The sequence below is a fragment of the Acomys russatus genome, chromosome X (genome assembly GCF_903995435.1).
Source record: "Acomys russatus chromosome X, mAcoRus1.1, whole genome shotgun sequence".
NCBI lineage: Eukaryota > Metazoa > Chordata > Mammalia > Rodentia > Muridae > Acomys > Acomys russatus.
In genome coordinates this window covers 30,581,961-30,654,049 of record NC_067169.1, presented here as the reverse complement: position 1 = coordinate 30,654,049, position 72,089 = coordinate 30,581,961, and the positions used below count along the sequence as shown (strand labels likewise).

Here is a 72,089-nt window from a genome sequence, read left to right as displayed (position 1 = left end):
TCACTCCTTTGCCCTTGTTTCTAAGATTTTCTGAACCATATTTAGCATTTCCTGTATAACTCCCTAATTATGGACATTAAAAAACCAGCAGTTTTCACTTAAGCCAGCAAAAAGTCCTTCTTTTAATTTTTTTTTTAAAAGCCTGGCAGTTTAGTTTTTATTTATTTTTATTTTATATGCATTGCTGTTTGCTTGCATGTATATCTATATGAGGGTGTCAGATCCCCTGGAACTGGAGTTACAGACAGCTGTGAGTTGCCATGTGGGTGCTGGGAATTGAACTGGGGTCCTCTGGAAGAGCAGCTAGTGAGTGTTCTTAACCACTGAGCCATCTCTCCAGCCCCTCACAAAGTACTCCTTTCTTCATTTTGTAACACCAGTTCTACAGTGTTTTCTGTTGTCCTATTACGTCCTTTAGGTACTTTATATTTTGGTCTACTTTACTGCTTAATGTCTTAAAATTCTGGTTTTGAACAACTAAGAACAAAGCACCTGTACCTGTGATTACTGCTGTCACAAGGAGTGGGGGGGGAAGGGGGCAGTATAACTATGGCTGAGTTTGCTATTCTTTTTCTAAGAGGGTCCTACTGGATCTCATAGTGAGAGATTCCTTTAAATGCAGGCAAAAGCTTTCTACCTTCCTCTCTAGTATACATATCTACTTGGTGGAGAATATAGGTTAGAATACAGAGGTTTCCTTCCTGTGGTCCTAATTCAATATGTTCAGCTGTTATACATCTAGCAAGGCTGGATGTGCATGGCTACCATGTTACTAAAGGAGTCAGAATTATCCTAATATATTCAGAGCTGCTGGTATAGAGGTGAACATTACAAGCTGGGTTGCAAAAGGAAACTGGGTGGTTACAAGTTAAAGAGGTTAAACAGGAACTTTTCCATGGAGGTCTCCCAGGGTAAGCTTAGTCTCCTCCGGGTTACAATTTAAATTTTTCTGGTTGGGTAGTAGTTGGGATGATGCTCCCTAACCCCACATATAAAGGAGACCTGGGGCCTAGACAAAGCCAGTAATCTCTTTCTAGGCTGGGGAGTGTATGATATATCCAGTTATATAACTTTTAAGGTCTTGAACTCAAGGACATCATTGGGGGATGGCACCAAGTCTGGTCTGGAGTAGGTTGAGGCTGAGTCTGTTACCCTAGGCCTTTTGACTGTGACCATGGATTGGTTTATTACCATGAGGAAGTCGCCTAGGGACGGAGAGCAGGGAAAGGAGACACCCTAGTCTTTGGTTGAGGTAGGTGGCTTTTTCTGAGGCCTATAGGATTGGCCCAGTGGGGTGCTTTCCCTTTTAGTGAATTCTACTCCAGGACTATTTCTATAGTTTTTAAATTTAATTACTAATCCTCAGATCTGGCCTGTAAACTAATTATTTGGTGCTGGGTTCATTTCAGGTTTGTAATCTCTGGAAGGATATACTTATTGGATGGAGATACACAGCCTTAATGTCTGCCCTGGGCAGACTCAGTCTCACAGCTCTGGGTAGAACAATGAAAATCTCTGTTCCATTTATGACAATGCTTAGGCCTATCAGGCATGCATGCATAAAATGGTAAGTACCAGAAGGATATTTCCCACATTTTGGTTTCAGACCCTAGATGAATTAGACTGTAACTTCACCATTCAGCCATAAGTTCATTGTTGTCAAAGGAATTGCACACGTGAAATCTAAACACAGGTGGGAGGTAAAGTTACAGAAACTGTCTATTAATTTCCCATCTGTGGTTCAAGACAATTCCCAATGCCAGACTTCAACATTTTTAGTTGGCAACATATGGGAGTTACCTACCAAGATTCCCAGTACTACTGTCAGAGTTGAGTCCTACCTGTAGAGGGCACTGGGGATCTCACATTAGCTTACATTTTCACCTATCTCCTGGCCAGTTGTGTCTGCCTTTAGATGAGAGTGGTGTTTTCAAGCTGTGGTCCCTACTACCATGGGCCACTGGTGTTCACAGACTCATGGGATACAGTCCCTTCCAGGAAAGTTCCAGAGTCTTGCTGGGTAAGTGGCAGACCTACACCAAGTTCCTAGGATGGAACTAGTTTGCTGGTTCAGTCAAGGGTGAGCAGGTGGTAGGGTAATGGACAACTCAAGATGTCTTTAGTTGTCTATTGCAGTGCCTGTAAGGTCTTGAGAAGGGAATGATCAGACATTTCAATAATCTGTGGTCTTCCCTTGGCAGGAGTAGATAGCGGCAGCCAGCTTGTCTTAGTATGGGAAGCACCTGCTCGAAAAAGAACAGCAGGGAGCAATTTGGTCCACCTCTCACCACTTTCTACCAAGAACCTTATTAATTTTTCTTTGATAGTCCTGTTAGCGCTTTCTGCCTGTCCAGAGCTTTGGAGCCTATAGACACAATGTAATTTTCATTGTTATTTCTAGAGTTTTAACGATTTGTTTAGACACTGGCTGTGAAGGCCACGCTATTGTCAGGCCCTCAAAAGAAGGGAAAGCTAAATTGGGGAATGATTTCCATCAGTAGCTTCTTTAGTAACAATCACATTAGCTGTTTCTGACTTGGTAGGAAAGGCTTCTACCCATCCTGAAAAAGTATCTACAAAAGCTAGCAAATCTGGTAGTCAAACTTCACTAAAGTCCAATTCTAGTATTCACTAGGAATATGCCCCTTTTCTTAAACATTCATGAGTGCTGGTGTAGAGGAATTTTAATCCAGCAACATGGATGCTCTGGCAAGGGATCACATCCAAAAAATCTAGGTCTGTGATCTAGCTGGAATACAGACACACCTTAGTACACACCTTGAATACTAAACAATGACATCTAATTGAAGGGCAGACAAAGTGACAAATCAGAGAAAGATTTGACAGAATTAGTCAGAGATAGGACATGTCCAGTTATCACAAGAACAGACAGAAAAGAGAAGCTACTTAAGAGCAGCACAGACAGAAAGAGAGCAAGAGTTCATGGAGACAGTATGGTAGATCATGGAGACAGTATGGTAGATTTGGGGAGTAAAGTACAGTCTGTGCAGTGCAGTTGAGTTTGTGTAGTTCAGAGGCAGTATTTCCAAGTAGAGCAATTCAGTGAGAAGTCAACAGAAGCCAGTTTGAATCAGTTGTAGCAAGGAGTTTTGAGACAGAACAGCTGAGTTGAACCAGCCAGCCAGGGTTCAGAAAGTAGAAAGGGTGAGCTTATTCAGCAGTAAGTCTCAGAGGCTGAAAACATTCTAGGCCTAGGTTAACAGATGGAAGCTAGAAGCTGAAGCCTTTAAGCTCTGGGCTTGCAGACTGTATGGGCACCAGAAGCTTCCAGGCCTAGGCCTGGGGGATATTAAGGTAGAAATGACGTGTATTTGTAAAGTTTGGGTATAGCTTTTATCTCATACCCTCTTCTAATGAAATAAAAACAACTTTTACAGCTGGTTTTCATCTATGTAGATTAAGAAGTACCTGTCTCTGATTAATTCCTTTAATTTGGTTGATTCCAGGTATGTGCTCTGATGAATCTTTGGGAGAAGGGATGTTCTGGGGGCATCTGGTAGGATGTGGCATCCATTTGAAAGAACTCACCAGTCCTCTCAGTAGGTTGTTGCTGTCTGGCCCAATTTCATTCCTTCCTGATGTATGTGGGACATTCCAGCAAATCTGGCTTAGGCAGGAGGGTGATGACCAAGGAAGGGCCTAATGTTTGAAGTGGCCCACTGGCTCTGTGGCTGCTCTTTTCACTGTGGCATCAGTGAATCTGTTGCCTTGGTCTTCAGGACCCTTTTTGGTGTCCTGACAATAGATAATAGCAAGCTTCTCTGGCAACCAAAAAGCTGCTTAAGAGAGCTAAGATTAAAAAAAAATCTCTTCTCTCACATAGATCAGCAGGTCCCATTCTTGATGCACTGCACCATTGACATGTGCAGTGCCAAAGGAATACTTGCCTATAGGTATAGATACTGACAACGTGTATGGCTAATTTCCCATTTTTGCTCCTGGGTGAAGGTTATCAGTTTTGCCTTTTTAGCTGATGTTCCTTGAGGCAGAGATTGGGCCTAGATTACCTCTGTGAGTGTCACTACAATTGCTCCTGTATATTTGACCCCCTATTTTTCCTGTGACCGTGGGCTCCTGGAGGCTCATTTGTATGGAGCCTCAGTCCCATCAATCTGATCCACTCATACTAAGAATTAGTACTCTTCTCCCTAGTCTGAATTTTTGTGTATTTGTTTTCCCAGTGCCCTTTTCTCTACAATAGACACATTGGTCCTTCTCCCCACTGCTCCACGGTGATTTGGTCACCTGAGATACTTTTGGCTTTCCTTGGATCCTTCTCTGACATGGCCACCTTTATCCTGGTGAGCCTTCTGTCTTCTCATCTGGATCTCTATTGTTAAAGTCTTCTGAGCTACCTCTAACATTCCTTCAAACCCCTCTAACTCCATAACTTTCTGTGAGTATCTGGGGCTGACTGGGTGACAAAAGCAATAATAATAGCCGACTGTTTGTCTGGGGCATCAGATCAATGGGTGTGAACTTCCAGTAAGCCTCTCAGAGAGGCTCCAGGAACCCAGCAGGAGATTCCCAATTTCTGTGAATTATCTCAGATACTTTTGAGAGATTAGTTGACTTTCTAGCAGTTGTTCTTATTCCAGTCAGTACGGCCTGGGAATAGGTGCTGAGTGCCCCTTTACCTTGGGCAGTGTTGAGATGCCAGTTTAGTAAGGTTGAGGGCAATATTCACTCAGCTCTTCTTTCGGCATCAAAACTTGTGGCCCCGGGACCCATTGCAGCCTTCCTGGCCTCAGACATGATCCAGTCCCTTTCCTCAGCAGTAAAAAGCTTACCTAAAAGCTGCTTCCATTCAGCCCAGGTAGGATGATGGCTAAAGATGGGTTTCTAACAGGCTAATGAGGGTGTGAGTTTTCTCAGAAAAGGGAGGGTTCTCTGACTCTTCCAATTATACAGATCACTGGTTGAATAAGAAAGGTCTGTTCCTGGTCAGCCTCCCTCCTCCAGAGGGGGTTGCCAGTTGCCTGAGAGGGAGGACAGCTGGCTTCTGACTCAGCTGGAGTGTAGCACAATCCTGCCCACTGCAAGCATTCAGAGGTAAAACCCAGTCAGGCAGAGGTGAAGGAAAAACCAGCTGAAGCTGAGAGAAAATTGGGGTCAATTCTTAGGACCACAGTTGGAGTCCGCATCAGACACAGTTGGGTCCTGGGCTGGCTGAATGTATGGATTGTAAGGTGGACTATCCTCCTCCTCCTCTGCAGGGTCCAAATCGGAGAGTGCAGGCTTTTTAACTAAGGCTCTTACTCACCCTTTGGCTCACTGACTTGGAGACTAAAACTGAGGAGCTCTGTTAAGGGCATATTCAGCCACGGGGCACTGCCCCCCCCCGCCCATGGGGTGGGCTTGAGAAGGGAGAGGCAGTGGTCAACATAAGAGAAGTGATCAGGGTGGCCAGGATTCCCTGTGACTACTGGCCAGACTCTCTTGGCAGTCTGAGGGTCAAATGATTCTCCATCTGACCACTCCATATCAAAAGTGGGCCATTTTAGCAGAGGTTCTGTGGTGACAATGTAGCCCCATAGTCTGCCTCACAGAATTCCTGAGAGTGCTACAGCATGCAGCTCAGGGACAATCTGACTGTGATAGGTCCAACAGACAAAAGAGTAACATAAGTCAACAGTAAGAGAAGACCAGACAAACTCAGACATAGTAGCTACCCTTACTCATATCACAGAATCAGGACAGAAGGTCACCCCTTCTGTCCCAGAGACTGGTTCAACAATTACTTCCGATCTTCCCTATGTCTCTCCAAATGGCTGGCAATTCTTATTCTCATTTTGTTTTCAATTTGCAAATTTATGGTAGTGACCAGGCCCCTCAAGTTTGTAAGTGTGCTCCCCTTGTCTAGGGCTATTTGTCCTCTGGGCTTCTGAGTTATAAAGCTTGCTCCTGTCTAGGGCCTACCCCTGATTATCAACCGTTTTGTTTTGTTTTGAGACAGGGTTTCTGTATGTGGCCTTGAACTCAGAGATCCGCCTGCCTCTGCCTCCCTTAGTGCTGGGATTACAGGCAGGGTACCATCTTGGTCAGCTGTGGCAACAGTGGTCTTGAGCTCCTTGGGGTTCAAACTTCACCGCAGACTTGGTCTCCCTTGGGACTTATCCTGGACTCCTGCCCTGAGTCTGGGGTCCTTGAAGATCTTGCTGGAGCATCCAGAAATGTTATTCACCTATTATTCTCTGAGATCATTGCCCACTTTGGACTGCCCTTGCCTATGCAGTTAGATAACGTCTCCAAATTATCTCCTCCATTTCCCAACAACTGCCTCTACCAAATCTCTCGGAAATTCAACATCGCTTACCATCCTCAATCCTCGGGTAAGGTTGAAAGGACAAATAGGGCCATAATAAGATACTCTCAGAAAAATGACTATGGAATTAAAACAAACAGCCCAGAGTTAACACCTGCAACTTTGCTACCCTCAACTCCCTGGTATATGCCTGCCCCCTGAGCACACAACTCCCATCCCACAGGGAGGTTGTGGTCCTCACTGTTCCAATAAATAGATTCAACTTGTTGACAGAATGTGCTTTTTCCCTGCCTTATCTCTCTGCCTCATTTTCCTTACCAGAGCAGTCCAGTTCTTTACTTTTTAGAAATATCATGAATGGGTAGAATCAGGGCCAACAGTAAAAGTATGAAAGCCGTAAATGGACAGCTTATGGGATCCCTGCCCCAATCCCATGACATCTGCTTCTAATAATTTCTATCAAGCTACCTCCCATCCATAATTCCAAATACCTGCTAATGTTCTTCATCTGGGCCAAATCTTCCATCCAAGCCGGCCATGTGCTTCTCCTCCACCTAACCCATGATGGCACAACCTTCTTCTCCTCTCTCCTCTCCTCTGGTCTCTCTTCTTCCCAAGATTCTCTCTGTCTCCCCAAACCCGGGTACCTTAGCCATGCCTATCCCACTTGCCCTGCCCAGGTGTGGAGAGGTCTTTTATTGGTCAAACAGGTCACAGAGGCAGCAAGCAATAATTAGCATCAAAATACATCAGACTAACCTCCAACAATTCCCCTTTGCTGTCTAAATAAAAAGGCCATCTTTTTTTTATATACAGTAAGAACAATTATGAAAAATTACAAAAAAAAAACAATAGGTAAGACTTATACACATAATGTCTAATCAAAAGGTATTTGGCAACCTTGAAGAAAATATTATCTATTTTATCTTGGTGAGTCTAAAGTTTTGAAAATAAATCAGTATCAAAGTTCAAATCTATCAACCTAAAAGTATCTATCTAGACCCAAAAGTATCTTAGATCCTAAACAACTAAGCTTAATTTTAAAACAATCTGGTCTTCAACCCCACCAGAGACTTGAGAAGGAATAAAGTTAACTACCTGAGTAAACTGGAAGTGCTTCCAAAATGAAAAAAATGACAGTTTGCTGCCTAAACCGTCACCCAAAACTCTCTATAACATTGGAGCATCTTCTTCAGCCTTATACCCCAATATATCTGACAGACATGTTTGTGAAGCAGGAACTATTGAGGACTTGCTTACTCTGTCTTGGCAGTGTCCGGCTGTCAACTCTGCCTCCATCCAAGGTCGACCATTTTAGGCAGAATTTTGTCTCTGGTAGAAAACAAGGACATTTTTGCCCAGTGGCCTGTTTGCCACATTTTAAGCCATCTCCATAAGGAGGTTCTTTGATGCTCATCATCTTTTTTGAGGTAGGCTAGGTGTTGTCATGAGTTAACCTGTCGTATTGTCAAATAATCCTTAAAATAATAAAAACATTCTTTTTGTTTGTTTGTTTGTTTTTTGAGAGAGGGTTCCTCTGTGTAGCCTTGGCTGTCCTGGACTCACTTTGTAGACCAGGCTGATCTTCAACTCACAGTGATCCGTCTGCTTCTGCCTCCCGAGTGCTGGGATTAAAGGTGTTTACCACCATGCCCAGCTATAAAAACATTTTAAAATGCATATTCTGTAGGTCTCTGAGGTTTCTGAAGACCATATCTAACTATTTTACCTTATGTATCTGTAGAATCATACCTATCTGTTAAACTTAGGATGTATATTCCCGTGATAAAACTATACTAGTATTTGACATGATCATGAGTTGATCAACTAACAACTGACTTGTATTACTTAATTATCCTAAACAGCCAGCAATAGCACTATCAGAGTATTGGAAGTAAACCATGTATTAATTCAGTTGTATGTGTACAATATCTCATATTAGAGTAGAAATATAATGTGTGAAGAATAATATTTAATTTGAATTCTATTTCAATGTATCAAAATTAAACTTATTTTGTATACATATACAAAATTTTATATCAATGAATTAAAATTAATCTTATTTGTGAATAACAATTAAGACCTCAAGTTCAGGAGTAGATTCAATAATATCCTTTTTGTCCTATCATCCCTACATATGTCTCTATTCCCATTTCTTTCTTTTCAACCCCTATCTCCATACCTCTTAATGACAATATACATCTATAGCCCAAGAAAGCAACCAAAAACCTACCTAACCCCCCCCCCCCTTTAAGGGAAACATGGCTTCTTTCTCTTAAAGCTTCTTCAGGCTGATTTGGGGCAAATAATACCTATGTAGGAGCCCAAATAAAATTGGAAAAAATTGGTTAAACAAGCTAAGAGTAGTATTTGTGGTCCAGTCTCTAAATGTTAAGAAATTCAAGGTTTAATATAAGTCCTGTGTGTAACAGTCTGAAATGCTGGACCAATTGGGATTAGGAGCCTTCTTTGAAGCTGTCCTTTTCTGGTGAGGAACAGCAACCAAATCACTTGGGGCTGGAACATGAAGGATGCAGGATGTCAGCGTCTCAGCATGCTTTTCCACCCCGCCATATGTTCCTTCTTCCTCTCTGTTAAATTGATGGGTCCCCCTTCCATTAACTGTTATTACGTGCAAGTATGTATATGAATATACATACATACATACATATATATATTCCTAAATAAAACTTGCTCAGTCTGTTTAATGTTACTTGTACGTATATTTTCAGAGCTGACATTTTGTTGTGGAAGATTATATCTTCTATTTGAAGCATTCCTTTTTTTTTTTTTTTTTTTTTTTTTTGAGACAGGGTTTCTCTGTATAGCCCTGGCTGTCCTGGACTCACTTTGTAGACCAAGCTGGTCTCAAACTCACAGAAATCCACCTGCCTCTGCCTCCCAAGTGCTGGGATTAAAGGCATGCACCACCATACCCGGCCCAAGCATTCCTTAGTTTCCTTTAGTTTTTTTTTTTTTTAATAGAGTTGAATCCTTATGGGATCCCCCTCCCCTGTCCTGTTTACTTTCTTATGTCTATTGCTGTTGTCCTTGTTAGCTCGTGTTTAGGTAGGGGTAAATCTGTTGGTGAGATTTCCAAATAAGTTCTTTAAAATTTTTCATTTTATTTTTATTTATGTGTATGTACATGAGTATAGCACTCTGTGTGTGTGTGTGTGTGTGCGTGTGCACACGTGCACATAAAGGAAGGTATCTGAGGGGACCATGAGAGGGTGTTCGGAGTTCCTGAAGGTGGAGTTACAGGCAGTTGTGACCTACCTGGTATGGGTGTTGGGAACGGAACTCGGGTCTTTTGCAAGAGCAGTATATACAACCGCTGAGCCATCTTTCCATCCCCACACATGTGCAGATAAAGCCAGGATTAAATTCGGGGTTCCAATTACTTTGTATATTTATTTCAAGATTTTAATTAAAATTTTTGTTTATATGTATGGATGCATCTATGTAAGTGTATGCTGTGTATATGCAGGTGTTCTTGGAGGCTAAAAGAGGGCATCAAATACCCTGATTCTAGAATAACAAGTGGTTGTGAGCTTCCTGATGTGGGTGTTGGGAACTATACGCAGGTTCCTTGGAAGAGCTTTTAACCATTGAGCCATCTCTCCAGCCCCTTGTATTTTTTTGTTTTTGTTTTCAAGACAGGGTCTATGTGTAGCCCTGGCTGTTCTAGAACTTGCTCTGTAGGGCAGGCTGGCCTTAAAATCAGAAATCAGCTTGCTTCTGCCTCTCAAGTGCTAGGATTAAAGGCATGTGCCACCAAATTCATCTATTATTAATATTAGTTTGGTTTGATACCAATTATTGAGGTATAATAATCCAGCTATTGACTGTCTGTCCGTCTGTCTGTCCACCTGTCCGTCTGTCTGTCCATCTGTCTGTCCTGGCCCACAGGGTTTTCAAACGGGAACCTGGGAAAGGGTGCGGGAGTGAGAAAGGACAGGAGACACAAGCAACAGGAGGCAAGTCTGGATTCTGATCAAACCTCGTTTATTGAAAAATTTCACAGGGTTTTTATAGGCACGGGTGCGGGGTCATGGGTATTTGCGTAAGTGAGGGTTGCTATGGATACCTAACTGTGAAATGCTCCAGCAGGTGTCTACCTTTACTGCTGCTATAATCACAAAAGGGGGAGAAATTCCCAAGAGAGGGGGAAGTTATAAAAGATCTAGTTAGTCAGGAGAACGTTCCCGGAACTGCTGCTTGCAGGCAGCTGGCCTTTATCTGATTTTACCAGTAGTCTTACTGGAAAAGCTAGTTTGCAGCCAGAAAGGAGTAGCTCTTACTATGAGCTCGGGGGTCTTAAAATGACCGTCCCCCACACTGTCTGTCCTGTCTGTCTGTCTGTCGTCTGTCCTGTCTATCTGTCTGTCCGTCTATCTGTCTTTCCTGTCTATCTGTCCATCTGGTCTGTCTGTCTGTCCGTCCTTCTGTCTTGTCTGTCTGTCCATCTCTCTGTCCTGCCTATCTGTCTGTCCCTCTGTCCATCTGTCTGTCCTGTCCATCCGTCCGTCTGTCCATCTGTCCATACCTCTCCATCCTTCTGTCTTGTCTGTCTGTCTGTCTATCTGTCCACCTGTCTGTCCATCCATCTGTCCTGTCTGTCTGTCCGTCTGTCCATACCTCTCCGTCCTTCTGTCTTGTCTGTCTGTCTATCTATCTGTCCACCTGTCTGTCTATCTGTCCACCTGTCTGTCCATTCCTGTCTGTCCGTCCATCCGTCTGTCCATTTGTCCTGTCTGTCAATCCTTCTGTCTTGTCTGTCCATCTGTCCGTCCCTGTCTGTCCGTCTATCTGTCCTGTCCATCCGTCTGTCCATTCCTGTCCGTCCGTCCGTCCATCCGTCTGTCTGTCCTTCTGTTTGTCTATCCCTGTCTATCTTTCTTTCCATCCATCTGTCCGTCCCTCTGTGTATCTGTCCATCTGTCTGGTCTGTCCATCTGTCTGTCTGCCTGTCCATTTGTCTGTCTGTCCATCTATCTTTCCTTCCTGTCTATCTGTCCGTATGTCCTATCTGTCTGTCTATCTGTCCATCCCTCTGTCTGTCCGTCCTTCTGTCTTGTCTGTCTGTCCACCTGTCTGTCCTGCCTATCTGTCCATCTGTCTGTCTGTCCGTTCTTCTGTCTTGTCTGTCCATCTGTCTGTCCTGCCTATCTGTCCGTCCCTCTGTCTGTCCTGTTCATCCATCTGTCCTTTCCTGTCTGTCCATCCATCCATCCATCTGTCCGTCTTTCCTGTCTGTCTGTCCACTTGTCCGTCCCTGTCTGTCTGTCCGTCTTGTCTGTTCATCTGTCTGTCCTGTCTATCTGTCTGTCCCTCTGTGCGTCTGCCTGTCATGTCCATCCATCTGTCCTGTCCATCTGTCTGTCCATCTTTCTTTCCATCCATCTGTCTGCCCTTCTGTCTGTACGTCCCTCTGTCTGTCCTGTCCATCCGTCTGTCCTTTCCTGTCTGTCCATCCGTCCATCTGTCCATCTTTCTTGTCTGTCCATCTGTCCACCTGTCCGTCTGTCCTGTCTGTCCGTTCATCTGTCTGTCCACCTATTCGTCCCTGTCAGTCTGTCCATCCTTCTGTCTGTCTTGTCTGTCCTCCCTATCTGTCCATCCCTCTTTCAGTCTGTCCATCCTTCTGTCTGTCTGTCCTCCCTATCTGTCCGTCCCTCTGTCTGTCCTGTCCATTCCTGTCTGTCCGTCTGTCCATTTGTCTGTCCTGTCCATCCATCTGTCCGTCCCTCTGTCTGTCCATCCCTGTCTGTCTGTCTGTCCAGTCCATCCATCTGTCCGTCCCTCTGTCTGTCCATCCCTGTCTGTCCATCTGTCTGTCTGTCCATCTGTCTAACTGTCCTTCTGTATGTATGGTATGAATCATGTCAGGTCTGATCCAGTGTCAGTGTCCAGTTTGTTTGTTCTGAAAACATTAATTTCTCACAAGCAGGATGCACAGAACAATTAAGAAAGCCATCTGTAATTCTTTATTCATGCCATATGAAGAATGGCATCTAATAATAAATTATGGGGATTCTGTAACCAACAAGAAGCACTGTCTATCCATAGACACTCATGTCTCAGCCAGTCTCAGCGCTATTCCCATGTAGTGGGATTAGCAATATAAGTTAACTGTATGTTCTGCAGTTTGAATTCATGTAAATATAGACTGACTTAAGTTAGCAGTCTCTTTCTTATCCAGGTCTGTTTCATTCTGACCTCTTTCAAAGAGGAAATATAACATCACTATTAACAATGAACATTATCATTATTATTATATTGAAATCAAAACAAGATTGTATAGTTCTAAATGTCCTTCTCTAGGCTCTATGGTGCCTGATATATAGGCCAGGCCACTACCTGTTTCCTGAGAGAATGCTTCCCGTTTTAGAAACAAGCTGGTTGCCCTGAGCAAAGGAAAAGGTATTAAGCTTTAAATAAACATTATATAAACTCCCATTTTATTTTGGGGTTTATGTATATTGTAGGCATCTTGTACCTGGATTTTCACATTTGCTGTGAGTGTTTTTGTCTCACCCCTTCTTGACATGGGAGGCATGCAGCTTGCATGTTTCCTTGTCCAACCTTGGTCCTTACATTAACCAACAAAATATATCTTTGGCACCTTCTGTGGACATTCTATTTTCAAGGAGATTAGCTGGCCGTTTTTAGAGTAGTTATATCATTTTTCTTACATAAACCTAAGATTGATGTGTATCCATCCTTTAGACCAGTAAGGACATATAATCCATTGTTAAGAAAAAGGAACGTACATAGTAAATTTAAGGAAATATTTGTCAGTTTAAATCCTAGGCTGTCTCTGCAAGTAACTTATCAGCAGGGAGTCACGCTCTGTGGAGACCAGGTTGGTCTGTTGTTACAATAAATTGTATCTGTTTGGCCTAGGATGCCAATAACTGACACAAAGAAACTGAATCATAATTCAAAGCTGCAAGCCCTATGCTGGGCAGAATCTAAACTGATACTAATCTAACAAAAAACTAAAATAAACTACTCTAATCCTCATAACCTACATATATCCCAAGCACTTGCCAATCTGATCTTCCTTGGGCAGCTTCTCTCCCTGAACTCCCTCTGCCAACTGTCAATCTTAACTACCAACCCCTCCAGGCTCCTCCCACCTCCCACTTCCTCTCCTTTTGCCCAGCTGATTGGCGAAACAGCACTTTATTGACAACTGCTACATCCACTCAAGGCATTCCTCCACAGTCTGCAACTCAAGAGTTCTGCCAGTCTTTGTCACCATTGTGTTGTGATTAAAGGTGTGTGCCATCACCGCCCTACTCAACAATTTTATCTCAATTTAGTCAAAATCTTTAGAAATCTCAAGCAAAAATCAATAAGAGAAACAAGAAAATTCTATGCCTTGGGTCAGTTGTGTCAATTTAGGCTTCAGTTAGCGAAACCCTGTCCACTATTCCTTGACATTTAGTTAGTGCTATCTCTTTTGGTGGACCCTTTCCAGAAAGTGCTGACAAACACCTTGCAGCCAAGGAGCTTTGAATTCCAGCCGCTATCAACTCCATGGTGAAGAGTTCTGTTCCTTCTTCCCTTCTTGTGGCCTATAGTGAGTGGGGGCTCTTACATACCCCAACAAACATTAAATAAAAAACAAACCCTGAAACAGGCAGTTTTCTTTTTTAACAATGGGGGGGGTATCATTGTTAGGGCTCTGCTTTAGTCTGCCTACCTGTGATGTAACTGCTTACATGCCATGGGGGCGTGGCCCTGCCTAGACCCTCCATGAGGTCTCTATCTCTCCTCTCTCCTTCTTACTCTTTCTGTCTCTGTCTCTCTCTAGGGTGCCCCTTCCCCCTTTCTTTCTTTCTTTCTTTCTTTCCCCATGCTCATTTAATAAACTCCTCTACAACAAAATATCTGCTGCCTGGTACATTACTTATCTATTAATTATAAAACTGGTGTCCCATACCGGGAAAGCTCTTCCACGACTAACAAGTCTGGAATCCTTTATATTGAACTCCATTCTTCCAAATTCATTCTAAATCTCCATTTATTCCAGGCTTAACGCATCATGGCCCTGCCTTCACATCATGACTCTAGGACAATTTCTGCTGCTTTGCTTTCTCCCAGGACCCAGGACACAGGTAATTCACTCTGCTGCATGGCTACACCTCCACCAATGGCACTATTTGTAGTGAACACTGTCTGAGCCAACGGACTGCCACTGGCCAGCACCACCATCGCCATTGCCCCTGCCAGACCTGTTTTTGGTAAGCAAATGCCCATCACAGAGCGTGACCAATTTTTTGACAACCCGTTTACAATGTTAAAATTTAAATCACTGCCTTAAAACATTTGGCCTAGAATTCTAAATGTAACGTTATTGATCATACAAAAACTGTTCTGTTCTCTTTTATGGACTGTGGTTTTGGAATATGTTTGTGTTTCTAAGGCTCCAACTTAACAGGGATAAAACCTAAACTAGTCTTTAAGTATTAAGATAAACTATGAACAAAGTTGTCTATTTAAATATTCTTAAGATAGACAAGACTTGTTGTCTTGTTGCCATCTTAATTAAAAAGTTGAGGATGTTTCCTGGATCCCCATATAGGAACTGGTAAAAGTAATTTTAAAATCTTTAAAACCAGAGAGAAGCCTTCCCGACAGGCTCAGTTAGAGCAAACTATACTCCAGGCCTTAGCCACTATTCCTGACCAAAAAAAAAAAAGGCCTTCAATGTCCCCTCCCATCAGGGTCCAGCCTGAGCAAGCTCTGCCAGGGACCTGTTTCAGATGCAGCAAAAAAGGAGACACCGGTCTCACAGCTGTTACAGCCAGAATGGGACACTGGTCCCACAGCCTAACCTGTTGGGAAAACTGGCCTATGGATGTCAGAATGCTCACACACAGGCTTGTTCTCTGTGCCAAGGCACTGGAGGTTCAACCAGCAAAAGAGCTGTGGACATGTCCAACTTTCAAGCTCCTTGACCTGGTGGAGTACAGATGCCTCTTAGATTCAGCAGCCTCGCCAACCCAGGATAACACTACAGGTCTGTTCTAACCTCACACTCAGGCTACATAGTCACATGGTGAACTTCTACCATGGGAGACTTCAGGTACCTTCTCTTTTATGTTTAAAGATTAGAGTACATGCATGTTATATATAAAATTAAAGGCGGATGATAGAATACAAGGTACCGGGCAGATATTATTTTATACAGAGTTTATTAGACGAGCATGGGAGGAGAAGGAAAAGGGGTAAGGGGTACCACCGAAGGAGAGAGAGGGAGGTAGAGAAGTAGAGAGAACTAGAGAGGGGGAGAGAGAGAGCACACCCCATGGCAGGTAAGCAGTGACATCACAGGTAGGCAGACTAAAGTAGAATCCTAACATTCTTAGCCCTCTTCATATGCAGGAGACCAAACTTTTATCTGTCAGGTCTAGACACAGTCTACCTTGTTACCATTCTTTTAGCTAAAGGACAGTGACTACTTACAATTTCACCTATTGCTTAAAGCTTCCAAGAAGGTGTTTTAAGAATGTATTTCAAGTTGGTAAATACAAGTTGTAAATGTTAAAGGGTCTAAGGTGTTTTAATGTTGATACATGCTGGTTATGAATGTTAGAAGGTCTAATAATGTTTTAAATTGATATGAAGGTTAAAATGTCTAAAAAGATGTTTTATTCATCCTGTTCCTATGCTATTGTTGTATTAACTGTTCAAAGTATTGACACTGCTCAATGGAGCTCTGATTTATTAATCTAATTATGGTAAAACATTCCACTATACGATCCTATAATAATTCTTAGCCCAAGATTTTAAATTTCCTTTTGTTTGTCTTCCTCTTAAAATGTCTCTCATTGTGCTTAAAAGCCTCTGTTTAGTGATGCTAAAGTGAGGTTTTCCCTTCTGCGCTACAGATTTCTGTCCTCCCATGCTACTGTTCCACAGAGGCCAGAAAGGCTTCTGCCTTCCCTAAGCTCACCACAGAGCATTTGCTTTAACACAAAGCTCTTTTCCCAAGCCTCTGCTGTGCTGTATATTTACTGCATTTTCCTACAATGTGTACATGTCTAGCAATGTGTATTTTACTACAGATTTCATACAATGACGATGCTAACATGTCTAAAATTTATCTCTATGAACCTAAAAGATTCTTATAAGCTACAAGAAATCTCTCAGGTCAAATGGAACCCAGATAAGTACTACAATCCAAAACCTAAGTTTCTCACCTATTGCATATCTCTGAGGGTAGAATTCCTTCTCCTTTTCACTGGTTTTGGGAGTCCCCTCTCCTAACAACCTGATTACCACCCAACATCCATGACTGGCTGGTCCTTCTTGCTGACCTACAACTAGGACAGTTGCCACTGGGTGAGAACTGACACAGTTGCCCCTGCCACTGCTTGGCCTCCGAAAAATTCCTAGTGCACTATGTAGGTGACTGTGTCCCTGGGCCAGCTGCAGAGCTGCACTCTTTGGTCGCTGTCCAGTACTGACAAGTCTATGCACCCGTTCCTGGGATCACTATACATTTTGGGGGATGCCCTAATGGGTTACTGACCTCATCTCCCCACTGGAAATGTCCAGATGCCTGTTCTTCCTAGCACACCTTTGGGATGTCTTTTAAAAAAATCTCAAATCTCTACGCCCACATTAAGGGTTTCTAGGCTTACACGCCTCTGTAACCAAACTTGGACAGATCCAAAACTAAACTGTCTTAATTATTGCCAGCAATCAGGTAAAATGGAAGGAAACTCCCTATAACCAAACCTTTTCTTTGTGCTCCCAAAATTTTCATGAACTGTCAGCATTGTCTCAAGCCTTTTCTCTTTGCTCTCCCTAGAGTTTCAAATGTATACCTAAAGGGACTTTTCTCCCTAACCTACTAACTTTGTCTTCTGCCCACATATACGTCCAGTATCCTGCTAGACTTCCTACATCTGGGACATTGTCAAAGCAGCTACCCACAAGTACTCCCATCCAACCTTGGAATTGTGCCAGCTGGACCTGCACTGCCCTCCCCAGCTGCAGATTTTCTCAGACTCTGGACAGCAAATACAGCAGCCTGTTGTTCTGGAACCTGGCCAACACTTCAGCCTTTTAAACCCCCCATCGCCACCCTACTGACAGTAGGAAGTAGTTAAGACAATTACTTTGCCCCTTATCCATTTGCAAAAGGCTGAAATGGTATGCTCCAGACCTGGGACAAACAGCTCCAGGTTCCCCCAGCACTTCTTGGTCCCTATCTGCTGCAGGACATGGCTGACATAGCTGGCCCTCTAGCTTGAACTTTCAGGGCAGAGCTTTTCCTCCCCCTTCACTATATAATCTGCACATTTTGTTGCTATTGCTTTTTTCTCTTTTCTCCCTTACCTACATTTATATACTTTAACTTACCTTATATAAAAACAACCCAGCGTTTCTCTTTATTTTTTTATTTTTCAAGACAGGCTTTCTCTGTGTAGCCTTGGCTGTCCTCGACTCGCATTGTAGACCAGGCTGGCCTCAAACTTAAGGTAGGAATGTTAGGGCTATGGTTCAGTCCACTTAACTTGTGATGTAACTGCTTACCTGCCATGGGGCGTGGCCCTGCCTAGGGCCATATAAAAGAACAGACCCTCCACTAGGTCTCTCTCTACTCTCTTTTTGTCTCACTCTTCCTCTCTCTGGGATACCCTTCTCCCATTTCCTTTTCTCCGTACGCTCATTTAACAAACTCCTCTACAACATACTATCTGCTGCCTGGTACATTATTACCTTATTATTATTTTACTGTCTTATATCATATATTAATTATAAAAATCATCAAAACTTCATTTTCTTCAGCTCAGATTTAAAGAAATAACTGTCTCCATAACAGAAAACAAAAGCAAGCTGGAGTCTAGCTCCCTTCCACCCAGGCATTGAGCAGATAACCCACTACAGAGCTAACAGTACAGAGTCTAGCCTTTGTCTCTGGCTTCCTGTAAATTGTTAAGATGGCCACAGGAAGGAAATTAACCCACTAGGCACCAGAAGACTGAAAGGGCAGGCATTAATATGCAAAGTAAACAGCCTGAAAGATTTGATTATCACCAGGATTCAATTGCAAACTAATCCTTCACACTTGGGCTCTAACATCTTTTCTTTCCCTATTAGTATGTTAAAATGGACTGTAGGAGGTCCCTTGGGCCTGCAAACCTACTGCAGAGTCAGAATAAATCTCTCTCTGGGAGAATGAAAGACTTAAGGAACAGAAGTTTTCGACCCAGTGCCCAAGAAAAACCCAGTATCTGAGGCTCCCAAGGAAAATGGGGAGCACTTTTCTGTGAGGCAAGTGGTCTCTAAGTCATTTTCCCAAGCCTAGAGTTGAATAAAACTACCACCCCTCCAGTTTTTGTCTTCTGGTTTATAAAGGCATGTCAAATAAGCCAACTTTTCAGCACTTACACAAGCTACTAATAAATCCTTTCCCATTTTGTTCTGTGATTTCCTTTAAAATACAGGAAAGCTCAGGTGCAGGGCTTCTGGACCTATATGCCCCGGAAATCTATTTCCATAAAGCCAGAAACCTGCTCATTCATCTTCACAGAAGAGAGGATTCTCTTGATGTGGTTGCTAATAATAGAAATTCAGAACCATGCATTTATTTTTCTGTCCAAGGGTGTGTGAGCATATGTGTGTTGGGAGGTAGACACAAGTATCCCAGCAGCAGTGACATTGAACTCTTAGAAAAGTCTAGACTAGGGCTTCCATGATCACAAGGTGCGGCAGCGCCACCTAGTGGGTAAAGGCCAGAGATGCTCTCAGTTGCCCAGAGCAGTGATTCTCAACCTTCCTAATGTGATTCTTTAATACAGCTCATGTTGTGGTGACCCTCACCATAAAATTATCTTTGCTGCTACTTCATAATTGTATTTTTCCTACTGTTATGAATTGTGATGTAAGTATACGATCCCTGTGAAAGGATCCTTTGACTTGTAAAGAGGTCACCACCCACAGGTTGAGAACTCCCACAATTTTCTAGCCCAGAATTTTGAGTGCCACAGTTGAGAAATCCTGGTCTACACAAAAACGAAGTCTTCTTTTTAAATTTAGAGTTTTATTGTCGGATTATAGATGGCACATAAGAGAAAGGAGGTGGCAGAGTTACTGAACAGCAGAAGCCTGTCACAGCAAATGGGGCAGCATTGAACTGTTAGTCTGGGGCAGCATGTTCATGGTAGAGAGAGAGGGGGACTTCAGAGAAAAGGTAAGATAGTCCAGAGTACCAGGGGAAATGGGCCCAGGGTTCTAGCCAGTATCCAAAAGGACAGAAAGAAAGGCAAACTTACTTTTTTAGTTAGAACTCTGCAAAAGGGGCACAGGAATGCTCTGTAAGCAGCTTCTAAAAACGGGAGACTGATATTCCCCTGGATAACACAATATTCTTTTTATCTCTGGAGAGACCTGAAGCCTATGCTTTAATTTCTTTTTTCAGTATAAAGTAACTAGCTCTTAAAAGAGTTTTATATTTCACAAACTAACTAGAATATGAATTTTATTTTTTGTTGTTTTTTTTTTTTTCAAGAGAGGGTTTCTCTGTGTAGCCCTGGCTGTCCTGAACTCACTTTGTAGACCAGGCTGGCCTTGAACTCAGAGATCCAACTATCTCTGCCTTCAGAATGCTGAATGCTGGGATCACCACCCAGCTAGAATATGAAATTTAAATGGCATACTATTTTAATAGTATAATTTTATCAGAATGGTTATCTTTCTAGAAATGCCCTTAAATAGCTGATTCTTTGAGACAGGGTCTCACTCTGTATTCCAGGCTAGCCTCAAATTCTAAGCACCTCATCCAGCTTCTACGTAATGCCACTACACCCACAGAGACCACATCTTCCCCTCTGGCATACTGTACTTGATAACCAATGATTAAGGGTTCTGTTAAAACTGTGAAAGAGTGGAATAGTCAAGAGGTCCCTGGTATGATGCTCTAAATTATCCATAATCACTCACCACTCTAAGAAACGGAAATGGAGCTGGGTGGTGGTGGCGGCGGCGCACACCTTTAATCCCAGCACTCAGGAAGCAAATGCTCGGAGGTGGACCTCTTGAGTTTGGGGCCAGGCTAGTGTATTGAGCAAGCTCCAGCACAGCCAGGTCTATATAGAGAAACCCTGCCTTGAAAAATAGCAATGAAATGGAAAAAAATGGAAGCTGTCCTTTCTCTCATATGTGCACATATACCCACCAGCCTGAGGGACTCCAGCCTATCTTTTTTTTTTTCTCAAGATAGGGTCTCTCTGTGTTAGCCTTGGCAGTCCTAGACTCGCTTTGTAGACCAGGCTGGCCTCGAACTCACAGCAATTCCCCTGCCTCTGCCTCCTGAGTGCTGGGATTAAAGGCGTATGCGAGCCTACCCTTTCAACTAGCCTCTTCTGGCTATAATGTTCCTTATATGTGACTTAATGGTTCAGTTTGATTTGTATTTTATTACCCCCCTACTCACGTCTCCTTTTACTAACTTAGGCACTGAGTTCCTTACCAAATTTTTGGTGGATTCAATGTTAATCTTAAAGATGGGAGGAGAAAGATCACAGACCCAAATCATCATGGCCAAATTAATTAAAGCAGGCCTTTTTATTTGTGGACATGGGCTGCCTCCCCCTAAGGCAGGATTCCAGAGGTCAGCGTTGGATGTGAGGAAGACAAGGCTTTATAGCTCAGGGGTAGGGGTTTCCAAATGGGGGATTTGGCTGGCAAAAATAGGCAGGGATACAGAAGCAGAACATAGCATAACAAGTTAGTCCTTCCTGAAACAAAGATATGGTTGCAAGGTGGGCAAAGCAAGGTAGTCCTAGGTGGTCAGATAACCTCATATAGCCTTTTGAAACAAAGGTAGGGTTGCAACTTTTTGGAAAAAAAAAAAAAAAGACATGATTGCCATTTCTGGAACAGGCAGTACAGAATCATTTATAGTTAAGGTTACAGGCAGGTGGCGCATAGCCCAATCCTTGAGAAACAAAGGTTTATTCATAAATAGGAATGAACCTAGTTAGATGGCTTTTAAGCCTAAAATGGAGGCAGGCTGGTTCTTCACCAGCTTTTTGCCAATGGTTTGTTTTTGTGAAGAGATAAAACTTTCATTTCTCCCTCTCCCCTCTCTTTCTACTTACGCTAAAAGCAGTATGAAACAATTTCCTGCTAGTTGTTCACTCTCCTTCAAAATAGGATAATAAAATCTAACCAAGGTTGGATTTTTCTTTTATGCAGAAAGGGAAACGGAGATGATGGCTTTTCTCAGTCATGGAGTAAGTGAGCAAAGGCACACTGTCACAAAATCTGTTGGGAAGGGGCTTTGTCTATCCTGAAAAACACACCCCGACTTGTGGACTGACTGAGTGAGATAGAACATTACTAGAAAGATTTGACAGCACCTTTATTTTAGCTTTATTTCCATTACCACAATAATCACATTATTTCTTCCTTAGAAGTTTTCAGGGTCATCTCTTCTCCTTGTCCATGACAACCAACCTAGCTCAGGCCTCTAGGCCCCAGCCATGCCAGGAAACTTTAACCCTCTCCCCCTCTACATCTGTGTCCTGATGCGCAGCAGTTTCCTGAAATTACATGGATATTATCCAGTGTGCTCAGGATAGATACTGCTGTACTGAAGCCCAACTCCTCTCGCCCCATTTCTCCCTACCTTCTCAGGCCCTGCTGCTTTCCTTGCTCAATCCAAAGCAGGAAGTGCTTGAAAGCCAGCTTTGCTTCTTTCTAAAGGTACAGAGATCATGAGCATTAAGAATCACCAAAAGGGCCGTGTGTGGTGTAACTAAACTAGCACTGGCAATGCATTCCTTCTCCTACATTAAAGGGAAAACTGCAAAGAAAACTAGCTGAGAAATCTAGACTCTTACAGCAAAGCAATGATTGAAAAGATGAACTCGTTGTTTAAAAGGTATCAGCCATTTCAATAAAGTAACTCACCAGCAGTCACATATTCCCAAGTTTGCATGTGGACCCTCTTACCCCAGGGGTTCTGTAACAGCATCCCTTAGCTCCCCTTCTCAAGGGAGAGCTGGAAATGTCCTGAGACACTTTCTGACTGATAGGTCAGAAAGGCCCCTCAATAGCTCTAGTGCTCAGGAAGTCCCACAACAATGGAGAATCATTACCTCCTGGGGTTGAGATGGCTCCGCAGTCAAAGGCTCTTCCAGAAGACCCGAGTTTCAGTCTCAGTACCATGTCAGGCTGCTCACAACTGCCTGTGACTCCAGTTCTACGTGATCTAATACCCTCTTCTGACCATAGTGAACACATGCAGAAGCCTATACACACACAATTAAAACAAAAGGTTTATGGGCTGGAGAGATGGCTCAGAGGTTAAGGGCACTGACTGCTCTTCCAGAGGTCCTGAGTTCAATTCCCAGCAACCACATGGTGGCTCACAACCATCTATAATGTGATATGACGCCCTCTTCTAGCCTGTAGGAGGACATGCAGGAAGAGCACTGTATACATAATAATAAATAAAAAAATGTTTAAGAAAATGATCGCCTCCTATATATAATTACTTCCTTCTGTGTGCCATTGTCACAACCTGGACATAATTTCCAAGAAAGGAATGGGGAGGGATGTGAGGAAAACAATCTAATAATTCACCAGATATTCCATGTTTAAAATGAAGGCACACACAAACTGGCCATCAGCTGAAACCAACCCTGAACTGCCTTCCAAACGGGAAAAACCAATCTCTGAACAAGTTAAGATCCACAGAAATAAACTGCAGTGTATGGATCCGTTTTACCAAAAAAGACAACTTCAAACAGGATATACTAGACTCGGAAGATACTTGAAGCTGTTGCAGGTCTTGTCCAGATTCTGCACGGCATACAGCTTTTGTGCACGCCGGTCATGCTTATGGCTCCTCAGGCATACAATCCCACACTGCAGTGTCAACATCACCGTGTGTATATATGCTTAGCGTGAGAAAGTGACAAACCCAACAAGCACTTTTGCTCTGCCTAGGGAACTAGAGTAATCACAGGCTCAGGCCCAAGCTCCTTAAGTATAGGTACAGAGATTTCAAGAGCCTTGGTGGCAAGGACCACTGGACCAGATCCCACCTTCACAGTAATTCGCAGGGGGCTGCTTCCAGAATGATTTTTAGGTTGGCCTTCTGTCACTAACTTAGCTTATAAGACTTATCAGATACCAAATAACTTGCAGGGACAAAAACATCAAGGGCAGAAAAAAGACACAACACAAACTGAAAGTTACCCTAATTGCATATGGAGGCGGTTGCTCTCTCTCCTCATCTTCCCCACTAATGACTCTAAGAAGCCCCACTCTACACTCCTTCTGGCAGTTCTTTGACCTGTAGCAGAGGTAACTATGGGGCAAAGTACATGCAGAGCACTGCTCTCTTCTTGCCATTACTCTAACATATATTTTCATTTGCAACTCACTTGCATTCCAATTCTTATCACTGGTGGCCTGTTGCCTGGCTGCAGAAAGAGCGGTGCAGGCGTGGAAAGCCACAGAGTACTGCTCCTTTGTTGCTTTGGGGGAATTCCAAAATTCTAACTTGAAAACACCTGTAGAAAAGGAGAAAAACAACGGAAAGCTTTCCAAAATATCTAAGAACAGCTACTGTGAGTGTGGTGAGCCTGGGTTCCCTGTGGGCTCCCATCCAGGCTGTGTGCATTAACTTCGCTGAGAGACGCACAGGGCAGCTTTGCTCACTAGGAAGTGCTGACTGTTCTACATGCCAGCAAAACTTTTGAATAACAATGGGGAGACTGGTAGGCTGACAGTAAAGAAAGCAGGAGAAAAAGGCAATAGTAGTTTTCAGGGACTGACACATAAGAGATTATCCAAATTAAGCTGTACACATCCAAGTATTTCGCAAGCTTTTTCAGTAAAAAGTAAACGAGGTAGAGTTACAGTAAGAGTTTTCAGCAGCTTCAGCCCAGTCCTGAAGCCAACTGTCACATGGATCCCAGCCGTCCACTATGTCAGAAGTTCCTCTTCTCTTGCTCTGGAGTAGGGCACAAACGAAAAAGGACATAAGAAATTGAGGAGTGGAGAAATCTCAGAATTGTATTCTGGACACAGATGTGCTTCAATGTTTACTGGAAATGGTGGTGAATATCCATTCCTCAATATCAATAATGGAACATGCAGGAGAAATTCTAGCTTCTTCGGCCTCGGTTTCTAGAAATGCAGCCTCGTATCTTAAATGGACAAAACCCTCAGAGGTCATCTGGTAACCCTTTATTTTTATCTTTTTGGTTTTTCAAGACAGGGTTTCTCTGTGTAGCCTTGGCTGTCCTAGACTCACTTTGTAGACCAGGCTGGCCTCGAACTCACAGAGATCTGCCTGCCTCTGCCTCCCGAGTGCCGGCAGCGCCCTGTTTTTTATGTATGAGAATGAGCTAAGAAGATATAAGGCAATAAGGTAATAAGATAATAAGGTACCAGATGTTAGATATTATGTTATACAGAGTTTATTAAATGAGCATGGGGGGGGGGGGAGAAGGAAAGGGGAGGGCATACCACAGAGAGAGAGAGGGAAAGAGAAAGAGAGAGAGACAGACAGGAAACAGAAAGAGTAAAAGGAGAGAGGAGGGGGGAGAGGGAGAGGGAGGAGGAGGGACGAGGGGAAAAGAGAAGGGGGAGGAAGGGGAGAGAGGGGGGAAAGGGAGGTGGGGAGGCAGGCCAGAGGGTTTTTCCTTTTACACAGCCCCCGTGGCAGGTAAGCAATAACATCACAGGTAGGCCGACTGGAGTAGAATCCTAACACCCCGGAAAACAGCTGCTCGACACCTCACCGGTTCCTTGGAGAAGCTCGGCCGTACCTCCGCTATATACGTGGGTACACTTTATGGGTCTCCCAGGACGATGGTGTCGCGTGATAGTGTCTGCAAAGTGTTTGTCCCCTCCGACAGGCCACGCTATGCTGTTGCTAACGCTACACGGAGTAGCCCGCACTTACCGGGTCCGATCTCCGCCCCAGCTCCCGGCACCTTGCTTCATGTGCGCGGCCATCTTGGTCACGACCTTTTACGTCACGCCGGTACGTGAGGTCATGACTCTTGACCAGCCCGCCGTTTGGCCTACAAACCGGAAGTCCCGCCCCAGCGGCGCTTGCGCCGCCAGGGACAAGTGTCCGAGCTCGCCCTCCGGACCGCTTCTGTACCGGCTTTCCGGCTCAACTAGTATACCAAGGACGGGAACCTGACCACAGCGAGAAACTTACTCGCCCATGCCCTTATCCTCCGGCAGCTCCAGGCTATCACAGTCGAGCATAAAGCCACGCTCATGCTAATTCTGCGCTCCGCCCACATCTCCAGCGGGTCTTCATTCATGGCCACGCCTTCACCTTTCAATAGACGCCTAGCCACGCCTTTTCCTCTGGGCAGTACCACCTGCCTCCTCTTCGGAGGGGGAGCGTTATGTCACGTCCCCTCCCGTATTACACACTTTTGCTGGCCTCTCCAAAGGTACTCTCAAGCTACCTCCTAGTACCATTCTCTCTCTGAGAACTCTTTTCCCGCCCATGAGCATTTCCCAGTGTTACATCCAGGGCACCTCTTAAGTTTCCAAATCACCGACTTTCTGCTTCCAGATTGGCCGCACCTCTCTCCCCATATTGAGTACCTCTCTTAAAGGGACACCCACAGTCCCTGTTGAAAACAGCCCAGATTCCAGGTGCTCCGCTAATAATAAATAAACAAACAAACAAACAAACAAATAAATAACCTTTTCCTGTTTCTGTCAAACCCAAGTACAATTGTAATCTATGAGCAGAAACTGATAGGACACAAAACTGCTTGCCCAGTGGTGACTTTGCAGCTCCTTTTCATGCCCTTCAGACCCGGAGGGCCAACTGGAACCTTGCTTCTTCAGCCTCTCAACATGCTTTAAATGCTAGGTGGCTATGCGGAGTCAGCATGCTCCCCTTCTAGCTCTGATGTATTCCCCATTATGGCTTTCCCTGGGCCCTCGTTTTCGCTCATACTACGGGGCTGTTGAGACTGCACCACGTTCATCTCTGCTTGAAATCCCCTACTCCAACATTACTCTTTCTTATTCCATTTACAGTTTAGGGCCCATAGAGCTAATGGGTTCCTACTGAAGTTCCTTCCTGTCCAAAAAGCTCTGACTGGGTACAGCAGGAGGAAAAACCATTCCATTCGCTATTCTTTCATATATTCAAATTGGTTTTATCTAGGACTATTTTCTGAAAGTACAAGAACCCTGAAGGAATCCTGAAGTCCCTTGCTTCAAGGACAAGATAAATAAAGATGTGGTAAATACTGGGTAGGTGGAACTGCACTTGATAAGTGCTGGTCTGGATCAGCAGTAGTTGGGAGCATGGGACAGAGGGCCATTTCCATAGTGCTTCCTATAGTCCCTTACACAATAAAAATCTCAATAAATAGGCATTGAAATATACCCTTTTCATTTGGGTGGAGGGTTACAAATATCCCCTCCATGGCATAAACTTAGCTCCATATGATTCTAAATATGTCAGCGGTCAAGATTTGGTGATCACTTTTAAATATGAGTTTCCTTCTCTTCCACTTACCAACCTTTTCTGGCTTGAAGACAGTGTACATATATGCGGGGTAACAATCCTGATTTAGAAGGAGCACAGAGTAAAGAACAGATTTTGTTGTTGTTGTTGGAAACAGGTTTTCTTTGTGCAGCCAGGCTGGCCTTCAACTCAGAAAGATCTGCCTGCCTCTGCCTCCAGAGAGCTGGGATTAAAGGCTTGTGCCACCACTGCCTGGCAAAGAACAGGTTTTAATTGAATTCATTTTTATTAAGATCACCTTAGCCCTGAGAGCTCTCATTTATTTTCCAAAATGCCAGCTGGTTTTGCCCCTCCCTGTATAAACGACTGCTTTCAATTTGATAGCATGATTTATCCTTCATCTTCCAGAAATGATTTGAAATAGCATACCAAAGTGTACACAACATTCTACAAAAGAAATACTTTAAAGAATTGGAGGGAAAAAAAATCACTGAAGGAGAATAAATAAGGCAAACTATCAGATTGAGAACAGTGCCTGAGCTGGGGGTGGTGGCTCATGCTTTTAATCGTAGCACTTGGGAGGCAGAGGCAGGCAGATCTTTAAGTTCAAGGCCAATCTGGTATACAAAGTGAGTGTAGGACAGCAAGGGTTACACAGAGAAACACTGTCTCCAAAAGCCTAAAGAAGAAAAAAAAAGCAGACTTCCTAAAAACAAATAACAAAAGCATAACAGCACCTGAAGATACCATCATTATTATTATGACAGTAACCTGTTATCCCAAACTTGTGGACCTATCAGCCTCCCTGACTTTGTTCAAACTGACCAACCTTAAATTGGGGGGGGGGAGAAGACTCCCCTCAAAGACCTTTAAAATCCCCAGCCCTCAAGGAGAGACTGGACTGCAGCATCTCAAGTCTCCCCTCGGCTTTGTAGAAACTCTATCCCTCTCTTCCCTCTCTCTCTTCCCCTTCCACCTCCTCCCCACTTTCTGTGTATTTCCTCACCCCAATAAAAGCCTTTTCTTTGCAGGCTGATTTTGTCCGCTACTGTCTACCGTGTTTGAGATTTCTTCTGATGCTATCTGTTGCTCTGGAGATTTTTCCCTGCCTTTAAACTCCTTAACTTGCTGAGAAAACAAACCCATTTGAGACCCCTAGACCATAACTCATGATGATGATGATGATGGCAGTGGTGGTATGGTGAAGTAAAGCCAGGGAAAAGTGTCCTATGTAGCAATCCACTGACCCCCTTAATGCAAACTGTTGCCACAATTACAAATGTAATTTAGGACTGTCCAAACTTTCCACTTCAACTGAGTGTCTAGGCCCTCAATAGTGTGGCTTAATTCAAAGTTGCATGTGGGTCATCTTTCCCTGCCTGAGACTACAAATGGCTTTCATCTATATTAGTTGACTAAATAACTAATATGGGAAATAATGTTTCCTTTACACTGAAAAGAAAAAAATTCTATTATCAACTGATAATGTCTGGCATGAGTACAAGGCAAAATGTCTGAAAAATAGCAACATATCTTATATCTCTGATTTATGTAATAGGGGGCAAATACGCGCGCGCGCGCGTGTGTGTGTGTGTGTGTGTGTGTGTGTGTGTGTGTGTGTGTGTTTCTTGTGCTTCTTTTTTCTCTCTGCTTCCTTAAAGTTTCAGTTTAGTCAGTGGCATCTCGAGAGAGTGATTCCACTTTGGCTATGGCATGACTCCTTGGACTTCATGCAGGTTCTAACTCCAAAGTGTCCCTCCATAATCCCTGTGCAACTCACCTAAGCAACAGTGGAAACAGATGCATATATAGGAGAAAATGTCGGTCATGATTTGATTTTAGTAGATGAAATTCATTATAACATCTCCAGACCTAAGATGAGACACCAGCTCATTGAATAAATTGTCCTTTAAATTGGCTTAAAGCTGGACACTGTGGTGCACACCTTTAATTCTAGCACTTAGGAGGCCAGCCTGATCTACATAGTGAATTCCAGACAGCCACGGCTACATAGAGACCTTGTTTTAAAAAATTCTACTTGAGAAAAGTTGGCAGAATTTCATTTGCCTAATGGTTTCTCTGAATTAATTTTTATTTTCAAGCAGTAGTGATTAACTTTCTCTGACTAACAAAAATGTTAACCTGTGAAAAATAAGACAAAGTCCATCATGATTATAGCTATTGATTAACTTACAAAATTTGATGAGCTTTTAAAATATTCTCGTATACAATTTCCTCAACTTGAAACGAGCATAGGACCATATCCAGCAAGCTCCATGCCCAGTAGTAACTGGCCGACACAAAATGGTATCCATGCCTTTTGTTTTTGTTTTCTTTGCGATTGTTTTTTTTTAATTTTTTATTAATTTATTCTTGTTACACCTCAATGTTTATCCCATCCCTTGTATCCTCCCATTCTTCCCTCCCCCCCCCATTTTCCCATTATTCCCCTCCTCTATGACTGTTCCTGAGGGGGATTTCCTCCCCCTGTATATGCTCATAGGGTATCAAGTCGCTTCTTGGTAACCTGCTGTCCTTCCTCTGAGTGCCACCAGGTCTCCCCCTCCAGGGGACATGGTCAAATGTGAGGCACCAGAGTACGTGAGAAAGTCATATCTCACTCTCCACTCAACTGTGGAGAATGTTCTGACCGTTGGCTAGATCCGGGTAGGGGCTTAAAGTTTACTGCCTGTATTGTCCTTGGCTGGTGCCTTAGTTGGAGCGGGACCTCTGGGCCCAAATCTACCTATCATAATGTTCTACTTGTAGGTTTCTAGGACCCTCTGGATCCTTCTACTTTGCCATTCTCCCATGCTTCTCTCATCTAGAGTCCCAATAGGATGTCCTGCCCTCTGTCCCAGTTTCCTGGTAAGTGAAGGCTTTCGTGGGACATGCCCCTTGGGCTAGTATGCAGATATAAGTGAGTATATACCATTTGAGTCTTTCTGCTTCTGGGTTAACTCACTCATTATGATCATTTCTAGCTCAATCCATTTATCCACAAATTTCGGGAATTCCTTGTTTTTAATAGCTGAGTAGTATTCCATAGTGTATATGTACCACAGTTTCTTTATCCACTCTTCTACTGAGGGACACTTAGGCTGTTTCCACGTTCTGGCTATTATGAATAAGGCTGCTATGAACATGGTTGAGCAAATTTTCTTGTTGTGTAGTGGAGCATCTTCTGGGTATATTCCAAGGAGTGGAATAGCTGGGTCTTGAGGAAGCCCTATTCCCAGTTTTCTGAGATAGCACCAGATAGCGATTGTTTTATCATCATCATCATCATCATCATCATCATTGTTATTATTATTGGTGGTGGTGGTGGTCGTGGTGGTTTTTTGTTTGTTTTTATTTTTATTTTCATTTCCTGCTTTTTGGTTTGGTTCTTTTTTTTTTTTTTTTTTTGAGAAGGAGAACATGAAGGTGGATGGTTAGGGAAGTAGGGAGAATCTAGGGGAGTTGAGGAGAAAGAGTATGATCAAAAGATATTATATAAAATTTTTAAATAAAAAATTGGAATAGATGGAGTAGAGACACCATTTCAAATATGTAGCATTCTTTGTTGATGAAGGATATTGAAAAATGCTTTACTCTGAGTAATAATGTAAAGAATGAACTAGCAATGTCATTCATGTGGCTGCCCTTCATCTCCAAGGTGTCAAGCTATTAGAATTTTAGTTTTCATCTCAAATTAATCACTTTGGTTTTGTGAAACGTTGAGACATTTTGGACTATAACATGCAAAAATGAGCCCGTGTTAGCGAGATATAAATCATGTGGGGGAAGAAAGGGATGTGCAAGTGTGAACCAAGTGCTTTGAGAACACTGGAAAAGGAAAGAACAAAAAGTGAGTAGGTTACATGAGCCACGTACAAATCTCTACAAAAAGACCCAAAAAAACCAAAAGAACAGTTCCTCAAAGGAGATGGTAATAAGACAGACTCTGAACAGTGGCTGAGATGTCCAAAGGCAAATCAAACCTCTCAGGATTCCTGGTTCAGGAAATCCAGTGGAAACAAATACCATAGTCAAGTACCAGGAACAACTGGGAGAACAGAACGCTTCCAAAGAGAACGGGGGATGTGGACTGGTGTAGATGCTTCTGAAAAGCCAGGGTTGTTCAGCCTTCATGGCACAAAGGGTTGAGATCCTCTCGCATGCACACTGGAACACTTTTGAGCAATTGAATGCGGAAACGGTCCAAGTATAAATGTCAAGGACAGTGGAAGGTAGGAAGGACTTTTCAGGACAGTGGGTTTCCAGTGTGCACATATTAATTGTAGGTTTTTGAATCAGTGGCATGTGCATGCTCAGGGCTCCAATAACCGGAAATTTACGTTTTCTCATTATCCATGTTAGCAAAAAGACAAATGAACTTATTTTAGTAGTAATTGCCGGACTGACTCGCAGATGAACTCACAGAGACTGTAGCATCATGCACAGGGCCTATACAGGTTGAAGCCATATAGGGTCCCAGCACTGAGAGGAAAAAGTGGACATATCTCCCATCCCTAACCAATACATTCTCTACAAACAACAAACACAAAGGAAAAGTTAGTTTTCTTCAATGGAGGCTAACTAGATATACAAATCATACTGAAGTGAGGCCCCAGGTCTGGCAATTGATGACCAACACATAACAAACTAATGGGTATTTGGGGAGACCTTTTTGTCTCATAATACTTTGTGTGTGTGTGTGTGTGTGTGTGTGTGTGTGTGTGTGTGTGTGTGTGTGTGCTTCTTGTGCTTCTTTTTTCTCTCTGCTTTGTTCTATTTTGGTTTGTTTGTTTTGTCTGCCTCTTTTCTAAAGAGAAAGAAAGAAGGTATAGAGTTGGATGAGTGGAAAGGTGGGGAGGACCTAAGAGAGGGGAAACTGATATTAAAATATATTGTATAGGGGCTGGAGAGAAAGCTCATCAGTTAAGAGCACTGGCTACTCTTCTAAAGGACATGGGTCAATTCCCAGCACCCATACAGCAGCTCACAATTGTCTGTAACTCCAGTTCCAGGGGATCTGACACCCTTATGCACACATACAAGCATGCAGAACTCCACTGTATATAAAATAAAAAATTAATAAATCATTAAAAATTAAATGTATTGTATGAAAATATCAATTTTGAAAAACAAAAAAACCAAATGACATTCTACTTTTTTAAAGCTTTATTTATTTTTATGTGTGTGAGTGTTTGTCCTTTATGTATGTCTGTACACCGTGTTTATGCAGTGTCCAAGGAGATAAGAGGGAGCTGGGTCTCTTGGAACTGTAGTTATGGACAGTTGTAGGCTACCATGGCCATGTGGGTTCTGCGAACTGAACCCAGGGCCTCTGCAAGAACAGCAAGTGCTCTTAATCATTGACCCGTCTGTCTAGCCTCTATCATACCATCTTTACAATGTGAGTAATTTTACATACCCACCCCTGGCACACACATTTGGTTCCCTTTTAACTCCTGTTTTTCCTGTATGAGCTATTTCTATTGACTTCACCACAAACAAGGAGAACAAATTGCTAGATAGCAACCTAAATGATGTTTCTAAAATTTCTACAATAGTTAGCAACATCGGTGGCTTCTTCATTTGGTACCAGTAGCACATTTCTTTTCTCCAATTTGTGATACCCAGAAATGCCTTCCTGCACTGTCAATATCCCACAGAGGACAAAATCGCTCTGACTGAAAACAACTAACTTGCCATGTGGCACATGCCTTTATTTCTTTCCAGCACCTGGTAGGCAGAGGCAGGCAGATCTCTGTGAGTTTGAGGTCAGCCTGGTCTACAAAGTGAGTTCCAGGACAGCCAGGGCTACTTAATGAGACTCTGTCTCAAAAAGGAAAGAAAGAGAAAATGGCTAAGTCAAAATTAGAATGTTTTCAGACTGGACAGAAATATCTTGGTTTCCCGTGTTCTTTAATTTAAAGACAGTAAAATTATTCCAGTTGTAACAACGAAACAGGATAGGTTCAAATTGTAAAGGGACATCAATACTCCCTACTTGTTGCTTTATTGTTGGTATATGGAGCCTCCATATCCACATGTGCTTTGACAACTTTAGTGAGCTTTAAAAGCATTTATGTTGGGCATGGTAGTACACACCTTTAATCCATTACTCAGGAGGCAGAGGCTGTCAGATCTCTGTGAGTTCCAGGCCTGCCTGGTCAGCATAGCAAGTTCCAGGACAGCAAGGGCTCTGTAGAGAGACCCTGTCTCAAAACAAGCAAACAAACAAACAAACAAACAAAAAACAACAACATGAAGACAAACAACAATGATAGCATCCTACATGAGTCAGAAGAACAACAGACACATTTCCAATTTGTGTCATCTCATATTTAACTTCATTCTGAGCAGAAGCAGAAGTTATGGGCACAGAAACTGCTGGGATATAAAAACCATTGAGAGATCAATGTCTTTTTCTTGTCTCAGGATATTGGCTGTCCCTTTGAAAGCTTATGGCTACAATAGTCTAAAAATGTTCTTTTTTTAAAAAGATTTATTTTATATACATCACACAAATTAAGTGAATAAATGTAACAAATAGAATAATTGTAATTGAAATGAATGCCAAATCTGGAAAGTTTTGAATAAGTCAAGAGCTACATTGAGAAGCAAAAACCTTGGTATCTACCCCTGCTCTCCATGAGTTTTATTGAGATCTTACTTTCACTGAGACAAGTCTCCTGTGGTGCCATCACACGTGAACTCACATTTGACACTCATGCTTTTGTCGTTTGATTTGTGTGAAAGGACCTATACAAGTCTGTATTGCAAATGGTCCCATTTTGGGTTGCTGCTTCTGTTTTGCTGTGGAAACACTTTAAAAAATATAATCACTGAGATAGAGAAAAAAATTAAAATTGTACTTGTAAACTTTAAAAAATATTCATTTTTATTTTATGTGTATGAATATTTTACCTGCCTGTGTGTAAGTGTACCGTGTGCATGCAGTGTCTGAGGAGGCCAGGAGAGGACTGGATCTCCTGGAACTTGAGATAAAGACAGGTGTGAGCTTTCATGTGGATGCTGGGAACTGAGCCTGGGTGCTCTAGAGATCTGCGTGCCTCTGTCTTCCAGTGCTGGCATTACAGGTGCTTGCCACCATGACTAGATCAGTAGAGACTGGAGAGATAGCCTATCAGTGTCTCACCACTCTCTGTAACTCCAGTTCCAGGAAAGCTGCCATCTTCTTTTGGCCTCTATAGCCACTGCATATACATGGTACACAAACATACATTTAGGCAAATGCCCATACACATAAAATAATCAGATAAAAAAAATTTAAAACATCAAAAAGAATGTAATAATTTTGCTTAGGTCATATAGCTAGAATAATACTCCAAGGATATTGGTAATCTTAGATTTTTGCAGTCACTGAGAACTGAGGAAGATTAAAAATAAATGATCCTATTAACCAATTCAAGAATTATAAAAAGAAAAAAAAAACCCATAGAAATAAGGGCTTAAATTATAAACTACTAATAAATTGGAAATCAGAATGGAATTGAAAACTAGATGGATGACCTTGCTCTTTCTTAAATTAAGACATGAATAAATTGTTGGTAAATTCAGTGAAAAACAAGAGAAATGGATACATACACTAAAAAGCATAAATAGGATATAATAGCTGCTGCTGGTGGTGCTGATCTGTAATTCCACCTACGTGGGAGGCTGAGGCAGGAAGAATCAAAGTTCTAAGGCTCATTATAGAATGAGTTCAAGTCCAGTCTGTACAAATTAGTGAGCCTCTGTCTCAGATTAAAAGTAAAACAATAAAAAGGAAAAAGGAAAAGAAAAAGAGAGGCCACACGCTTTCAATCCCAGCACTCAGGAGGTAGATTTTGGTGAGTTCAAGATTCTCCTGGTCTATATAGTGAGTTCCAGGCCAGCCATATCTACACAGTGAGACCCTGTTTCAATCAATCAATCAATCAGTCAGTCAGTCAGTTAATCAATAATAAAATTTGAAAGAAAATAGGAGATAGAACAGAGTCCAGTGGCATAAACATAGAAAGTTTTTGAAGTCTTTCTTATCACTTTCCAAAGGCAAGGGGGAAGGCCTTCAAGCACTGGTGGAGAACAAGATACTCTACAAGTAAAATAAGCTAAAAATAAACCCTGCGGGGGAGGGAGGGGGAGGGGCAGTTTAGCAGTTAAGAGTGTTTGCTGTTCTTGCAGAGTCAGTTCCAGTACCCACGTCTGGGTACTTAAAACCGCTTATAACTCCAACTCCAAGGGAGATTGAATGCCCTAATTTGTTCTCTCTCAGCACCTGCCCTCAAGTGCACACACAGACACATGTATGAGCATAAATACGAATAAAATAAATCTTTTAAAAAGTACTATAGAGCCTCTTGTATCTGTTGAGGCTTGCTTTGTGACCTACTATGTGATCAATTTTGGAGAAGGTTCCATGGGGTGCAGAGAAGAAGGTATATTTCTTTTTGTTTGGGTGAAAGGTTCTGTAGATATCTGTTAGGTCTATTTGATTCATGGCATTGGTTAATGATGTTAGTTCTTGGCTTAGTTTCTGTTTCAATGACCTATCCTTCAGTGAGAGTGGGGTGTTGAAGTCTCCCACTATTATTGTGTGGGGATCGATGTGTGATTTAAGCTTCGTTAATAGAGTCACAGTCATAGGGGAGGGGAGTAAGGGGAAAATGGGAGGGAGGGAGGAATGGGAGGATACAAGGGATGGGATAACAATTGAGATGTAATATGAATAAATTAATAAAATATATTTTAAAAATCCATTTTAAAAAGTACTATAGAAAAAAAAGTACTATAGGACAGATTGTCAGTGCTACAATTAAAGTTGAAAGCACAGTTTGTCTAAAAGTGTAAATAATGTGCCAGCTTTGGAAGGTAGAGAAAGGTGGATGTCACTAAGGTCAAGAACAGCCTAGTCTACATAGTGAATTCTATAAAAACTAGGGTTATGTGGAGAGACCATGTCTCAAAACAAACAAACAAACAACAACGATGACAACCAAAACTAATTTAGCTGGGTGTGCTGGCACACACCTTTATGCCTTTAATCCTAGCATTTGGGAGGGGCTCACTCTGTGAGTTCCAGGTCAGCCTGGTCTACATGGCGAGTTCCAGGACAGCCAGGGCTCCGTAGTGAGACTCTGTCTCAAAACCAAATAAAAACCAAAAACCCAAACCAACCAAATAAAAAACAGAGTTTAAACAATGCAAAGAAGTTTATTAAGCCCAGCACTGGAAGGTGAGAACTGACTCCATGAAGTTATCCTCTGACCTTCACATGTGTACCATGGTACTGCACATGTGTGCCTCCACACATATTGTGCCTCCCCACAGGAAAATAAATCAATACAGTGATTGTGGAGGCTGAGTAGATGACTTGGTGGGTTAGAGCACTCACAGGCTAAGCATGGGAACTTAGGTGGACTGGCAGGGTTGTACACTCAAACCTGTAATCCCCAAACTGTAGTGAGGCAAACACAGAAGGATCATTGGGGTTTCCTGATGTCCAGTCTATCTCCTGGGCCAGAGAGAGAGAGAGAGACCCTGTCTCAAGGGGTAAGGCGGAGAATGATAGAGCAGGACACCTTATGTTCTCCTCTGGTGTTCATGAAACCATACAATGCACCCACTCACACACGTGTACCCACTCATACACCACAGACATACAAAAATGTGAAAAAGGGAAAAAGTTATCTTTATTCCTTTTCTATTTGTTTGTTTTTTCGAGACAGGGTCTCTCTGTGTAGCCTTGGCTGTCCTGTCCTCACTTTGTAGACCAGGCTGACCTCGAACTCACAGCGATCCACCTGCCGCTGCCTCCTGAGTGCTGGGATTAAAGGCGTGTGCCACCATGCCCGGCTAAGTTATCTTTAGTCCATGAGGCATCATTTTAAAGCAACTCACCAGATTCTGTGGAAAAGGAGCATTCCTTTAAGGAGAGAAGAGTCCATGTTCAAGTTCCAATATCATACCACCTTGTTCTGATTGTGTCGCAATAATGAGTCAAAACAATATTTCATTAGAACATACAAGAAGACCCAGAGCTGTCAGGCACAGTGATGCATGCTTGTAATCGTAGAATTTGGGAGGTAGAAGCAGAGAATCAAGAATTCAAGGTCATACCTGCCTACTCAGTGAGTTTGAGGGCAACCTTGGCTACAGGACATTTTGTCTTAAAAAAAAAAAAAAGAAAGAAAAGAAAAAGAAAAAACAAGATCAAAGATAAGGAAAATGTGTGTCACACACACACATATGAGAAAAAAAGATCAGTGGGAAACAATAACTGTTCAGAGAAGAGATTTTTTTTCTCTTTGGAAATGAATGTTGAACACTGATTATGGCTTGGTATTTGAGAGTTGTTTTTACTTCAATCCTAGTTGCATCCAGGTAAGTAAGAGCATATGGAAATTTATTACTTTTATGAAATGCAAACAATTTGAATCAGATGTCTGTGTCTCTAACATGCCACCGTGTCCTGACTGAAACGCTTTGTTAAATCTCGATCTCTGTGCATGCTGTCTTTAACTTCTCAAGATAACTTCATCTAGTCTGTTCTTTTCAGGGTGGGAGTAGTTAGGGCACCTCTTCCTTTTGGGACATTTCCATGGCATTAAAGAGACACTGCTAGAATGACTGGGCTGGCTTGGCTGGGAAGACTTTTCCTCTCCCAGTGTCCTTAGTGCCCAGGAGGAGGAGGTGGTAAAGGCCTTTCTTAGGTGGGTTGAGGTAACAGAAAGGGGGCATCCCCAGCAAAATCCCACTCTCACTGTCTCTCAAAGTGCCACAGAAGTGTCCCTGTTCATAGCTTACTGCGATCTAATCTTCCCACTCATGACTTTCCAGGAAGTGCGTGCCTTGAGGGAGAGAGGAAAGCCCAGGCATAGCCCCCAGGGGACCTGTATTGGCATGGTCTGCAGATGCTCACTGGGGAGAGCTTCTTGTCCTTCAGGGTACCTCAAAGTTTGCTTGTAATTTCAATTTTGACCTTTTAGGATCAGAGACATTGTCCCAGTGTGATGGTGACAAGGTTCAAAGTAAGTCAGGGTAGCAGGGAAAGGGGCAGCCACTTCACTCACGCCATTGCTGCCAGTGACTTTAATTCCAAGTCTTTGGATACTTCATATGTGAGATGATTGTAACCACTATGAAAATTTGAGAAACAGCCCAGGGAGCCTCCTTTACAGTAAGTCACTCTTAGTTACTGTTAAATAGTTGCACTGAACAATTAGCATCATGCAGCAACTTAAACTAAATCACAGTTTCTTAGCAGTTCTAGCCCCTTCTAAACTGGTTAGCATTCACTTGTACCTAGTGGTACCAGGATAGAGCGTTGCCCGTGGTGGCATCATCATGATCATGATCATGATCATCATCACCATCACTTGATCATATTGGGCAATGAGGCATTATGTCATTAATGTTAAGTTTTAGACAACAACCAGACCTTGGGGTTCAACAGAATTGTCCTCTAGTTGGGAATGGTTTGCCAACCAACATTCTAGGAGGTGTGCCCTTTTCTCATCAGAGATGAAAAGAAATTATATTTGTTTCCTAAATGCAATAGCCTATCTGTGAACAAAAGTTTATGCCAAAGAAAACCTCCAGGGAGGATTCAGTGCTCTCCACCTTGAGCTTAACCAGACAACCACAGGAGACGTGGGGGAGGATTCTGATTATGTCAGCAGAGGAAATATTCTTCTGAGGTGGAGTTTACGGAAGAAACAAGTAACCTGCTTTTCAAATAGATTTTCGTAAATAACTGACAGGAGATGGTTCACATCTATGGAAGTATTAACCCAACTGATGGGTGTTAATTATTAAACCTTTTAGATGGTGGCTCGCTGATTTCTCTGATACCCTAATTTGGGTCACAGAATGGTTAAAGCAGCTTTAAGTGGAGAGTGGATTTTTTTTTCTCAGTTTGTCTTCTGTTTTCAACTCTGAGAGAATGTTCTGGCCGCTCTTTTTCCTAGTGACTGCTGTCCATGCTGAACTCTGTCATCCAGGTATGTAGCCTTGAAACTTAAAAAATAAAATATAACACTTTCATAAATGATTGAGAAGTCATTGAGGGAAAAAAAAAACCTGATTTTTTTTCTAGCATGTGGCTTGAAAGTTGAACCTATGATTCTTAGAAACTTGAAATAAAAATATAAATGATTTAATATGATTTCCATTAAAGTTACGAGAGTATGGGGACATATCAATTGTAGCTCTTTATTATGTTCATCTAGGCTGGATGAAACATTAGGATTTATTGGGCTCTGTTTTCTCACAGTTTATCCTAACTTAGTGCTCTTTGTTTTTTGTTTGTTTTGTTTTTCCTCTCTGGCAGATGCAGAAAATGCCTTTAAAGTCAGACTTAGCATCAGAACAGCTCTTGGAGATAAAGCAGTAAGTGAGATGAACCTGCCACTTCCCTTTATATTTGTTTTCTGATAGGTCTGGGCTTTCTCAAATAAATGGCTTCTCTGGAAAAGTGACCTTACTTTGAGTCTTCAAATCTGATCTTTCCCCAAAGCTAGGTCACAGTAAAATGGGAACCACGGAGAGAGTGAATTTGCTTAAAGTACTTGATCAGCAGTAAGTGATTGGCAATGCATGGGGGAAATGTGTTACATAAAGCAGTCCAGAAAACTTGGACCTCTCAGCCCAGCAACGTGGAACAGAGGGGTTCTAGCTGGTCTGGTGTAGGTGTGTATGTCTAAGTTGAGTCTGTCCTTCACTATTGTGGGTGCTTAGATTTTATCAGTCTGTTGTCTAGTCATGAAAAAGAAAGACTGGTGCTACCGACATCAAAATATTTCCCAGTACAAAAATTTCCAGTTCTATGTGAAGCTTTAATTCTTCCCAGCTATAAAGGTGGCAGTATGGAAATTGTACTTGTGAAATAATAAAAGTTAACAATCCTCACAGAGCCTCTAGAGGGTAGAAGAATAGTAAAGAACATTGAATTAAGAAGATGGTATTGTTTAATTCCAGTGTTGATTTTCCAGTGTGGTCTGCATTTTTTAAAGCTACTAGGTGCCTCATATTACAAACAAAATCCAGATTGCTAAAGGAATTCAGAGGTATTCTATTTGCTGACCAATCATCTGCCATATTCTTCCATTATCCATCTGATGAGTTGTTATAATAACAAACATTTCTTGAGACATTATTTTACTTTATAGTGGGGACTCTTTTGAGCAGTTGACTAACAACTTTTGAGCCCTTACTACTTTGAGTACAGATATGCTCATTTTCATGGGATGAGTGACACAGCACAGGCCCAAAGTCACATGTGACTCTTGGAAGGTCTCAAGCCAGTAAATGGCAGACATGAGAGGGGAACCCAAGCAGTTTGACTCTACAGACCCCACTAGTGTATAAGACCCCTTATCGCAGGAGCCTTAGAATTGGTTGGATGCTAGGGATGCAATGGCAGCTAACACTGGGCTTGTCTGTGCCCTGCGGAGCTTATGTGAGAGAGTTTCTTGTCCATTAAATACTCAGTAAAACAAATGCAAATGTGCAGTCTTGAGAAGTATTACAGATAGGAAAAATATGTAGGGGCTCTGGTGTCAGCAGGAGCCTCTCCCCTCATGTCTAAAATAAGCATGAACCAACATGGAGGGAGAGAAGGAGGAACGGCAGAGGGCTGTCATATGTGGACATGGCAGTCATCACAACCAGGAGCTTATGAACACGATGGATGGAAGACCAGTATATCTGGAACTGGAGCTGTGAGGAAGACACGGCATTGAAGGACTTAAAAGGGGGCTGAATGAGGAATATGTGCTGTTCAAAGCATCAGATGCTGTTGAGAGCCCATTGTGTGAATCCATGTGAAGGGTGAGGAGTTTAGAGAGAACTGTTTTTGTAAAGAGGTAGAACTGAAAGTCAGAGGTGGGGGGGGGTTAAAATAAGCAAGATAAGTTGCAGTGAACATGCAGAAGTACAGGTAAGTCCAGTAAGAACTTTGGCTGGGGCTGTACTTCAGCTGGGAGATGTGTTTGCCTAGCTTGTATGAGACTCTGGGTTCCATCTCTAGCACCCCATAAACCAGGCCTGCTCGCACTCAGGAGGTGGAGGCAGAAGGATCAGAAGTTCTCATTCTTCCCTACCCAGTGAGCCAGGGACACATGAGACCCTGTGTCAATAGAAAGAGAGAGAGAGAGAGAGAGAGAGAGAGAGAGAGAGAGAGAGAGAGAGAGAGAGAGAGAGAGAGAGAGAGAAGGGGGGGGGGAGAGAACACCAAGGAGACTTCTGACTTCGAAAGGTTTGAGAGATCAAGTAGAGCGATAGGTTTTCACTGTTGTTTTCATGGGAGCAAGTTGAGTGTGAGTAAAAGTCAGTAGACGGGCTCCAGCTGGACTTGGGAACACAGAAGAAACTGGTGCTGTTTCAAGCCTGAGGAGGGAGGAAGGAAAGCACGCCTAAGGAGGATTAGCCATTATCAGGAGGGAAATGTCTGGCACTTCAGGAGAGGAAGTGGCTAGGCTGTGCTGGTGGAGGATGGTTTGTTTCTTTGTTGTAGGAGGATGAGGGAGTGTAAATCGATAAGTTGAGACATTATCGCTAAATGACAAACCCAGAGGTTAGGGATTTAGGTTAGTGGCAGAATGCTTGTCTAGCAAGTGAAAGGCCCTGGGTTCAGTCTTCAGCTCTGGGGCTTGCAGGGACTATAAAACCGAAAGCACCTAGTGAAAGTCCAGGTGTGAGGGAAAGTGTGATGATTGGGGGAGGGGTGTAAGAGGTTTGAAGCAGTCTTGGGACAGACAAGTGTCTTGAGACAAAGAACTTATGGAGAATGCTAAGAGGTGAGTGGGTAATTTGGGGGTAGGCATCATGAATTTATAATTAAAAACAAGCCCCATTTTTTTGGGGGGGGACTTTCTTGTTACTTTTGACTATTCAACTAAAATGTGAGGTTTCAGTGTTCTTAAATGTAGGCAGAAAGTAAAGGGACCCAGGGACCTTGAGGCCTTGCTATAGGTGTTATTGAAATGAAGGAGCAAAGAATCCGAGATGACAGATAAATACATGCAATTAATATGCACGATGTGGTTTGTAAAATCACAAGTGAGCTCTTACTTAGATGTCTATATGCCAAGTATTTGGACAACAGGTACATAAAATGCTATAGGCTTTCTTGCACATGTCTCTTCCGGGTGCTGTCTGTGGATATTGGGACAGGATTCAAAGTCTTAGTACCCCCCTTCCTTATCCTTTCTTTGGTTGTTTCTTTCTTTCTTTCTTTTATTACTATACCTGTTGCTGTGTCTGGAAACGGACTCTGACACACTTTGAAAGCCATAGTACAAATGTGGCATGACACACACACCCACACCCCCCCACACACACACATACACACACACAGGTTTTCAGTCTTTCCCTCAATTCAAGTCGGTTCTGTTGGCTCAATACCCAACACAACGTAAGTACTGTTAGTCCATTCCTAGTCTGAATAGCTACGCACTTTACTCCGTGTCCTAAACTGCACTCCTGCTGGCAGAGCTCATGCTCATTTTGTAAGAGGAACTAAGGTATCTCCTCTAAGATCCAAAATGGAATTGGAAGCCATGCTCTGGAAAGTTCAGGCTAGCATCTTCATTTTTGTTTGCTACTGACATTCTCACATCTGAGCAGGCTCTTTCCCTGTCTCCACCTCCTCATAACAAGGCTTCCCCGTATGTGTGCAGACACATGTGTGAATAATTGTACAAACATTTGTAATATTAGATATAGACTTATATAAGCATGTAATGTATATGTATACTTATTTTTTAAATTAAGATTTAGTTTGGTGTGTGTGTGTGTGTGTGTGTGCGTGCGTGCATGCGTGCCTGTCTGTCTGTCTGTCTGTCTGTGTCCATGGAGATCAGAAGAGGGAGTCAGATCCCCCAGAGGTGGAGTTACAGGTGATTATGACCCACCTGATGTAGGTGCTGGAACCTGAACTCAGGTCCTCTGGAATAACAGTATGTACTTTTAACTGCTAAGCCTTATACGTGTAATTCCTATTACATAAGGTCTCAACATCCAGTTCTGCCTAACCTGGAACTCTTTATATAGACATGGCTGGCCTGGATCTTATATTGATTCTCCTGGGTGCTAAGCCTATTTATTGTAAGCCTGTACAGTGGACAGGCTTTTTGTTGTTGTTTTGGTTTTTTGGTGTGTGTGTGTGTGTGTGTGTGTGTGTGTGTGTGTTACTAGGGATCAAATCCAGGACTTTATGAATGCAAGGCAAGCATGGCAAATGTTCTACCAGCTAAGCTATTTTGCCAGTCCTGATTAATGTTTGTCTGCATTTTTAACTGGTCCAGTCTTTGTTGTTTTATGTTTTTCAAGACAGGATTTCTCTGTGTAGCTTTGGCTGTCCTGGAACTCACTCTGTAGACCAGGCTGGCCTCAGACTCACAGAGATCCACCTGCCTCTGCCTCCAGAGTGCTGGTATTAAAGGTGTGAGTCACTACACCGGGCAAGTGTACTGTTTTTTATTTATATTTTGTGCTTAATTATTTTATTGGATTATATTACTAAAAATCAAGATCTATGCCCTGAAATAGTTAATACTTTTTAAACTTTCACAATATAAAAGAAAAAGTTAAAAAAAGGGAAAAAGTTAACATGAAATTGAGAGGGAAGAAAGGATGGATTTAATTAAGACACATTACATTTTTGTACAAACCTTAACAATATCCTCACAATATACTAGGATAAGTGGTCCAAACATCAAGTTTGTGGACAGACTAGTGACATTGCAGAGTGTAGAAGAGAGAGTGCAAGAGGAAACACCAAACTTGGGATTATATAAAATGTCAAAGAATGTGAGTCGAGACTGCCTCCAGGTGGGAGGCCATATGGAAGTGGAGAGGAAAGAGAGCAAGAAGGAGAGTGATGGACTAGACCACTAAATAGACTCCTTTTCCCCATCCCGTTCACCTATACTCTCTTCTTACCTTTTCTTTCAGTACGTCTGGGACACAGATGAAGAGTATCTCTTTAGAGCATTGGTGGCATTCTCCATGAGAAAAGTTCCCAACAGAGAAACTACAGAGTAAGGAACAGCATGAGATTGCAAACGCTTGTTTGACATAATGCATTATCAATCTTCTATCTTGAAAATGACCTAGCCACCCCCAACCCTCAGATGTAACAGACCACTGTTTCTCTTTATTTTTCATTATTTATTTACTTATTTATTGTGTGGGGGGTGGGGGGAGTGCATCGTGGCATGCAAATGGAAATCAGAGGACATCTTGTATGAGTTGGTTCTCTCTTTCTGTGACATGGGTTCAGGTGATCAAATTCAGGTCCTCAAGCTTGACAGTGACTCTCTTTAGCCGCTGACCCATCCCTCCAGCCCCTGTTTTGCTTTGAGACTTTCTGTGTAATCTTGCCCTGGCCTGGAACTTGCTGTGGAGCCCAGGGTGGTCAGGAACTTGTGGTGAACCTTCTGCCTCAGCCATCCAAGTGCTGGGGTAACAAGCATCAGACGGCATGCATAGCCTGGGACTTTCATTTTAGTGGAATATTGAAAAGAATTTTTCACAGGTGAGCTCAGCTTAAAGTTTCTAACATACTCCCTTTGCTCAAGCGATGATCTGGCTATCAGTGGCTGTGATCAAAATTATGCTTGTCTGTCTTTTATGTCCTAAGCTTTCTACATTTCTGTTGTACACATATCATTTTTCTTGCAGAGAGCTAGTTAATTTCAAATCAATCTATTATCCTCTAAAAAAATAACCTAAATATGGGTAGACTATTCCTGCATTGGTATATGCTATAATACCTTGTTAACTTTCTCATAAGTACTTCATACACATTTTTAATAGTTTTTGTTGTTGTTTGTTTGTTTGTTTGCTGTTTTGCTTTGTTTTGAGACTGGGTCTCTCAATTTAGCCTTGGCTGTCCTGGAGCTATATAGACCAGGCTGGTCTGGAACTCACAGAAATTGTCCTGCCTTGTCTGTCTCTCCGGGATTAAAGGTGTTTGTCATCACACCTGGGAAGTTTTAATAGTTTTACATTTATTTCCCTATTTTTTTCTGAATGAATCATCTTTTTAAAAAAATAATTATTTATTTATTCTGTTTATAGTGTTTTGCCTGCAGGTCAGAAGAGGGCACCAGATCTCATTATAGCTGGCTGTGAGCCACCATGTGGTCACTGGGAATCAAACTCAGGACCTTTGGAAGAACAGTCAGTGCTCTTAACCTCTAAGCCATCTCTCCAGCCCTGAATACTCCTTATTTATAGGGCATTTTCCTTCTCTACTTGTGATTAGGTTACCACTCCCGGTGGAGCTCAACCCCCCTCACCCTCCCTGCCTTTGGGTGCCTTCAGTTGAGAGGGGAAATGACTGGGGAGCTGGATGAAGCATCTGAGTGTGGGGTTCCATTTGTCTGGTAGCAAACTTGCTCTGTCTGTTTCCACCAGGCTTCTCTGGTGTTGCTTCCCAGTAGAACTGTCAGGTGTCCTTGCCGTATACAGTTAAGAAGCACTTAGATTGAGGTGCCATATCACACAGCCTGCTAAATAGCTTATGTATTGCCTGAGCACGAGATAATAGCTGTCACAGGTCAGCGCTACGAAAGATAGTTATGCTTGAACTTATTTCATCTCAAGATTTTTGTCGTTGTTGTTTTGAGACAGTCTCATGTGGTCCAGGCTGGTCTTGAATCCACTATGTAGCTGAAGATGGTCTTGAAATCCTGATCTTTTTGGTCTCAGCATCCTGTGTACTGGCATTACAGGTATGCATCAGCCCTTCTGGTTTTGTTTGAGGATTTTTTAAGTTTAGGAAGAAAATGTGCCTGGGGATTAAGTAGCCTCCAACTAGTCCTTTTAGCTCCATCCCCTAACTGCTTCACTGATTTTGCAATAATTCAGAGCCTGGAAAAGAGGATTACTATCAGTTTATTTCTCTTAGATTCCCAATATCTGATATGAGTATAAAACATGAACAGGAAGCTGGGTGTAATGGCACACACCTTTAATCTCAGCACTCCAGAGGCAGAGGATCTCTGTGAGGCTGAGGCCAGCCTTGTCTACATAATGAGTTCTAGGTCAACTAAGCCTACATAGTGAGACCCTGTTTCAAAGTCTGTGTGCAGGCATGTGAGTGCATGTGTGTACATATATGTATAGATGTAAAGAAATGGAAGGGCAGATTTCAAGTCAGTAAAAAAAAAAAAGCACATGAAATGCATATTTGTATTCACCCATGCATTATTTAAAGCAGACCTTTCACCATTATTTTTCACTTTTATTTTAAAGTAATTTTGTGTGTATGTGTTCTGTTATATGTAGGAGTGCATGTACACATGTATGCATGTGTGTATACATGTGTGTGAAATCCAGAGCTTGATTTAGGGTGTCTTCCTTTCTTGTTTGCCACTTTATTTTTTTATTTTACCTCGGGGTCTCTCACTGAGCCTGGAGCTCCAGGATTGGCTAGGCTGGCTGGCCAGCAAGCTGCAGGGCCCAGTTATCTCTGCCTTGCCTGTTCTCTGAGTGCTAGAGTTATAGCTGTGGGTGCTGGGGAGCTGAACTCAGGTCCTCATGATCATGTGGCAGGCACTTTAACAATTGAGCTATCCTCCCAATCTCCACACATGTACATTTGTATACATGAATAATAATAATATGTATTAGACAACGATGAAAGTTTTTTAAAGAAAGTATACAGGAAAACAGCATTTTCCCCTAAATTCTCTTCATGCTTTATCAAATTTTAAAGAAAAACACATTTAATGACATCTTTAATTTACTCTTTGAAAATTTCACACGTTTATGCAATGTATTTTGATCATATGTATGTATCCTTACCTCCCTTCCATCCCTGCTAGTATTATGATTTTAAAAAAAATAAATAAGGGAGGTGGATAGAGGGCTTAGCAGTGAGAAATGTATACTGTTCTTGCAGGATACATGAATTCAGTTCCCAGCTCCCACATAGGGCTGCCCACAACTTCCTGGAACTCCAGCTCTAGAGGAGCTGATGTCCTCTTCTGGCCTCTGTGGGGACACTTGCAAGCATGTGAACAATAATCACACACACACACACACAAAATAAAATAAAATAAAATAAAAATAGACATAAATAAAAACAAAAAAATTCAAAAGGAAAGAAAGCTCCTATTATCCCCCAGTGGTACTCAGTGTTTCTTCTGTTTACTAGGTCTCCTTGATCGCAAATTCTGTACTTTGCTGTGGTCCTGGCACTGTGACTCCCCCACATGCCTGCATCTTCCTCGCCAACCCCCCTCCCCCCGCCCCAACCCGGTTCAACCAAAGTGATAAGCTATGTAACATTTCAGAATTTGAGGAATTCACCTTTGGAATGTTTTCTTTCAGAACCTGGCGTGGTGTGGTGGTGGTCTGGGCACATTACATATACTTTATTTGAGAGGTTATTCAGTTTTCAGTGGACATACAGGGTATATAGAGGTTTTGTTCCTCCCCGTAAATCTCCCAAAGTGGAAAACTAGATCAGTGAAGGTTTCTCTGTGCCAGGCAAAGGTGACAGTGTGAGGGACACATTTTCCTTCTTTGGCCTGCCTGCTCAGCCAAAGGAAGCCCATTGCTGTAGTGGAAGACACAGGAAGTGTCCTGCCCTGAAAGCAAGCTGTGTCCTTGGAACAGGCCTGTCAGAAGTAAAGGTATTCAGATATACCCATGCCCCTCGATGTGACTACCTGGTCCTAGAAACAATGACCTCCAGGAAATGAGAATCTCCCCAGGAATCTCATACTGGGAGAAGGAAAAGGTGCCAGACAATCAGGTACATGTCTTCTAGAAAGAGGTTGTCAGACCACCTTACAGGGTGAGACCACCTAAGCTCAGACAAGGCTGGGCCAAAAATGGGCTGAGCCACACCTTGACAGAAGCTGCTAGATTTAAATTTGGATCTCACATTGGCCCCCAGCCCCCCCACCATCACCAAGACGGACTTTGAGGAGTCTCTGGATTTCATTGTCTCTCTTCCAATGTGGTCACATTAAATAAATCTCCCTTTTTGTTTCCCACTTTTAATCAGACTCTTTTACTTGTTGAAGGTAGGTGTTTGGGCCTGACCTGGGGCGCAGGTTCTAAATGATTTAAGCTGGATATCCTGCAACAAGAATTCCAAAGTGGTCTAAGTTGTTTTCAAGGAAACTACAATCTAGTTAGATGTTTCCGTCTAGTTTTCGGGCAAGCAGACACTTAGGTTGGCTTTTAAGATCATTTGTCCATTATGAATAAGGCCACTATGAACATGGTTGAGCAAATGCTCTTGTTGTGTGCTGGAGCATCTTCTAGGTATATTCCAAGGAATGGAATAGCTGGGTCTTGCTCATAGCAGCCTTATTATTCATAATAGCCAGAACATGGAAACAGCTTAAGTGTCCCTCAGTAGAAAAATGGATAAAGAAATGGTGGTACATTTACACTATGGAATACTACTCAGCTATTAAAAACAAGGAATTCCAGAAATTTGTGGACAAATGGATTGAATTAGAAACTATCGTAATGAGTGAGTTCACCCAGAAGCAGAAAGAGTCAAATAGTATATACTAACTTATATCTGCATACTAGCCCAAGGGGCATGTCCCATGAAAGTCTTCACTTAATAGGAAACTGCAACAGAGGGGAGGACATCCTATTGGGACTCTAGGTGAGAGAAGCATGGGAGAATGGGGAAATAGAAGGACCCAGAGGGTCCTAGAAACCTACAAGAAGAACATTATGATGGGCAGATCTGGGCCCAGGGGTCCTGCTCAAACTATGGCACCAGCCAAGGACAATACAGGCAGTAACCTTCAAACCCTTACCCAGATCTAGCCAATGGGCAGGACATTCTTCACAATTGTGTGGAGAGTGGGGTCTGACTTTGACACGAACTCTGCTGCCCCATATCTGACCACGTCCCCTTGATAGGGAGGCCTGGTGGCACTCAGAGGAAGGATAGCAGGCTACCAAGAAGAGACTTGATACCCTATGAGCATATACAGGGGGAGGAAATCCCCCTCAGTCACAGTCATAGGGGAGGGGAATAATGGGAAAATGGGAGGGAGGGAGGAATGGGAGGATACAAGGGATGGGATAAAAATTTAGATGTAATATGAATAAATTAATAAAATATATTTTAAAAGGATCATTTGTCCAATTTTAACAAGATAGGTAGAATTCTATTGTAGGCCCTAATGTCTTTTTCTAAGTAGCATAGAGCATGTAATGAATTTCTTGCTCTACTTAATTATCCAAGGATAAGACTTGTGACCTGAAAGGAACAATGTGCTCTTGTATCCGTGGAAAGGTAAGGGGATTACTGGTCTCATGCTTGCAGCCCAGCTCATTTTTAGTCCTGATTTTCAGAAATAAGAGCCTAATTCTTACCACCCCTTGGCTTTGTCTGGCCTCGTTGATGAGAAATAGCTATGGTACCAATTTACAGAGAATTGCCTCAGGTCAGTGTTTTATATATTTAAGGAGACACAGGGAACATTTGTGGCTTCTTTTTAGTGAGTTGCTGAAAGAAGCCATTCCTGTAGATGCTAATATGATATTTTTGATTAAAAAAATTATTGGGCAAGGGCTGGAGAGATGACTCTGTGGTTAAGAGCACTTATTGCTTTTGCAGGGACCCAGGCTCAGTTCCCAGTACCCACAGGATGGTTTACGATTATGCATAACTCCAGTTCCAGGGAACCTAATGCCCTTTTATGACCTTCATGGGCACCAGCAAGTACATGGTACTGTTAATCTCAAAGATGGGAGGAGAAAGATCACAGACCCAAATCATCATGGCCAAATTAATTAAAGCAGGCCTTTTTATTTGTGGACATGGGCTGCCTCCCCCTAAGGCAGGATTCTAGAGGTCAGCATTGAATATGAGGAAGACATGGCTTTATAGCTCAGGGGTAGGGGTTTCCAAATGGGGGATTTGGCTGGCAAAAATAGGCAGGGATACAGAAGCAGAACATAGCATAACAAGTTAGTCCTTCCTGAAACAAAGATATGGTTGCAAGGTGGGCAAAGCAAGGTAGTCCTAGGTGGTCAGATAAACTTTCGAAACAAAAGTCGGTGTTATAATACAAGACTTGCCACACAAACCACTCGAACACTAATTTCAGTGATATTGATAGTTTATTAAAATGCCATACCCCAAGACTGCTCATGACCAGGGACACAGTGGACTCGGGAGCCAAACTGTGACTTGGTCTGTTTCTAAGGCAGGTTTTTGTAAGAAAACAGGTAACCAGATAATAACCAGGTAACCAAAGAAGGAGGCCAGCATTACATCATTTTGATTAGCTAAACACAAGAAGAATTTTGTTCTGAACATAATGTACCCAGGTGGCTAGACAAAGCATTTTAAGTTGATTGGCTGGGATATTGACTTGAGGACTTTTCATTTTCCCATTGTTTCAGAAGAAAGGAATATAGCAGGGTATTGTGATTTTGTTTTGTTTTGTTAAATCTTCCTTGGAGCACTTTTTTAAAATTTATTTTTATTGTATTCACCTTGGTGTTTTGCCTGCATGTATGTCTGTGTGAGGGAGCTGTGTCCACTAGAACTGGAGTTACAGACAGTTATGAGCTGCCAGGTGTGTGCTGGGATTTGAACCCTAGTCCTCTGGAAGAGCAGTCAGTGCTCGTAACCTCTCAGCCATCTCTCCAGCCCCTGTGGTTTTGTTTAAGTAGAACAAAAAACATGAATTCAAGCAGACTGTTTAACAAATATTGGATTGTACTTAAAAGGCTATTCAAATTCCCAGGCAGGTAGATCCTGAGAACTTGAACTTAATTTTACCTTATGATCAATATGGAGTCTTGGAGGCAAAATGGCTTCTTATATGCTAGGAGTGGGAGCTGGTGTTAACCGAGGAGCCACAGTTATGCTAGGAACTAAAGTAGGTTTCAATGGAGGGACTATAGCATTTAAGCAGGTTATAACAGTAGGGTTGGAAGATAGTTGTAAGCAACTTTTTGAAACAAAGGCATCGTTGCTGTTTCCTGGAACAGGCAGTACAGAACCATTTGTAGTTAAGGTTACAGGTGGGGCATAACCCAATCCTTGAGAAACAGGTTTAATCATAAGCAGGAACAAATCCAGTTTGTCTTTAATATAAGATGGCTTTTAAGACTAAGATGGAGGCAGGCTGGCACTTCAGTACACATACATACACACTGGCAAAACACTTAAAAGAAAATCAATCAACTATTGTTCAGAGAGATTGCTGAAATAAACTCACATGGTTCTATTAGACCCATCCATATTTAAACTTTGGAAGACATAGGATTTGTATTTAGTTGTGATAAAACTACACCCCCCTCTTTCTTCCTGTTTTTTGAGACAGGTTTCTATGTATTACCGTCCTGGCTGTCCTGGAACTCACTTTATAGACCAGGCTCGCCTTGAACTCACAGAGATCCACCTGCCTCTGCCTCCCGAAGGCTGGGATTAAAGGCGTGCATCACTAGTGCATCTTTTTCTTTTTTAATTTAAATTTTATTTTTGTGTATAGCTTGTGTGTGTGTGTGTGTGTGTGTGTGTGTGTGTGTGTGTGTGTGTGTGTGCGTGTGCATGCTTGTGTCTGAGAGTACCTTTAATGGCCAGAAAAGGGACTCAGATTTCTTGGACACTGGGAACTGAACTTCAAGCCTTTGCATGAGCTGTAAGTATCTTAATGTTGATCCATTTCTCCAGCCCCTGCCTTTTCATTAAAAATATGTAGTTCTACTTCAACAATTTATATCAAGTGATTATTTTGTCCTTCAGAGGATGTTTTGCAGTACCTGGAAACATTTTTGATTGTTACAGCTGGAGGCTGAGTAAAAGCCAAATTTGCTGCTAAGAGAATATGCACCCTTTCCATCACAACAAAATTATGTGGCTTGATTGTACTGAGTTATTTCTTTCTAGTAGTATATAGGATGATATTTCTTTCGTAGCATGCCTCATATTTACTTTATTCATTCTCCTTTATTGATAAACATTTACATTGTTCCAATTCTCTGCTTCAATAAAGAATGAAACAATGACTATCCTCATCAATCTCTCTCTCTCTCTCTCTCTCTCTCTCTCTCTCTCTCTCTCTCTCTCTCTCTCTGTGTGTGTGTGTGTGTGTGTGTGTGTGTGTGTGTCTGTGCATGCACACAAGAATTTCTGGTAACTACACCCCATCTTCTAGAAAATACATCCAGTTAGTGGTGGAAGTGGCTCGAACCATTGGGTTTTCAAAGCTTCTTGAGGTTCCATTTCTACACATCTTGCCAATACTTAGTATTTTTTTGCATTTAAATTTGGGGAGGATGCTGAAGAGATGTTTCAGCGGTTATGTGCATTTCCTGCCCTTCCAGAGGACCCAAATTCGCTTTCCTAGCATCTCATAATCACCTGCAACTCCAGTTCAAGGGTGCCCTCTTCTGACCTTTGAAGGTACCTTCTTAGAAGTGCATACACTCATACAGACACATAAATAAAAGTTAAATGCACCTTTAAAATGATTAGCAATTTAAAAAGTTTAAAGGATTTCATTTAAAAACCATTTTACATATTTTGCTAATTATTGAGGTCAAAGACAGAAATTAACCTCAACCTAATACAACCTACAAAATAATTAGAACTGTTTTTCCTTAGTCATTCCCTCCCTAAAGTTGATATATCCACTTTAAATAGATATAAACATGTAAAATATATAATATTTTTATGTTTTCATATATAAGTATATATTTATTATATATAAAATATATTTAAATACACGCACAGAGACAGACACACACCCATTTGGCAAACATGCCCCACTTCATTTTTGTATCTTTGTTACTTATATAGAACCACAGACTTTGAAAGACTACGCTTGGCAGTTTTTTGTCAATAGAGGGCAGAATTGGTTTGTGGTTCTCAGCCAGCATGCAAGCGCCCCCCCCCCCTCCTTCCTTTTTTCCTTGTTTGCTTTCTTATATTTTTGGCTTCTTATCCCAAGGATCATTAAAATGACTGGAGATACTATTGGTTGTCAATACTGTTGTCTACTTCTCAAGATCCCATGGATTTTGCTTCCCTTAAGGCACAATATGTAATCTGGCCCCAAGCCTTAATAATGCCACTGGTATGGTGCACTCCTGGAGAGGTATAAATGATAACCTCAAAAAAGATTATAAACTCTAGTCTAATTAAACTCTTAGTACTTTATGAGCACACTCTGTTTCTGGTGAGCAGTTTGAAGGCAGATCTGATCTCGGGGTTCTGCTTCCTTCTCATAAGGCAAGCATGACCTTCTGGTGAGGCTGCGATTGCAGCTTGGACTTGGAGCAGTGGGTGGCTTTTTGAGTGCTCTCTGGTGACATTGAGGCAAATGAATCTTGAATCTGAGGTCCTGATCGCAGAAGTCAGGTCTGGCCCCAGAAGAGTTCCCTGCTTTCTGGCAAAGTGCCACTACAAGATCCTCTGCCCACCTGGATTTGTGTCCAGGGGGCTTCTCTGGAAGTTTTAGGCAATGTATTTTGATCCCTATCATCACCACCCCACTTCTGCTTCTCCCTCTAGCTCCTCCCATCTCTACCCCCATATCCTCACCCCTTCTCAGCTTTGTGTCCTTTTGGGAAAAAAATCCAAATCCAGTGTGTGATGCTTGTATACTTAAGGGTGTAGAGACACCTTCTTGCTGTGATTATCTACCGAGACTCACAGCCTTAAAGAAAACTGACTTCCCCCTGCCCCCCCCCCCCACGCTATCAACTTCCCAATAGTTCCTCAGTTAGAGGTAGAGGCCTGCGAGCCTCTCTGTGCTGGAAGTCTGATTGGCTTGATCTTGTGCTGTCAAACAGAGCTGTTGTGAATTCATGAGTACGGTAGTCCCACCATGTCCAGAAGATTTGTTCCAGACCACCCTTACCTTTTACAGTTGTTCTGTCCCCTCTTCCTCTATAGTCCCTCAGCCCTAGGGTGAGGGTGATACAGATATCCTCCTTGTGCCTGAGCATTCCGCCGCTACTTACTCTCTGCACGTTGATCAATAGTGAGTTTCTGCTTTAACAGCCATCCATCGCACACAGAAACTTCTCTGGTGAGGTTGGAGAGCTGGACTAACCTATGGGTATAGGTGCTACAAATTTAGAGAGCAGCTGAGACTGTGTTCATTTAGGAAAATAACAATCAGCTTCACTCCTGAGGCTTGCGAACTCCCCAGCTATGAGTTCTTGGCCAGATTTGCAGCACTAGGCATGTGTATTCTCCTGTGGATCAGACCTCAAATGCATTCAGAAAGTTCCTCCTCCTCCTCCCTCTCCTCCTCCTCCTCCTCTTTGTCTTCATCTTCTTTCAAGACATGATTTTTCTGTGTAACCTTGGCTGTCCTGGAACTCTCTCTCTGTCAACTATGATGGCCTCAAATTCAAAGACGCACCTGCCTCAGTTTCTGAGTACTGAGATTAAAGACGTTAAGGCATTCTTTCTAATGATAGAAATGTACTTCCACATATATCTAAGATGTAGTCACCTCAAAGTGAAAACTTTCATGCCATTTGTGATGATGTTCTTGTAACACATTTCCCCCATCTCTGCAGAATTTCCCATGTCCTGCTTTGCAATGTAACCCAGAGGGTATCATTCTGGTTTGTGGTCACAGACTCTTCCAGAAATCACACTCTTCCTGCAGCTGAAGTACAGTCGGCCATAAGGTAATCATGCACATGTATGCTGTTTTCACTGATACGAAAGGGATCTCATTCCTCTTCATACATGATGCATGGATTAAAGTGTCAAGTGTTCCATTCAGTTCATTTTCATCAGAGATTAGTGTACATCGTTAATCTCCATCCAGTAGCAATTTGCCTTCAAGCCAGCAAATGGTTGGCAATGTTTGGACGTATTTTTCTTGTCACAACTGGAGGAGAAGGAGGCACCACCCATACTAAGCAGGCAGAAGCTAGGAAGGTTGCTATCCACCCTGTTATGCAGAGGACAGAACCTTCCTCAAAACACTAACCTCAAATGTCAGTTGTGCACCCTTGTCTAAATAAACTAAGAAAGAAAGAAGAACCAAACCCAAGTATCTTACTACCATATCTACAGTGATTTTTAAATATTGAATTAAACTTTATTGGCATATATTTGTTGTACAAAGTAATGGGTTTCACTGGACACATTTTTATACACGCACATGACCTACTGTGATCATATTCACTCTCCTTCTTACCATTTTCACAGTAACTTTTAAGTCTGTACTAGAGTAGTCACATGTATGGAGTAAGGTGTGGAGTGAACAACCAGTTCTAAGGTGTCTGTTATAGCTCTATTATGAAGACTGAATAAATTCTAGCCAATTTTTGGCTAGAAACTCTCTACTGTGTCTGATCCCTTGGGGGGAGTTTTGGTGGTGGAGGCGATATTATCTGTACCCGACTAGAACTTCCAACCTACCTGAGAGGTGATAGAGTATGTTTCCAGTGTGGACCAATGTAGCAGCAAAGGGTTAACCCAGGCAGAGAGATGGAGTGAGGGGATGAACAACTTTTTGTTCTCCTTCCAGTCAGCAATGATGTCCACTATTTTAGTAAAAAGCTTGCATTTTCATACTTAATCAAGATTAGATTAAGAGGGCAGGGGAGGTGGTTCAGCAAGTAAAGCACTTGCCGTGAAGCATAAGGACCTGAATTTGGGTCCCCAGAACCAACACAAAACAACCATCGTGGCCCATGTCGGTCAGTCTAGGGTACCTACATTAAGATGAGAGTCAGAACCTAGGGAAGCCATGGGGCAGCTGGCTGGCTGGCATATCTTGAGGTGAACAACAAAATGACACCTGTTTCAACGAAGATGGAAGGAGGTGAGGAATGACATTTGAGGTTGTTCTTGATGCCTTCCATGTGCACCTGGGGCACACGGGGACACACACACACACACACACACACATATTTTAAAAGATTAGATTATTATAAAAGGTAAAAATTGTATAATTTGCTAAAATTACATTTAAACTATCCTTTTGCCCCTGGGGTTGTGTTTCATATCTATCTCATGGTAGAGTGTGGAATTGTGAGTTTCTGTGGTTCTGGGGATGGAACTGAGCTTTGCACATACTGAGTGGAGATGTACCACTGAGCAAAATGCCCTTCCCTCAGCACACAGTTTTATTTGCTGATGGAGATCTTTCTTATGGCCAGATGCTGGGCTGCGGAGAGTCCCAGGCCACTGCTTCAGATCAGGATCGCTGCCAGCCTGACGTGCCTACCAAGCATTTGAATTATGGCTAGTCAAAAGGAGGTGCACACAAAGTATAAAACACAGCAATTATCAAACAAAATCAGGAGCCTGGCAGTGGTGGCGCACACCCTTAATCCCAGCACTTGGGAGGCAGAGGCAGATGTAGCTCTGAGTTTGAGGCCAGCCTGGTCTTCAGAGTGAGTTTCAAGCAAGAAACCCTGTCTCAAAACAAAAACAAAAACAAAAACAAAAACAAAAATCCCCCAAACTAAAAACACAAAAACAAAGCAAAAACAAAAATCCCCAAACAAATCTTCACTACCAATCTGTCTGGCTGGCTCTTACCAACACAGAAAATGAAGATTTCCTGCTCTCTTCCCTGAGGAAAACAAACACATTTGCATTCATATGCCTTTAGGCTTTTGGACACCTGAAAGGCCATTGTGTGTATGCATAGAGAAGAAATTTTAAAAATATTTTAACAAATGGCTGGTATTTATATATATTTAACTCCAGTAAGTTCTGTTATTCATTCAAATCTGGATGGCCTCACTTCAAGAAATAAGATGGGGTGGGGGCAGAGTTCGAGGGTGCTGATTTATATCCGTGGAGAGATGGGTCTGTACTTTGTTTCTAATGGCTTTCTTTCTGTCTTACTTCATTTTTTCTTTAAATTTTTCATTGCTGATTTAGAATGAATAGGAACCGGATCAACAATGCATTCTTTTTGGATGATCATACTCTGGAATTTCTAAAAATTTCTTCCACTCTTGCACCCCCCACGGATCCATCTGTGCCCATCTGGATTATTGTATTCGGTGTGATATTTTGCATTGTTGTAGTTGCAATTGCACTACTGGTTCTATCAGGAATCCGGCAACGAAGAAGGTAAGATGTTTAGAATGAGTGATTTAAGGACCATTCACCTATTTTCTTATGACTGGTTTAAGGTAATGCCAAAAACTTACAAAAGTCATGATGTACAAAATAGTTATTATAATGTTATCCCTTTTGATGCTTTTGGAATCCACTCTCTTGTTTAATGAGGCTCCTTTCATTACGATCTTCCTTTATTCTATCCTATCCTCTTTATTATTATATGTGCATCTCTCTCTCTCTCTCTCTCTCTCTCTCTGTCTCTCTCTCTCTCTTTCTCTCTCTCTCCGTCTCTCTCTCTCTGTCTCTCTCTCTCTCTCTGTGTCTGTCTGTCTGTCTCTGTCTCTGTCTCTGTCCCTCTGTCTCTGTCTGTGTGTGTGTAAGTCAGAGGACAACTTTATGCAGTCCTCCTCCTCTCATATGTGGGCCCTAGAGATCAAACAGGTCATCAGTCTTGCATAAGAAGCACCTTTACCCAACAAGCCACCCCACTGGTTTGCCTCTATTGTATACTATATGACTGCTTCATATCCAGACTTGACTTTAATGTCTTTGCTATGCTAGAACACTGACCAAACGCAACCTAGGGGAGGAAATGGTTTATTTCCTCTTACAGGTTCCAGTCCATCACTGAGGGAAGTTGGGGCAGAAACTCACAGGCTGGAACCATGGAGGAATGCTGCTTGCAGGCTCACACTCTGGTTCTTTCATAGGCTCATGTTTAGCTAGCTTTCTTATACATTCAGGAACTACCTACCTGAGGAATGGTGTTGGCCAGAGTGGGCTGAGCCTTCCCACATGAATTAATAATCAAGACAGCCCCTCACAGACATGAACACCCACAGACAAACGTGATAAAGCTAGTTCCTTGAGGTCCATCCTCTCAGATGACTAGGCAATGTGAAGTTCCATGTTATGATTTTGTATGCTAGACACACAGAGAAAAACACACTTTGTTTTTTGGCATGGGCAGAGTTGATTTTTTGGCAGCAATCCATGTACAAGTGTTCATAGTTGCACAAATGTTTCAAGGCCTCCCTACCTTTCCTGGCCCAGGGCCTCTAGGCCAAACTCCTGTTCCAGATGCCCGAGCTGTGCTAGCCTTCTCTTCTGTTAATAGATTCTGGTCCTTTGAGTGCTTGTCATTGTAAAGAGCCTTATTGCTTGTGGCTTTTGAATCAACTTTCTGAGTCTGAATTGTCTGGAATACTTATTTGAAGTGTAGTTTTCATGGCTAACTCGGATTTGCTAAATTAGAATGCCTGAAGAAGATACATTTTGCTATTGCCCAGGTTGTTTTAATTTATTTAGTTTTCAAATGATCAATTCACCAGCTTACATGCAGGGTCCTAACTCTTGAGTTCATTTTCTTGCATTCAGTGAGAAAAGCTAAGTCAATGTTTAAGTTATTGATGTTGCTTCAAAAGAGGATTTCAGATCAGTGGCACTTACTGGGGTAGCAGCAAGGACAGGAGACAAGAAGAGACTTGATAGCCTATGACCATATAGTGGGGGAAGAGGTCCCCCTGGGTCATAGACCTAGGGGAGGGGAACAGGGTGAAAGCAGGAGCGAGGGAGGAACGGAAAGATACAAGGGATGGGATAACAATTGAGTTGTAATCTGAATAAATTAATTACATTTTTCAAAAAGGAGAGAAGACAAAATTTTCTCAGCATGATGAAAGATTTTTTCAAGAAGAATATTTTTTCTTTTGTTTTTTTTGAGACAGGGTTTCTCTGTGTAGCCTTGAGTGTCCTGGACTCGCTTTGTAGACCAGGGTGACCTCAAACTCAGACATCTGCCTGCCTCTGCCTCCCGAGGGCTGGGATTAAAGGCGTGTGCCACCACTGCTCGACTGAGAAAATTCTTTTGTTTATAATATCTCTAATTCGGAGAGGAAGATGAGAACTTCCATAATTTAAAAAAATTGTGTGTGTGTGTGTGTGTGTGTGTGTGTGCAGAAGCCTGATGAAGCTAAGGAGGTTGGATCCCCCTGGGTCTGGGCCTATAAGTGCTAGTGAAGCACCTCATGTGGTGCTGGGAATGAAACATGCTCTTAACAGCTGAGGTGTCTCTCAAACCCTCCAATTAACCCTTGCCCAAACCTGTCTACATCTTTCTAAACCTTCCTTTCTGATACAGAAGACAGAAAAATTCTGCAAAGTGGCATTCACGCTGACATACATTCTGAAATCACAGGGCCATGGTTTGTGAAAGGATTGATATACAGCTGGGACTTGTGGGGTGCTTTTGATCAAGCATATGTTGGATTAGATGCCTCCCCTCACATTTTCTACTTTTTCTGGGCGTCTCTCTAGTTACTGATAGAAGCATTTTAAGTTTCAAATATTTTCATTTCCTGTAGCGATAAAAGAAACTCTATGTTATAAATGTGATAGGTGTTTATGCCTTAAACTAAGCCCAAAGGTTAGAATCAAGTGGTGCTTGCTTGAATTTTCTGGGTGATCCTGACGTGAAATGATGGCTTGTTTGCTGTGGGGTATGTGTTTGTTTTGGGTTTTAGAATATAAAGACACATTCTGTGGCGATATTTGAAACCCCACATTTAGTACTTTAAAGTTGTGTTCATTCTGGTAGACTTCTGTCCTTCCAAATGATTTGAAACCTTTGTGAATTGACGTCATTTGCTTGATTCCCAATTTCCTTGCTAGTACAATATAATGTAGGAGTTTTTTTTAAAAAAAGACTGGATTCAGAAGATAAACTGCTTAGGATCAAAGTATTGATCTCTTACATTACCCTCTCACATGGAATCCATTAGCTGTATGCAAATACAAACAAAGAGGCAGGGAAGCCGAGTTTGGGAGGAGAATATGGCTTTGTGGTCTTAAGAGTCATTCTGGTTAAATTTACCTTTGTGAGTTGCATGTAGGTACTTTTTCTCTACTGATAAGCTGAGTGTACTGGAAATAATTAACTTGATAGGATAAAAGACTCAGTACAGGAGAGTGCTTAGAGTGGTACCTGGTATACAGCGAGTGCTCAGCAAGTGTGAGCGCTTGCTACTATTTTATCGTCTTGCCATTTGCCGGTCTTTCAGCTAGTTTGTGATGGGATCAGCTATCTCCTTCCAAACAGATTCTGCAGTAATATAATAATTGGCTGCGTAGGATCATAATCCGTTGCCTGGGAGAAGTGATGCTGTCGTTACAGCTCTGCCTCCACAAATTCATTTCATGTTCAAACTAGGAAAACAGATGGACAAATCTTTGTGTAAACCTGGGAGGTATCAACAATTAACAAATACAGTCAGGACAATTATGATAACCTCCCGGAAGGAAATAGTTTATGTGTTTTAAGTTTGATATTCTCTGTGGTGGTTCTTCTCTTGGCAACATATTGTTTCAAAGATGAGGAGAGGGTACAGTTTGAAGTGGGGGAAAGCCTGTGCATTTTCTGAAAACAGGGTCTCATGTAGCCCAGGCTGGTCTGGAATTAATTACATGGCTGAGGATGCCCTTGTACTACTGATCATCCTGCCTTTCCCTCCCATATACCGAAATTACAGGGGTGTGTGACCATGCCCGTTCTGAACACTTGTTCTAATCACAGAAAAAGGTAGGGCTTTCTTTTTCCACCTTGAGGAAGAAAGCTAATGAAATGTTCAACTTGGAGGCAGAGGCAGGTGGATCACTGTGAGCTCGAGGCCAGTCGGGTCTACAAAGCAAGTCTAGGATAGCCAAGGCAACACAGAAAAGCCTTGTCTCGGGGGAAAAAAAAGAAAGAAAGAAAGAAAGAAAGAAGAAAAAGAAAAAGAAAATGAAAAAAAAAAAGAAAGAAAGAAATGAATGAAAAAAAAAGAAAGAAAGAAAGAAAGAAAGAAAGAAAGAAAGAAAAAGAAATGTTCAACTTGGGCCAGCAGAGAAGGCTCAGGAGGTAAAGGTAAATGACCTAAGTTTGATCCCTGGGACCCACCACACTCATGCCATGGGCCACAAACACCCACTCACAACACACACACCAAATACATAAATAAATAGATGTAATAAAAACTTTTTTTTTTTTTTTTACAAAAGCAATGTTTAACAAACCCATGCAGCCAGGCATGGTGGCGCATGCCTTTAATCCCAGCACTCAAGAGGCAGAGGCAGGTGGATCGCTGTGAGTTTGAAGCCAGCCTGGTCTACAAAGTGGCTCCAGGACAGGCAAGGCTACACAGAGAAACCCTGTCTCGACAAAACAAAACAAAACAAAACAAAACAAAACAAGAACATCCATAAGTAAAAATAATGAATACAGTAGTGGTATTCCAAAATCATAAACTGAGAAGACCTGAAGGGACTATGCGGTCATTTAAGCTATTGTTCCACAGTAGTAAGTCTAACTATGCATCCATCTTAGACAACCTTAGCTAAGGCTTTAATCTTTCTGTTAGTTTTGTTCATGATAGCATTATGCTGATCATTCAGAACTACTGGGTTGGGCGGGCTAGAGTTCAAACTAGGTAAACTCAAATACTGTGGCACTTACATATGTGAACTTGATCAAGTTACCTAACTTCCATGTGTCTCAATTTTCCCACCAACAATAAGGATGCGATCTCTCACAACTAGTGCCTCCTTTGGTGTCTTTTTCTGTGGGGTAGTAACCCAATGAGTTTCATTAGGGTTGCTTACAGGAGCATGGCTGATGGGTTATTGACAGGAGCATCAGCAACTTGCCAATGACTACACCAGTGAGGAAATTATCTCTTCCTCTCCTAGCAACCCTTAACAGTGTGCAAATTCTCAAGGAGGAGCGGGGTGGTTTTTTTTTATTAAATTTATTCAGATCACATCTCAATTGTTATCCCATCACTTGTATCCTCCAGTTCCTCCCTCCCTCCCTCTTTCACCCTATTCCCCTCCTCTAGGTCTGTGACAGAAGGGGACCTCCTCCCCCACCATAGGGTCACAGCCTATCAAGTCTCATCCTGGTAGCCTGACTATCCTTTCTCTGAGTGCCACCAGGCCTCCCCAACAAGGGGAAGTGGTCAAATATGGGGCACCAGAGTTCATGTCAGAGTCAGTCCCTACTCCCCACATTACTGTGGGGAATGTCCTGTCCATTGGCTAGATCAGAGTAGGGGTTCGATGTTTACTACTTGTATTGTCCTTGGTTAGTGTAGTAGTTTGAGCAGACTTGAGGGGGGTGCTTTTGATGCCCTCTTAGGTAGGTACATTTCTTGTGTTTGTTGTTGCTGGTTTTTTTTTTTTTTTGAGACAGGGTTTCTCTGTGTAACATTGACTGTCCTGAACTTACTTTGTAGATCAGACTAGCCTCGAACTCACAGCGATCTACCTGCCTCTGCCTCCCAAGTGTGGAGATTAAAGGTGTGCTTGCCCTACGTCTGGCTTGAATGTGAAGTTGTAATATGTGAAACTATGGAAAGAATTACAGCTTTGTACAAGAGGGAGGGTTTATAGAAATCCAGATACACTTGGATTCGCTACTAGCCTTACAGGAAAAGAAGAATAGCTAGGAACAAATCAGGCAACTTTAGTAATGACTCTGCTTGGGTGTGACCATTAGCTAGGCTTCTATGTCTTAAGTCCTTGGCCTTGCTGCATTACTAAGAACAAGACTATGATAGTCTTGTAGGCAGGGCCCATCTGTGTTATCTGTGCTTGTGTCTTCTGTGATCTGCACGAAAGCTCCTATCACAAAATGAATGGCCAATAAAGAAATAAAACATTGAATGCAGTATGAAATCAGTGTGTTTTAGGTAGAGCCTGGTGTGTCTAAAATAGAGCTCCAGACCAGCTCCTTTCATGAGCCGTGTTCCATTCTGAAAGAGAAGTCACTACATATATGTGAAACTCAGCTTTCACCATCCTGAAAGTGAGAATAACAAGAAAAATATGTACTACATTAGAGTGAGAATTAAATAAGAGCAAGCATAGAGTGTGTCTAGTGTGACTCATGCCATGGAGGAGATCCTTATCACCGTTATTATTCCTATTATTGACCAATGTTAAAGAACTTGCTCACTATGTCACATGATCAGAAGTCTGCCAGAGAAGCTTAATCCCAAAGCTGGTTGACTCCATCATACTGCAATAAATCATTCCAGCAATAATGCTATTTCCCTTGGGAATGATTTAGGTGGTTCATTAGGACCTTGCCAATTGCCAACAATTAGTTCTGCTCTGTTGGAAAGATGTCTTTCATTGTGTTCCTAGCTATTCTTGAGACCTCTGTGTTTGAAGAGAGACATAAACGCCCTTTCCGCTTTTACTGCTTACTTCTTTATCTCAGAACAGGGTATATTCTGGTCTTTGAGGGCCTCCCTGTATCCTTTTTTTTTTGACCCCCTTCTCTCTGATTTCAGGGGAGGGGATAACCACTCTCAAAGCTCCTAGGAGGTAGTTTCATCATAGTTCTCTTTCTCATACCTGTCAAAGATCACCCCCTGATAGTGCTGGGGCAGTGGAAGTCATTAACATTCAGTTCTGTTTTTCAGGACAAAGAACTCATGTTTTTAGCAGAACATCAAATCAGAATAATCCAGGTAGACAGTTAAGTTTTATTATCCTTAGTAAGAGCAACCCACGGGCACTGGATCAGTTTATTACGGCACACGCTATGAAATGTGCCAGAGTGCTATAAAGTTGCTAGATAACCTTTGAGCTGCTTATCGTGTCTACCAAGTAGTAAGTTCCTGACAGCGCAGTTTGTGAAGCTCAGGAGCAACAAGACTCTGAACAACTAACTGGGCCCAAGGTCACACTAAACACCATGGGCCTCATTTGTCTCCAGTATTGCTCAGTTTGAAAGGTTTCCATAAGGATTTCCCCCTGATTCTTTCTGGTTGGGAAACAATCCTTCTTTGAGAGAAAGGAAACTCATTTTGTATTGTTTGTATTTTTCTTTGGTTTATTCCCTGTTCACTGTGATTCCTGAAAATTTCTGCTTCCTTTATGGTTGGAACAGGGGAGGCCAGATTACTTGCATTGATCTGCATATGTTCAGCTCTCTGTCATTACTCTTCTAACCACACAAAACTATGCTTTACAAAGGAAACTGGCCAGCAGACACTAGCCATTGTTTCTTGGGCTAGCCTTGTATTAATATTTCAGTATGTTTATATAAATATGCATATATCACAGATAATGTGTATATGTATGTAAGTATACCCTACTGTGTGTGTATTCTGGTATTTTTACCACATTAGAAAAATCCACCAAGAATTTTTTTTGAGACAAAGTCTTACTGTGTGGCCCAGGCTGGCCTCAAACTCACTAAGTAGTCCATGCTGGCCTTGAATTCACAGTTATCATGTGTCTCTGCCTCTTGAGTGCTGAGATTTAGTGCTGTGAACCACCATGCCCAAAAAGGTTTCTGCTATATGTACTGACATATAATTCAGAGTAAACTTTGACTGTTTAATATCTAATGTTACAGAAAGTTGTTATTCATTCCAAGGCCAAAGAATGATTTTAGGGAAGATTTGTACTAACAAAATTTTATTTATTATTTGTGGTGTGTGTGTATGTGTGTATGTGTGTGTGTGTGTGTGTGTGTGTGTGTGTGTGTGTGTGTGTGTGTGTGTAGGTCAGAGGGCAACCTTCAGGAGTTAATCTTCTAGCATGCATTCCAGGAAATCACACTCAGGTCATTAGATGTGCAGAGCAAGTGCTTTTACTAAGACATCTTGCTGGCCCAAGGTACACAGTTTTTGAGGATCATTAATAAATTTACAGTTCCCAATAGGACCTCATTCTTATGAAAAAATGACACTCTTTTTTATAGAACATTATAAATGAAGAGAGGGAGGATAGTCTAATCTGGAATTTTTTCCTTTTGTTGAATCCTTTCTTTTAGGTGAAGGACTGCCTTCCAACTCAAGTCATAGTTATTAGCAAGGAGTATATAGTAGTATAGCTTTATTTTTGGAGGACATAAAAAATGATGACATCCTTGTCTACAGAAGGAAGTGTTAAAGTGTTTTAGATGTTTCAATGAGTAAAATAACCTGGTGGGAGGATCCTCTATCATATTAAAGTCTCATGTACCCCATTCTGTGCTGATTGTTGAGACTTGGAATTGGCCAGTGATATGTCTTCCACCCTAAGGATGAGACACAACAGCCTATCTATGAAGACAATGACAAACTTTCAACCTTGCATTAAGCCAAAAATTTATGAGTTAATGTTTAAAAATCCAATGGCCCCTATTTAGTGATTGCCTAGAGGATTACTGTGCCATTTTATAATGGCACATACGATGGCAAAGTACTGTCAGATAATGACATTGGGATCTTCAGAACTGGGATTTGACTTTATTTTTCATTATAAATTTCAACTATTTAAATTTATTTAATAAGTCATCAGCAAAAACTAGAAAAATGATATTAACTCCAAATTTCTAAGGTAGGAATATGAATATTTTTCTTCACCCATTAAAAGAAAATACAAGACATCCATAAAATTTCATATGTATATATGTCCTGCCTCTTTTCCTCTCTTTTCTTCTCTTCTTACTGCCCTTCATTGCTTCTATTTATGATAGATTCCACTCAACATCTACATTGAACTACTGTTTGAGTAACTTTGCCTACAATGTTAGTTTATACATCTATTCATCCACTTGTTTGTTCAGTCATCCATCCATCCATGTATCCATCCATTCAGTTGACCATCCAATAATTTGTTATCTATCCCCCCCAGCCATTGCTCTACATTCATTGAAATATTTATCTTCCTGAGTTGAATGCCTACCTTTGAGTGAATCCAGGACAGGTTTTTGTTTTGTTTTGAGACAGGCTTTCACTATGTTGCCCTGGCTGTCCTGGAGCTCACTCTGTAGACCAAGCTGGCCTCAAACTCAGAGATCTGCCTGCCTCGGCATCCTGAGCGCTGGGATCAAAAGTGTGCACCACTGTGTCAGGACAGTTTTTAAAAATAAGAAATATCTTAAATTTGCATTTTTTGATAATGAGTTTCAGATGGAGAAATTTAAAAGGGGCAATAATACAGAAAAATCTCAATATTTGGTATCTTCTCAAGGTTCATCTGAAAGCACTTGACAGTTTGTTTAAATATGGGCAGTGTTTGACAGACTTAACCTTTGCCAAAATCCAAGTGTCTTTTGTTCCTCATACATTTGATTATGGAGATATGTGTAAATTCTATTTCATTCATATTTCAATAATCACTCAATTGTTTAGTCTCCATTGATAAGCCTTAACAGAATTAATTATTATTGTAGCAGTGGTGGCTTTCCTTTAACCTTTCTTTATTGGCTAGAATTCTTCAGGAAAGAAGGCCGTTCTCTTCTTTCCCCTTTTGTGTACCTAATATTCCTTAAAGCACATGGAAGTTGACTCTCCTGTAGGACTTTTCAGGAAATCCTGTCTTGATCACCATCAAGGACTCCTCACCACCTCCTCATCTGTCAGAGACTCACCTGAGTTACTCTCACCATTATGCGGAGTACTTCATGATATCTCAAGGCCCCAGTGTTACAGCTTTCTATACTCTGAGGAAATGTTAAGAATCTGAATTGGAATAGCAAGGTCTACAGGAGGTCAGGACTTCAGAAAATTCAACTCTTAGCTCTGGACTGTAGAATTGGAATGACTCGGAGTTGCAGCTGTGAGCGATAATGTAATTAGCAAAGTGTTTTATGAGTTCCCGACCCTGATTTACCAATGAATACAACTTCTTGGTAATGAATAAAGGCAGTCAGTTTGTAGCAATGCTTTCCTTCAAAGTCAGGTGAATTGGCTTTTTGATATTTCATTAACTTGAGTTTCACTCAGTATTTGCGGGACATTACTTTGTCAAATTCCATGAGGCAAATTCATTATCTTTTGAAATTCCATTTGTTACAAAATTTGCTTAGAGCTAATTTTCTATTTTCTATTTTTTTTAACAAGACATGGTTTCTTTATGTAGCCTTGGCTATCCTGAAACCAGCTCTGTGCATCAGGCAGTCCTTGAACTCATAAAGATCCACCTGCCTCTGCCTCTCAAGTGCTGGGATTAAAGGTGTATGCCACCACCGTCCGGCTGAGTTAATTTTTTTAAAACTTGCCAGTGCACCATAAATTTCTTCATGTTGCATTTCTTTATGCAACTTGTCTGTATGAAGGTATATGCAAATGAATTCATATGTGTGTACTATATTAATATATCTTTTCCTATACATTTATTCTAGTGTTTCAAAATTGGCTACTTGTTCTAATTGTTATGTATATATCATCAATGTGGAATCTTTATCTTGGTAGTCTTTTTTACCCCATCTACTGTTATGGTACTTAAAATTACACACTCTCAATTTTCTCAGTGTTCTCAATTTCCTATGGCCCATTCTGTTCTCCATGTTTGTAAACAAAATCATATTCAGCTAAAACTTTCTCATCTTAGATTTCACCCTTTTTTTTCTGTTCTTTTAGAAACAACAAAGGACATCCTGGAGTGGAAGAAGCAGAAGACAAGTGTGAAAACATAATCACAATTGAAAATGGCATCCCCTGTGATCCCTTGGACACAAAGGGAGGGCACACTAATGATGGCTTCCTGAGAGAGGATGAGCGCCTCACTCCTCTCTGAGAGTGACAGTCACTTTGGTTTTACCATTCAATTTTTTTGTAAGAAATTTACAACATGCTTGCATGTGATAGACAAAGACTAATGAAATCATAAGGCAAAATAATCTAGATTTTTTTCTGATACGAATGTGTAAATGTAGTCATGTGTTTTGTAGTTACTGATTTGAGCATTTCTAGAAATAGTCAGAGCTATTAATATATTTCATACTTTAAAGACCTAAGGGGAATTTTTTCACTAAGTGGAGAATAGCTATAGCATGGTATAGAAATAGTTGAAAAATGGTCTCTTTTTAAAATTGTTTATATTACTCTGTATATGATGAAGTGAGGAAAAGTAAACATGAGATAAATGAAAATGACAATGGAATTTTATTCTGTTCTCACACCAACAGTTGCTTGTATATTTTCTGTATATCAGTCTTTAGTAGGGCAAGCAGATCTACTTGTTGACTGTTTGCAATTTTAATTGGTCCTATATATTCTAACTTAATAAAGTACAGATCATCTCATTTTGATTGTGTGGCTGACTGTGGTTTGAGACATTTTCACACTGGAATATAGTGAGTGTAACTTTATTAATTATATTTAATTCGATCTACAGCATGAAAATGTATGTTAGTTTTATTGTGTACATCTTCTTTTTGTTTTTTGTTTGCTTGTTTTGTTTTGAAGATAGGGCTTCCTCTGTGTAACAGCTTTGGCTGCCCTGGAACTCACTTTGTAGACCAGGCTGGCCTCGAACCCACAGAGATCCGCCTGCCTCTGCTTCCTGAGTGTTGGGACTAAAGGTGTGCACCACTACCACCTGGCTTTATTTGTGTATATCCTTGCTTGCAAACATTTTTAATTTTCAGAAGTGTGTTTTTAAAATGTAAACTAACCTTTAACCTTATGCATAAGAACAAATTGTAAATTATTTTTTGTGCACATACATGCACATGCCTACATGTGCCATAGCATGTATATGGTATGTGGAGGTCAGAGGACATTTTGGGGGAATCATTCTTTCCTTCCACCACATGGGCTTCAAGGATTGAGCACAGGTTGTCTGGGTTTGCAGTAAGCAGCTTTACCCAGGAAATCATCTACCAGCCCAAATTGAATATATTTATATATGTACAATATGTGCAAGACAATATGTATCTACAGCATATTCATAGCAACACATTACATACAGCATGTTTTTTTGAGGCAGCATCTCACTATGTAACTGGCTGGCCTAGAACTCACTGTGTACGCCAGACTGGCCTCACAGACTCACAGATGTCCATCTACCTCTACTTTCAGAGTCTTGGGATTAAAAGCATGCATCAGAACACACAGCATGATGTTTTGATGTTTGTATACAACGATCTGATGTTTAATTCAGATTAAGCATACCTATCTTCTCAAACATCATTTCTTTTTCTAGCCTCCTCCCTTATCTCCTCCCTGTCCCCCTCCCTTCCTCATCCCCCTCCCCCAGTCCCCAGGAAGGGGGAGCCCTCCTTCCCTATCACTTGGCCTCAGCCTCTCAAGTCTCATGTGGACTGCCTGCATCCTTTTCCTCTGTGGCCTAGCAAGGCCACCCCTCCCGGGGGAAGTGATCAATGATTAGGCACCAGAGTCCATGTCAGAGGTAGCCCCTACTCCCCATATTATAGGACCCACAAGGAGACTGCTGCCTACAGAGTACATCTGAGCAGGGTGTCTAGGTCCATGCCATGCATAGTCCTTGGTTGGTGCATCAGTCTCTGCAGCCCCCTGCCCCCAAACCCCAACCCCAGATTTGTTGGCTCCATTAGTCTCCTCATGGAGCTTCTGTCCCCTCCAGGTCTTTCTATCCCCCAACTATTCCATAAGACTCCCTGCACTCCACCCCAAAGTTTGGCTGTGAGTCTTAGCATCTGCTTAGACCCCCTGCTGGGTGGAGTATTTCAGAGGACCTCTATTGTAGGCTCCTGTCCTGTTCCTTCTCTTTAACTGCTTCCGGTGTCTATTTTATTTGCCCTTCTGAATGAGAATTAAGCATCCTCCCTATGGTCCTCCTTGTTATTTAGCTTCTTTAGGTAATAGCCAGAATCTGGAAACCACCTAGATGTCCCTCAACTGAAGAATGGATAAAGAAACTGTGGTACTTTTACACAATGGAATATTACTAAGCTATTAAAAACAAGGAAATCTCGAAATTTGCAGGCAGATGGATGGAACTAGAAAAGATCATCCTGAATAAGGTAACCCACACCTAGAAAGACACGCATGGCATATACTCACTTATAAGTGGATTGTATATACTCACTTATAAATGGATATTAGCCACATAATACAGGATTGCGTTACGAATAAAGCTGCTATGAACATAGCTGAGCAAATGTCCTTATTGTATGGTAGAGCATCTTTCAGGTATATGCCCAGGGTCTTGAGGTAGCACTATTTCCAATTTTCTGAAAAAGTACCAGATTTCCAACATGGTTGTTCAAGTTTGTGCTCTCACTAGCAGTGGAAGAATATTCTCCTTTTTCCACATCCTTGTCAGCACATCTTGTCACTTGAGAATTAGGTCTTAGCCACTCTGATGGGTGTTAAGATGGAATCTCAGAGTCATTTTGAGTTGCATTTCCCTGATGACTAGGGACATTGAGCATTTCTTTAAATGTTTCTTGGCCATTTGATATTCCTCTATTGAGAATTCTCTGTTTAGCTTTGTACTCCATTTTTTATATTGGATTATTTGGTTTAGTGGTGTTTAATTTCTTGAATTCTTTATATATATTGGATATTAACCCTTTATCAGATGTAGGGTCAGTGAAGATCCTCTCCCAGTCTGTAGGCTGTTGTTTTGTTCTGTTGACAGTGTCCTTTACCTTACAGAAGCTTTTCAGTTTCATGAGGTCCATTTATTAATTGTTGATCTTAGAGCTTGAGCTGGTGGTGTTCTGTTCAGGAAGTTGTCTCCTGTGGCAATGAGGGCTGAGAAAGAAACTAGGGAACAACACTCTTCACAATAGCCACAAAAGATATAAACTCTCTTGGTGTAACTATAACCAAGCAAGTGAAAGACTTGTATGAAAAAACTTCAAGTCTCTGAAGAAAGAAATTGAAGAATATGTCAGAAGATGGAAAAATCTCTCATGCTCAGGCATCAGAAGAATCAACACAGTAAAAATGGCCATCTTACCAAAAGCAATGGGCAAATTCAATGCAATTCCCATCAAAATTCCTACACAATTCTTTACAGATCTTGAAAGATCAAATTTCAACTGCATATGGAAAAACAAAAACTGCAGAATAGCTAAAAACAAGCCTGTACAATAAATGATCTTCCAGAGGAATTTCCATCCCTGATCTCACACTTTACTATAGAGCAACAGTAATATAAACTGCATAGCTTTGGCATAGAAACAGACAGGTAGATTAATGGAATCGAATTGAAGATCTAGAAATAAACCCACACACTTATGGATAGTTGATTTTTGACAAAGAGACCAAAACCATACAATGGAAAAAAAGGATAGCATCTTCACCAAATGGTGCTGGTCTAACTGGATGTCTACATGTAGAAAAATGCAAATAGATCCATATTTATCACCCTGCATAAAATTCAAGTCCAAGTGGATTAAAGACCTCAACATAAAACCAGACACAGTAAATCTGTTAGAACAAACATCATTTCTTTATGGTGAAAACATTCAAAATATTTTCCTCTAGATTTTTAGAATGCATAACACATCGTTATCTGTAGTCACCCTACTGTGTAATGGCATACCAGCACTTCATGTTCCTTCCAACTATCCCTTGGTTTCCATGGATTAATCCCTTGCTTTCCTTCCTCCCTGCTACTCTGATAACTATTTTGTCTCAATTTCTTTTTATTTTTCTTTCTTTTCTTTTTTTCTTTCTTTCTTTCTTTCTTTCTTTTTTTTTTGTATGTGGTACCAGGGATTGAAACCAGGCCTCACATATGGTAGGCAGACACCACACCACTGAGCTAGCAGCTCTCTAGCCCTCTACTCTCAACTTCTATAAGTGGAATGGGATTTGATATTTTTGTTGGCAAGATGGGATTTACTAGAGTACAATCATATTTTTATTTTATTTAATTTTAAACTTTTATTTATGGTTTGTGTGTATGGGTGTTTTGCCTGCATGTGACTCTGTGCACCATTTGCATGCAGTACCCGAGGAATCCAGAAAAGGATGTTAGGTCCCTAAGAACCAGAGTTACAGATAACTGTGGCCAATGGGGATGAAATCAGGTTCTCTGGAAAAGCAGCCAGTGCTCTTCACTCCTGAGCCATTTCTCCAGCCTCCTAATGATCAGTTTTATATCTTATATCCTCTTGAGTTGTACACTGTAAGAGTACTCTAGTATGACTTTATATATAGAAGTCTATCACAGAGAAACATCATCTGAATTTACTCGGTGTGTGTTAGCAAGCAGAATCCAAGACATGCATTCCTGACAAGGAACATATCGTTTTTAATTGGGGGTGGTGGTGAGATTTGAGATATAGAAGGGTTTGTGGCCCTTTAAAAGATTATAGAACACAACATATACAGAATATATATGATATGTTTCAATTTTTATGGGACAGCTATTAGGAAAATGTCTTAGTTTTAAACAAAAGGTTAAATAACCTTAATGCCAGTTATGGATTTTATTTTGAAGGCATGAGATGAGCTCATTTTGATCATTATACCATTTTCTTTTCTGTTTATGTG

The 72,089-nt window shown here is 41.8% G+C and overlaps 1 protein-coding gene across 1 annotated transcript; it reads left to right on the top strand.

The window, feature by feature from the left end:
- Positions 1-38,617: 38,617 nt before the first annotated feature.
- On the top strand, positions 38,618-67,659 carry Cltrn (collectrin, amino acid transport regulator). Its single transcript, XM_051142344.1, has 6 exons — positions 38,618-38,779; positions 39,109-39,167; positions 43,734-43,819; positions 54,318-54,431; positions 56,650-56,844; positions 67,233-67,659. The coding sequence occupies exons 1-6, from the start codon at positions 38,722-38,724 to the stop codon at positions 67,387-67,389; spliced, it is 669 nt and encodes a 222-aa protein (XP_050998301.1). The 5' UTR covers positions 38,618-38,721; the 3' UTR covers positions 67,390-67,659.
- Positions 67,660-72,089: the final 4,430 nt, after the last annotated feature.

Bases quoted from the DNA above. Each gene is read 5' to 3' on its own strand.
- Cltrn (XM_051142344.1), top strand. From the start codon at position 38,722: ATGTTCTGGCCGCTCTTTTTCCTAGTGACTGCTGTCCATGCTGAACTC. The intron at 38,780-39,108 runs GTATGTAGCCTT...CCTCTCTGGCAG, and splicing joins TGCTGAACTCTGTCATCCAG to ATGCAGAAAATGCCTTTAAA. The intron at 54,432-56,649 runs GTAATCATGCAC...TTGCTGATTTAG, and splicing joins GAAGTACAGTCGGCCATAAG to AATGAATAGGAACCGGATCA.